The sequence below is a fragment of the Rhinopithecus roxellana genome, chromosome 18, assembly GCF_007565055.1.
Source record: "Rhinopithecus roxellana isolate Shanxi Qingling chromosome 18, ASM756505v1, whole genome shotgun sequence".
NCBI lineage: Eukaryota > Metazoa > Chordata > Mammalia > Primates > Cercopithecidae > Rhinopithecus > Rhinopithecus roxellana.
The window spans coordinates 2,653,083-2,725,171 of NC_044566.1; the positions used below are offsets into that span (position 1 = coordinate 2,653,083).

At 44.9% G+C, this 72,089-nt stretch overlaps 1 protein-coding gene across 1 annotated transcript; it reads right to left on the reverse strand.

Annotated features, from left to right (window-relative positions):
* Positions 1–11,100: 11,100 nt before the first annotated feature.
* IRS2 (insulin receptor substrate 2) lies at positions 11,101–42,114 on the reverse strand. The gene is made up of 2 exons (XM_030922114.1): positions 37,556–42,114; positions 11,101–13,561 (listed from the first exon to the last, which is right to left on the reverse strand). The coding sequence occupies exons 1-2, from the start codon at positions 41,574–41,576 to the stop codon at positions 13,557–13,559; spliced, it is 4,026 nt and encodes a 1,341-aa protein (XP_030777974.1). The 5' UTR covers positions 41,577–42,114; the 3' UTR covers positions 11,101–13,556.
* Positions 42,115–72,089: the final 29,975 nt, after the last annotated feature.

Here is a 72,089-nt window from a genome sequence, read left to right on the forward strand (position 1 = left end):
TTTAACCAGGTGTATGGTGCATGCCTGTAGTCCCAGCAACTCAGGAGGCTGAGGTGAGAGAATCCCTCGAGTCTGGCATTTTGAAACTGTGGTGAGCTCTGATAGCACCACTGCACACCAGCCTGAGTGAAAGAGTGAGACCCTGTCAAGAAAGAAAAGAGGAAAGGAAAAGAGAGAGGAAGGGGAAGGGGAAGAGGAAGGAAAGAAAGAAAAGCAGTATTATATATTATTTAATGACACTTCACCCAAGGTTTTCCAAATAAAAACTTCCGAAGAAACTAGACAACAAACATCCTTGCCTTTCAATAAAGGACTCACTTGACAATTTTAGGTACGCACCAAAGCACCAAAGCAAAACAACCCAAATTGTTGATGTTCAGCTTAGTGACTGACATGGCTTCAATACCTACCTGGCATAGTGCTTCACTCACTCTTTAAAGACTACCTGTATGCACTTTTACTATTGCACTGCCACCCTAAACACCTAAGCGATTATATTCTTATGCCTACTGATGATGAAGTCCGTGAAGTTCAACATCAACCCTTTGCCCACTGCCCCACCGGACTTGAACCAAGCTTTCCCAAGTTCAATTCCTTTGATAGTTCCATACCTTTTCTACGTGCCAGAGATTGAGAAGAGTGAGTTATATCCTTCTTTGGGGTCTTACTAGTTTTGCCTTTATTATTTAGACAGCTTCAGGTCAGCTGCTTCCTTGTATACCAGTCACAAGTGGGTTTTCATTTTACAAAGGAAACACAGAAGTTATTATTTTCTAGAAAAAGGTACAATCACTCTTTCAAGACATACTTTAGATATACTTACAGGCACACCTTGGAGCAGTTCAATAATTAAAAGTTTTACCTGTCTGCCTGACCGCCAATGCAAAGGAAACATAATTAAAAATTTTTTTTTGTTTCTTCTCCACGATAATAGTTTATAGAGCAGCTTAATGAAACACTGAAACTCCAGAATGGAAGAGGACGTGTGAAATCCCCTTTCCGGTGTGAACTTATTCTTAAACAATCAAATGAAAGCGCCCGTCAGCCTTTGCAAGATGCTAACCATCTGGCCCCTGCATCCTGTCTGAGTCACCCAATAAATAGCTGCAGGTTGTTTTAAGCACACTGAGCCCTGCGCAAGCTGTTTTGCTCTGCTACTCACTGCCCTTAGGTGCAGATATTTACTCCCAGGGTTGAGCATATTTTCAGCCACACCTGGATGCCTCCAGGTAATTAGGAGGAAACTTAGTGGAAAGGAAACAGCATACCTTTGAGTAGCCTGAATGTGTATGTAGGAGAAAGGTTAAGTGGGAAGAGAGGGAAGTTCTCTCCTGCATTGAGTAGCTTTGCTTCCTATTGGAAAAGTGTGCAATTGAAAGGAAGTAGAAATGTTAAAAAGCTCTGTGACTGCCTCCTGCTGCATTCAATTAGCCTTCCAGAGGATGCCAGAAGGAAGGCTCAATTACCAGAGTGGCTCCAGGACTTAAGAGAAGGCTGGAGGGCAAACCAAGGGGGCTGCCATCTTGCAGACCTGGGGTGAGACCAAGGTGGGGCAGCTGTGTGATTGGATTATACACAGGAGCCTTACTTTAGTTTCTATTGCAGTGGCCAGAGCTATGCATGCCACCCTTTGCATGGAGTCTTGAAAAGTCACCTAATTTTAATAACTCAGAAGGGGAAAGTGATAAGAAGAGGGAGAGCGCATCTCTCTGAAATGCCCAAGCATTGGCCTTGCTGGAATTGGCCTCATTAGGGGAGTGGGGCCACCACCCTTGGAGCATCGGAGGAGCCCCAGGGCTGCCTCCAGCCTTTTGGCTGGACGTCACTGTTTCAGGCCGAGCAGATAAAAGCAGGAGGCATTGACCGTAAGCCAAGAGTTCGATGTTTTCAGAAAATGGACCGGACGGGAGGAAAGTGTGAGTGTGCTTTGAGAGCAATAAACAAAATATTGGCTGCCTGCCAGGGAGGAGCGTGCTGACATCTTCAAGCAGGAGATCCTCGAAAGCTCCACAGAGCAGCTGAGGGAGCCTCCTTAGGGCTGTGGATGGGGTGGCGGGGCAAGGGCTGCCGTGGCCCCATGCAGCAGTGGGCATCGGGCCTCGGCCACACCCAGCAGAGAGGCCAGCAGAATCCCAGGCAACACCCCTAGGGTTCGCTCCTCATGCCTCCACTCCCCGGCCCAGCTCCCTGAAGGGCAGGGCGGTGGAGGAGAAGCAAAGCCAGGCGGTGCCCTCTGCCAGCTCTAGCTCACAGGCTGCTGGGGCTGACGGGTGGAGCTTGTGTAGACGACGCCCCTTACCCCTGAAGTGAAGGTTCTGGGGTTTCCTGGAGGGAGGGCACTGGGCTCCGTTCTTAACTGAGGCTTCCCATCCCCCGAGGGAGGGTGATGAGGGGTGTCCAGACACATCTACAGGGACAAAGGAGGTTGCCAAGGCTGACCGCAGGAGTTTCTTTTCTAATGCCTTTCAAATGAACTGGTCTGTGGTGCTGCTCAGGGAACGCCTGCTGTCACACACCCAGCACTGTACAGTTACAAAGCAGATCCTGCAACGCCACCGCAGACATCATAGTTTCTGGGAAGTCTCTGGCCTTCGTGTGAAAAGACAGCCTGACAGGTTGAATTCTTTCAAACCTTATCTTTGGTTATTTTAATAGGATATGACAATCTCCTCTCCTCAGCATGTCAATAAATGTTTATTGCCCTTTACTGTGCGAGAGCAGGGGTCCTGCCACCGGTTGCTTTTATTTTCTTTTAGACAGCATGAACATTTTTAGCAGATGTAACCAATGATGGTAATTAGGATTATAATAATGCCGATAGTAACATTTATATCAATGGATGCAGAAAATACACAGCCTGATAATTTTTTATTACTTGTACCCATAAAATTAAAGATCTTAAACATGGGGTGGTGGGTGCATCTGCATCAAGATCTTGTTAGCATGAGACCCAACCCTTTCAGCCACGGGTTTCATCAGAAGCCTTTTAAGTGATCAGACAGTGATGAGATAGCACGCGTTATCCTGCAGCACAGAGCTGCGTCTGGTCACGGCAGGGTGCACCGGCACTCAGGCTTCAGAGAATAGCTTATCAGTACCGTGCCCATGTGCAAGGACAGTACTCCTTGATGCTCTGAAACCTCCGCTCCTACTAACTGTCCTTGGACACGTTGGCATACCGAGAATCAATCATACTCTCAGCAGTGTTTCTGCAGCAGCTCTGGGTCACGGAAGAAGCTAAGTGCATTGTTGAAACAGCAGAGCCCAGGCAGTGCCCTGAGAAACCAGGTATTGAGTGCTTGCACCATTCCTATGTAGGTGGGCGTCATGCACACCTTCTGCTGGAAGACACACTGTCTACGTGAATGCCCAGCCTCCCTGTGCTCTGCCTTGTCTCGTGGAATATGTCAGCACCCCCAAATAATACACCTTCAAAGCCAAAGGGGAGTTTCTGTCTGTCTGCTTCACACTGTCCTTCCTCCTCTTCCACCCCTTCTGTGTATGAAGAAGTAAAGCAAAGTTCTTAATGATCACCCTTAAATGGTAAGACTTTGATAGGCTGTTTCTATAATTGGCTCTCACTGAAACATGGGAGTTCTAAATAGAGAACTGTGAGAAGTGGAATGAGAGGAGCGCGCCGAGTCGTGGCCCTCCTTCCCGGTCTCCGCCATGTCAAGCATGCGTCTGCCCCGGGGCCTTGGCACCTGCTGAGTTGCTCTTCCGGTCCCCACAGTAGGCCCTTTTTGAACTCTGATCAAGTGTTGCCTTCTCAGAGGGGCCTCCTCTGACCATCCCCAGCGAAACCAGCCTTCTCTCCCCCACGCCTGGGCTATCCCCTGTCCCTCCCGGTTCTTATCTTCGTCTCATGTTTCCTATTTGTTTTCTTGCTGATCACCAGAAGAAGGCTTTATGAGTCCAGGCCCTCAGGCTTCCTCCCAACTCGATCCAGCATCCAGAAGCACATTGGATGAGGAGGAGAATGCAATAGAAATTAGTTGCAGACATTAGTTGCAGAAATGAATCATGGAGAAAGGAAATGTTCTCAGTGAAGTGTTTCAAATATGCAGCCTACAAGACTTAAGTGGAAGACTCACTTATAAAGTAGCTGACTCGCCCAGCAGGGACACCCATTTTTACGCTTTCCCCTTTCACCTTTCTTGTGGATAAAGCCGGTGTGATGGCTGGAGCTTCAGGAGCCACATTGGACTATGAGGCAACCTTGAAGACAGAAAGATGTGCACTGAGAATGCTAAAGCTGAATGATGGCGGGAAGGTGGGTCCTGGGAAGTGATGGAAACCCCGTGCCAGCTTTGGAATGCCCTATATGTCTAGTTTCACCTGAGAGAATAAAACATTATATATGTTCCAGCTGTTGTTGTTTTGGCTTTTCTGCTATATAGAGTTAAAGGTTTCCTATACATATATCAGAGAACCATTGGGATTCAATGTTGGTCACTTTTTATAATTCAACGAATGTACTTTACTTCTCTGAGCAACATTATGCCTTCATAAAGCCAATAAAACAGCGTAATTGTTGAAGAAATTGTGCAAATATAGAATACAATCATTCAAAGCACCCTACTGTCTTAGACTGTGAGTGTTCTAGTCGTATACAAGACAAATGCATTCATCTAAAATAGTCAACAAATATTTGTTGAGTACCTACTACTGTGTGTCATGTATTGTGTTAGGTTCACTAAAACACAGTGGGAAAGAGGTGGAATTGGAATAAATGCTTTGAATTCCGACTACTGCTTATTAGTTGTGACCCTGAGCAAGGTGTTTAACCTTTCTGAGCTTCAGTTTTCTTAATAGCACTTAGTTCTCAGAGGTGTGTGAATATGGATGAGAGGTAGATAAATGTCTGAACAGAGTTACTCAGCAGTTGCGGTAACACAGTTTTGCTAGCTACCATGTCTGCAACATGATCCTTTCCATCAAGGAGCCCCCTCGTGGGAGAAACACAGATAAACAGATACTACAGTGAAACTTGGAAGGTGCCCTAACAGAAGGGTAAGCAGAGTGCTTTGAGAATCGGGAGAAGTGAGTCACTAGCTCTGTTGAGGTGAGCTGAAATCAGGTTGCATTATAGTCATTGGAACCGTTCACTGGATATTTCCAGTTTTCCTTCTCCTGACACATGGTAGAGTTGTCTTGAAGAGTCAGTACAAGTTTCTAGATGAAGAAAGAGGTTTCAACACTCTAGGGCAAATGAAATATTTTTACGCAAAGCAGAGTCATAAAAGGATTAAAATTTGGTGATAGGATCAGTGCAACTGTGACCAACACTGGGTTCATGGGGTAGTAGAGAGGCAGAAGGTGAGTCTGGTTGTATAGTTAGGGCACCTTTGCGCAAAGTGAATTTCCCCAAAGTAATTTGAACTTGAAAACCACTCATCAGAACCTCCTGATTCAATAAATAAGAAGGCTGGAGAAATGTCACAAAGTTCTTTGGAAAGGAGTATAGGACCTAATAGTGGTCTATACAGCCAATTTGTGCTCATCTGTAAAGACAATAGGCAAATTACCTCTCACATATGAGAGAACTCAGGGAACAGAGCATATAAAAAAGTTTCTGGAAAAAAGTTTTGAGTTGTTTGTTTTCAGTAACAAAATCCAAGCAATTAATAGATGGTTAAAAACGAAGCATGTTCAAAGAACTGGCGGCATGAAATGAATCAATGTAAATGAAGGATAAGTATTTTAAACTCATATGAATTACATTACAGAAAAAAATGTATTTTTTTTTTTTACCTTGAAAATGCAGAAAATAATGTAACTGACAAATGTTAAGGCGGGGAAAAAGGAGAAAGGAGAGGTGAATGGAAATGAGATGATGAATGTCCTCAGATTTCAAAGGAAGAAGTGAAGCAATGTTATATAGCATTTAAATGTGTATTTTTAAAAATGCTTCTAACTTGTTGCATAACTTTTCTCAAGGAATCTTTTAGGAAATAATAACTCTTGGTAGATAAACATTTATTTTTAGGTTCAGCAATTCTTTGTCTTTTCATTTTATGTTCTCTTCCTTACTTGAGCTGGGTGCACTTTATATGCTCTAGGAATGCTTAGGTGCCAACATAGGGAGGGGTGGAGGGGGAGGGACAGGGTCTTGAAGATGCATCTGGGGAATTAGGCAGAAGCCAATTCATATAGCACCTTATGTCTCAGGCCTACCACGCTCAGGAATTTTGACTTTTCCTAAAAGATAATGGGTGGGTGGGGAGGAAGGAGAATTTGAATTATACATGCGTTTATTTATTTTTTCTTATTTAAGATAGGATCTAGCTGTATTGTGCAGTTCAGCCCCCAACTCTGGGGCTCAAGTGACCCTCCCACCTTAGCCTCCTAAGTAGCTGGGACTACAGGTGCCAGTCAGAGGGCGTGGCTATTTGATAAAGATCACTTTGTCACTTAGGCTGTCCTGTATTTTAAAATCTCTTTAAGCAACATGATTTAGAGCTGCTCTATCAGCATGATCTTATGATCTTATGAACCTGGACTATTCAGGATGGACCTCACACTCTGATCTTTCCTTCAAATTTTAGATCTTTCCTTCAGATTCCTAAATACTACTTTGGTAAACACTTTACAGACTAAATTAGGCAGAATAAACTATGGCGATTCTTTTTCCTGATTAAATCCGATGCTCAGGAGTTCTCTCATCTTCAGAGAAGCCAGGATCTCAGGCTGCAGGTCATGCCCTGTGCAAGTCCAGGGGAGCTGTTGACATGAGCAACAAAGCGGGTGGCTGCCTCATCAGCTGTGCGATGCTGAGCCCCTGGGAGGAGGAGCCAGTCGAGTTTATGTGGTCTATGTCCCCTCTCCCATCACTACGAAGAAAGACTGCTGCAAAGTCCTGTTTTTTAAGGCCTCCAGGCAATGAAATCGACAATGGTTTCAAAGTTGATATTTAATAACCCTCATTATTATCAAGTTATTTTTTATGGAAATAGGACACATTTTTCTAATTGTAGTCTACCGTGTTCTCTGGCTTTATCCTTTAAGAAGGTCAGCTGACTAATCTTTATTTTATCCATAGCCCCTAATGTTATCAATGCTAATTAATCATCGTAGTTTCCTCTTTTCCAGTCTAAATAGTCCTAGCTCTTTGATGTACCTTCAAAGGTCCAATTTTCCAATCCTTTGTATCTTGATCTTTTAATAGAACAGCTTCCCATGTTGCACAGAATTTAATAACAAAAGCAAGGATATGTGAAGCCTATAGTGGCAGAATTATGCTCTGAGTCTGGAAGATAACAATTCTGCAAACATAAGCCAATGACGCCATCCTCTTTTTGATCACGCTAGATTCATAATTTTGTTCTACTTTTACCCTATTATAAATCTCCCTTTCAAAATCACTGTAGATGGAGATCATACATGAGAGATATAATTGCATTTGAAAAGGGTGGTCCTTTCATTTGCTGCTGCTGTAGCAGACACTGTTAGTTGCTACTGCAGTGACAGTATTCCTTCTTTTTCCTGGTTTCCAACGCCCAGCTTTTGTTCAATGGTCTCTTCCTGGGATGCGGACACCTCCCAGCCCTGGAGGGTGCATCTCTTTTAGTGTAAATCAGCCATCTCCTTCCTCATAATCAATGGAACCAGGAGCTTGGGACCCAATCCCAGACAATGGTAGTGAGGCAGAGGCAGCTGGTGGTGGGGTGGTTCTGGGGTCATTTGCATCACTCCAAAAAGACACCCAAGGAAGAGACACTGTCTTCGCTGGACATTATTATGAGATGATCTGCTGCCTGGAGCTGCTGCAACCATCTTATAAACACAGGGGGCCAAGTGTGAGAAATGAAAGCAAAGATCGGGAGGATGGCTGAGTAGAAAGATGAAGAGATCCAGGGCTTCTGTGCACGCCACTTAGCTGCCTAATTAACCAGCCCTGGGCTTCCTGTTGTGTGAGTTGATACATCCCTTAGCAATTTAGTGATTTTCATTGTGTGGTCCCAGATCAGAAACAGCAGCATCTGGAAATTTTTAGAAATGCAAATTCTGGGGCCCTACCCCAGACTTGCTGAGAAGAGTCGGGGAAGGGAGTCAAGCAATCTGTTTTTAACAAGCCCTCCAGATAATTCTAAGAAGTCCTGAAGTTTGAGAACTACTGCTCTGAGCTTGCTATAGTCTAAATGTCTGTGTTCTCCCACCACTCACATATTAACATTTGAATCTCCAAAGTGACGGTATTAGAAGGTGGGGGTCTTTCGGAAGCGATTCAGTCATGAGGTCAGAGCTCTCATGAACAGGATTAGTACCCTTATGAAAGGGACCCCAAAGAGCTAGGTCACCCCTTCTATCATGGGAGGGCACTGAGAAAGTGCCGTCTATGAACCAGGCAGCAGGCCCTCACCAGACATCACATTATAGCAGCTTGTTCTTGGACTTCTCAGCCTCCAGAATTGTGAGAAAAAAAAAAAAAACACTACTGTCTATAAGCTACCCAGGCTATGGCATTCCATTACAGCAGCTCAGATCAGCTAAGAGCCATTGAATTGGGGTTTCAATTACTTGCAGCTAAACACATGTTAATTAATACATCTCCTTTATTGTTTTATGCATCTTTTCTAGAAAAATCTATCAATCGGTATGTTTTCTGTCAATGTCATCTGAGAATTAACAGTGTCATAGCCAGAAAGGTCTGGAGAGAGAGAAGCATGTTGTACAGTCTCTGGCATGTGTTTGACACACCCAGACAGGCTGCAAAATAGTTGGGGGTAGGCTTCTTGGGGTTAATTTTCATAAAAATTTAGAACTTTTTGAGTTCCAAGGTGAAAGGAGAGGATTTTGAAATGGAGAAAAAGAAAACTTCAGAGGCACAAACTCAGGCTGAGCTCCTGTCAGAGGAACCAAGTGCCTAAAATAGGACAGAGAGTTTCCAGATGCAGCGGAGAGGCTGTGAGTAATCTGAGAGCTCAGGTAGGAAAGTGGGACCAGAGTGAAATGAAGGAGGCACTAATGATAAGCAGACAAGAAACCACCAAATTGCTATTTAGGGTCATTGGGATCTGCAGAGGGAAACGAGGCTGAAGAGACAAGAGGAAGGACACAGCTGTGACGGTCGAAATCTAAAAGGAACTCCTAAAGGGACGCTTAATGTTTTCAAGCTATCCACTGCGGCACGCTAGGTCTATCATCTGTGTATCATCGCCAAAGCAAGAACCATAAACATCAGATTTCACTCGGTTATAGAAATCAGAGAAAAGCTGCTGGGGCAATGACAGGGAAGAGACACTGCACATTCTCAGTGGAGGAATCATCCACTCTGTCCTTCAAGTGGTGCCATCCAAAAGTTGCTACGTCAAGTAATGCTAGCTTCACTCAGATGCTATTACCCCTGGTTAACTCACAACTCACAGTAATGAACAACCCGTCTAACCTGTGAAGCAATGCTTAAGGAAGGTTTGAGGAAGGACGAGCTGCAGATCAGCTCAAGGATGGGACTCAAATATCATGACAGTACCATGAGCTAAGGTGTCTCTTGCAAGCTGCCTGTCGAGGCCATCAGTGGGCTAGAACCAAATTCTTCCAAAATTATTGCAGTCTGCAGTCATCATATCTTGTCATGTAATACTTAACATTCTGGAAAAGGCCCTGCATTGGTTCTGAGTAATATTTCCAGGATCTGTGGACCTTTGAAACAACTCCATGTCACTGTACTTTATCCACGGTGGCTCTTTCAGGCGAATCACTTGTCCATTCCTGCCTTAGCTGAGGCCTGTGGAATGACTGCATCATTTGCCCTTTCGTTGTTAAAATGGTTATCAGATTTCAAGTATATCAAGCCTTGCAAATCAGGCCTCTTACTCTGTGTGACTAACAGGCTCCCTCAGAACAAACCATCCAGGCACAAACAGGGGAGGCAGCCCGTGACTACCCCATCACGGGTTTCCACACCACAGTGTGAGCTCATCTTGCTGACTTAAAAACCATCATTTAAACGTCACCTTTCCAAATTGCACTGATTTTATTTGTTCAAAAGGTAACACACACATTATTACATGACTATCATTTTAGGGCAAAGTGGACATATGGACCAATGTTTCAAGCAAGGAGGTAAAACTGTCCTGGATAAAAATTCATGGCATCAGTTTTATATTTTCTGCTTCCTGAATTGCATTTTCCTGGATCTGATGATTTTGTTCTTTGTATTCTTGATGTGTGCCTCAGTGTATCTTCTTCTGTGTAGGCGTCATGGAGGGAGCATTCTTTTTTTTTTTTTTTTTTTTTTTTTTTTGAGGCAGAGTTTCGCTCATTGCCCAGGTTGGAGTGCAATGGCGTGATCTTGGCTCATGGTAACCTCCGCCTCCTGGGTTCAAGTGATCCTTCTGCCTCAGCCTCCCGAGTAGCTGGGATTACAGCCATGTGCCACTGTGCTCCGCTAATTCTGTATTTTTAGTAGAGATAGGGTTTCTCCATGTTGGTTAGGCTTGTCTTGAACTCCCAACCTCAGGTGATCTGCCTGCCTTGGCCTCCCAAAGTGCCGGCCAGGTGCATGAGCGACCGCGCCCAGCTGGAGGAAGCATTCTTAATGTATGCATTGGTACATCTTCTTCTGTGTGCCTGTCACGGAGGGAGCATTCCTGATGTACACATTGGTGTATCTTCTGTGTGCACATCAGGAAGGGAGCACTAAGCAGAGGTGCGTAAGCAGATTCTGGACTGCAGAGCTGGGGACTGGTCCTGGTTTTACTGCTCATGGACTGTGTGCTCTCAGACAAGTCTCTCAGCATTTTTGTACCTCAGGCTCTTCCTCTGCAGAATGAGGATGGCAATTCCTACCTCCTAAGATTGTCATGAGCTAGAAAGAAGTTAATATTTGTAATGCATTTAGAATAGCATCCAGCACATCATAAGGACTCTATGTTTTGTAAATAGAATGTTCTTTTTTGTTGTTATAACACATTTGTTTTTCATAAATGTTGCAATCTGGCAGGTATTTTTTGGCTTCCAGAATAAAAGTTTCAAAATTAAAAGGTATCAAAGTATTTTTAGGAGCCTAGCTATTTCCTCAACTACTCCCAAACTCTAAAAGTAGACTGGCTTTACGTTAAACGGAGAATTCATACAGAAAAAATCTTCAGGACTGTATTCATTTCATAAATAATGTACTTTATTTTATTGCATATGGCTATTAAGGAGGGCATCCATGATCAATACAGACTAAATACAATGCACTATTCTAGTCCAGTTTATTCTCGTCTCCAGCAGCATCACATTGACCCCTATATACAGCGTGTACAGTGGAAGACAGAGCAAGATAAGTTAAGTCTCTTGTCATATCACAATAGCAAGAAATATATTTAACATCTTGATATCCAGAAACAATACGTACCCAAAAAGAAAACACTGTTTAATAACTGTTAAAGTTTATATAGCAAAAAATATTTTAAATTTAAGGTAAGTCAGGCAAAATGTACAAAGACCCAATATACATTGTGAAGTTTTAGCAAACATAACATTTATACATTTTGGTTCCATTCTGTAAACTAAATTAAAAATGTAAATATTGCATATGCCTTTTTTTGAAATGTACAGGATAGAGGAAAATTTAGTATATTATCATCTGTGTATTTTGCTTGTTTTAAGCTGCAGTATGAACATGAACCATCTGTATAGTGTCATGACTACTCTAAGGAGATAGGGCGAGTTAAATATGCGTCAATACACCGCATTCAGCAGGGTCCATATTCAGTCCCTATCGTACCTGGGGGGAGTTACAAAGCAAATACCACCCATCGATGCCTATTCCCAAAACTAAATAAAAACTTCAGGATGTTTTATACATCTTAATAAAGTACATCATACACTGAAATTGACCTTCCAGCTAACATTGTATGGCCTAGGCGCTGCTGTGATGTATCATTTCAGAAAAGTAAAACCTGAAAAATGCTCAGGGAGATCACTTTACATTCAACTTTGTCTTGCAATACAATCCTCTGTTCTAAAGTTCAGCACGGAAGCAGGAAGACTTTTGCATTGCCATTAAATATATTTTTAAGACATTGAAATTTTTGGTCTTCCTCTAAAAAAGCCTCATTTTATTAATGCATTATTCTATAGTGATATATATCTATATATTTATATATATTTTTCTCAAAACAAAACCAAACAAAACCAACAACTTACATCTCCAATGAATTAGTGTAACCTCTCCATGACTATCAGAGAAGATAGGCACTGGGGAAGCCCCCACGGGAGGAGAGGTCTACAGCCCTCCAATTGAGTGTCGAGGGAGCAGAAAACGGCAGAACATTCTGCCGGTCAAGTTCAGCAGTTTTAGGTAACATCTGCGAGAACTGCCACAACACTGGTATTTTCAGAATACTGAAAACATAAAACAAGGGTAGTCTTGTCAGGAATTTTTCGACAAGTAACATGTACTGCGAGATTGCTTTTCTTCTTTTTCTTTTTCCATCAGCAACATAGGGGCTGGAATGCCTCTTTTTATCAGTTTCTTTCTTTTCTTTTTTTCTTTTTGTTTTTTGTTCAGGGCAGCCTCACTGGTTGACATAATAACATTTTATTAGAGATAATAAATTTTTTAAAAACTTAAATCCGCCAAACCCGGACCACCCTGGAACTGCTAGCACACCTACAGGATTTTTGGTTACAGAAAGGCATGCTCAAGATTCAGGAGAGCAGAGATATCTGAGCTTGTAAATAGAATAAAAGGCGTTTGCAATGTGAAGTACCTACATAAACATCTACATCGAGAAGATTAAACAAGTCTGTTAAAGGTAAAAAGAGATATTCATCCCCTTCCCAAAGCCCTTCCCTCCCACCCCCCACTACCCAATACAGTTGATTTTCAAAAGTAGGTTGCTTCAGTTACATATAGTAGTTATTATTTAGTAATCTGTCTTTAAAGTCCAATCCCAAATTTCACTTCCATCGAGAAACGTCAGTCCCACACGGGGCTCGGTATGGACGTAAACATCGCAGGTACCTGCACTGGAATCCAACAAGCAGCTGTCTACTTGGACCATTTCACTAAGGCCGAGGACCGCGCTCCAGACACACAGCGCAGGGGCTACTACAGGAGGTCCTGTTGGACCCCCGCCACGGAAATCCGGCTTTACCTTGAACTGAGGTAGGACTGTGGTCGTTCTGAGTGTAAGCCAGGAAATACCAGATTTTACCACTTTCATAGGTGTGGGTGCACTCTCCTAGCATGCTGAGGGCTACATCTGCTTTGCCAAAAGGAAAAGAAGAAATTAAGACACCGGCCACAATTGAAGAAGGCCAATGAAAACATCCAATTTTCTTGAGAACAACTTCTTCAGCTAATTTTGTTAAAACAAAACAAAACAAAACAAAACACAAACAGCACAATGACGAATGCCCCATCCGGGAACAAGGGAGAGAGGCGGTGACCTTGCCTTGCTGGTGCCTCATCTAACAGAGTCCACAGATGTTTCCAAACATAGTCACTGCTCAGATCCAAAAGAAAACGTAAGCAGCTTCGGGCTGAAACAATGCTGAGCATCTTCTTTTCATGATATTCTCTGACGTGTGACATCCTGGTGATAAAGCCAGACAGATCTTCACTCTGAAAAAGGAAGGAGGGAAGTTAGCAGAGATCCTCAGGAGAAAAGAGCAATCTCTGGAGTTCCAGAAAAAGCCCCTCTAACCCACGGCTAAGACCTGGGTTATTTTCATAAACTGATGCCCTTTGAGAAAGAAACACGTATTCATTCTGTTTTCCAGAAGTGAGTTCAGTGGGAAAACTCCGAGTTTTCCTGGAAGCAGAGCTGTTGGGTTCATGGTGAGTTGTCTATACGGTGAGGTTCATGTTTTCAATTTAAGAAAAATATTCACGTGTGTTTTTGTGAATCATTCTGTCGAACAAGACAGAAAAAGAAGGGCCAGTTCCAGGTGGCACTGCGTGTCTGTGGGACGGAATGGCCCCTTGAACTCCTTAGGCCTTGATGCTCCCTGTGTTGTGTGGGATACACAGAATCCACTACCTTCCTCCCAGGGCTGCAGAGATGAAAAACCATGACACACGTTACAATGCTCTGTAAACTATGTTTATCCTACAAATGTGTATTATGTTATGAAAGTGGAATAACTAAGAACTCCACACTTCTGCCCTCAGAAAACTTCCACCTGAATCATCCATCTCTGTTTGAACGTGTCCAGCAATGGAAGGCTCCTGCACTGCCTCACGTGCGGCTGCATAACCCTCAACATTAGGAAAGGGTTATTCTTATCCACTCAACTTTCGTATGTTCCAGTTTAGGTCATTTACCCTTTCGCTGTACTCAGAAGGGACAGCGACTGAGGACACTTGGCCAGATCTGCTTCCTCCCTTCCAGGATGAAGGATCAAAATTCTTTAACCTTTCTCAATTTCCAGGGTTTTAGGCCTCTTTTTACTTGATATATTCCTTCTTCAAGGGACAGAACAAATTGGAAGATTTTGACCTTTCACAGCGTGTTGTTTTTTCCTTCTAAGCTTCTTGGCTTTTTAACCAAAATGACATACTGTTCATTTTGATCACTCAGTTCCATGATGGTGAGCACCGCTTTGCTCTCAAACAGGTACATTTCCTTCCTTTGCAGATGCATTTATACAAACTGCATTTCTGGACACTCTTCTAAAATCATTCAGAATTTTGATCCTAGACTCCTACCATACTCCCTGACTTACTTTTTTGTGAATCAAATTCTTTTCTATCCATCTTAAGTTTAGAAGACTGAACTCAACAAGACAGAAACTTCCAGTGTGCCTGAAGCTGAGTGAGTCCCTCAAAACCACGTCTCCTTAGGAACTCGAGGCACTACACTCTATAGGCCCCCCAAAAAACCCAAAAGCTTTACAGAAAAAATACTTGTCAATATACAAGGTATACATTTTTAAATTCCCTACAATGAGACACTCTGAGGCTGTTTTCACTCTATCTTATTTATCATTATTATTTTTTAAGACGGAGTCTCAAAAAGTGGCATGATCTTGGCTCACTGCAACCTTCGCCTCCCAGGTTTGAGCAGTGTTCGTGTCTCAGCCTCCCGAGTAGCTGGGATTACAGGTGCGTGCCACCATGCCTGACTAATTTTTATATTTTTAGTAGAGATGGGGTTTCACCATGCTGGCCAGGCTGGTCTTGAACTCCTGACCTCAGGTGATCCACCCACTTAGGCCTCCCAAAGTGCTGGGATTACAGGAGTGAGTCACCGCGGCCAGCCTATCTTATTATTTTTATAAAGCTTATGTCCATTAGAAATTTAATAAGTAAACAATGTTCTGCCAATGAACCTTAACAGAATTAATTTCTTCCTAAGGAAAGATCTGTCTTTGAGTTATTTGATTCATTATTGTTGTGATTTTCAATCCCAGCAGACTTCAGTGAGAATCTAATTGTATCCCCTAAAAAAAAGCAGGCATTTGCTAAAATACACCTCGACTTGTAATTCACTCTAAAATGAGCTTGCATTTTGTCCCCGAGGCCCTGATTTGGGAAGAATCCCATGGCCACCATAAAGCAGGTAACTGAGAGTCTGCAAATCCATTGACAGAAAGATTTCTAATCAATTGCTTATTTTATTTTGACGCTAACAATTAGCTAAATGTGGGTGAATTATCTCATGTTAACTCTAAGTCTGTTATTTTGAAAACAGCTAAACAAGTGAGTTCTGCAGTTTCTCAAACTTTGTCGTATAAATGGCGGATAAATTATTGCTGAAAAAATCACTTTCCATTTTCATTTGTGATTTCATGAGGCCACTGACATTTTCATTGTTTTTTTAGGATGCTGTATCGCTGTAAAACTCAACTCTTATCATTACATCTCTTTGCGAGCTCTAATTAAGTTGAACATGTAGTTTTATTTTTTGGAAGTAGAATATAGTTATCAAAACGTTAATTTCTAAGCATTAGCATTATGCAAGAAAAGAGCTGATAAATGGCAAGGAAATAATCCATGCATTTATTCATGCAATGACCTTTCAACAATTTTCTTTTTTTAATTCTACTCTGGTGCAGGGCCTCACTGATAACTTGGAGGAAGATGGCTGACAAAAAAAAAAGGGAAAGGGAAGGGCAAGGGGAAGGGGAAGAGGAAGGGGAACGAAAGGAAAAAAAGAAAGAGGGAGGGGAAGGGGAAGAGGAGGGGGAAGGGGAAGAGGAAGGGGAAGGAGAAGGGAGGAAGGAAGGGTTATTACAGGAAGATGAATCTGTTAATGGCACACTCAAAGGACGCAAGAGAGCTGAGGTGAGGGAGATGAGAAATAGGATGACCACCCGCTCAGAGCCAGTCATGGGGGCGTCAGCTGTGCAGCGTTTCACATCCATCTGCGTGTACACACGTGTTACCAGAGCAAGCACAATGTGCATGTGTCTCACCTAGCCTGTCTCCTATTAGGTTAAAATACAATCGCTTTCTATGGCCGCCTCCTTTCACGGTAAAGCAAGAACTGTGGTCTGGGTGTGCTCAGTGGGCGCAGGCCTGTGCTCTTGCCCCTCAGCACCCTGCCTCTCACAGACCTGCTTGTTTAGACATCCCCCCATCCCAGGAGGCCACGGCTGATTCCAGGTGACCCTTAGGGATGCTTGGAAGCACTCGCGGTGATTTAAACAGAATTAACCAGCAGAAACAATCCTCTGTGGAGGTGCAAAAGGGCAGTGAGGAAAAGGCTGGAGCACACCTCAGATTGGACCCTGCCAGCTGCAGCAGAGGAATTGGGATACAACGGAGACCTGAGAAGCATCAGTACTGAGAATGCATGGTGGAAAAAAGGGATCTTTTTTGAAACCCAAAGTATAGTTTTTATTCATTTGTTGGAGAAAGAAGGCTTAAGACAGAAGCCATCTGCCTGAACTGATGTCTCAAATACCTTTTTCCAATTGAGCCGGTGGTAGAATCTTTGCCACGCATACTATTAAAGGCCCCACAGGCATAGGGCTAAAACAATTAACATGGGCAATGGCTCAGGAGGGCTCTCTGTAGTTCACACACAGCTTTCAGACACCAAACACCAAAAGCTAGTGCCCCTGGTTGAAGCCACCACGGAAACACGATACCTGCCATCCACCTGACAGCCACCCACTCATCAGCGACACTCCCCACCCGAGGAAGAAGAAAGCTGGAAAACACTCGTGTAGATTCAAACCTAGGAATGAGAGTCAACTTTTGGCCTTATAGTCATTTACTTTCAAAGGAACCGAAGTTATCCCTTACCCTGAAAATCGGCCTGGTTCATCCTGACTAGGGAAAAAAAATACACCAACAATTTTCTAACACTAATCATCTGACATCCTCAAGCTTTACATATGATCAAACGTCAGGCTTTCGGAAGATGAGATTCCAGCAAAAATTTATTTATTGTATTATCTGTGTTCATTTTAGTAGAAGCAAAGAATTATTAATTTCGTGGCTGTTCTACCCTGAATATTCCCTAAGAAGGGAGACATTTTCAGAATTCATCAGCTGTAATGGCAAAACCAAAAAGAAAACAGTAAGACTCACGTGTTGCTCATGAACCCAATGACAGAACACCACACACCAGTTCTGCTACTACAGGTAACGTATATAAAAAAACGTAAACTTACTGACATTCATTGAATTTGTCACACCATTCATTACAAACTGTATTACTCTGTCCCTTAGACGTTGCTTTGTAAAGAAATCCATCCACAGACATATCCATGTAGAGTTATTTGAGCAAATAAACAAAATCAACAAACAAAAACCCTTTTAGCAGAGATGAGAGTTGTTCATATGACCTGTCACGCAGTGTATCCACTCTGTATCTCCTTTCTGCTGTCGCTTGTGACAGATGACATTCATATGTGGGATACAGTCCCCTGTGCCACTCACCATAATGCCCTGCAGATGGGCAATAATTCCTCCCCTTTTCTCCTCCACTTAAAAGAGCAATCAGAATGCAAATGAAGGAGAGCTGTCAGTAAAAGCTCCACCTTCAAACTGCTCAACTTGACTCTCCCAAAAGAGAGAAAGGAGAAAACAAATCACTAGAAAACATTGTGATTACAAGGAGGAAAGCTTCCTTATAATATATGGAACAATGTCCCAACAATGACATGTCACGCGGAGCTGGGCACCATGACTGCAATCACATTACAGAAAACTGAAGTGGGCATCAAGCCTAGAACATGTTGGAAATAAGGTCAGTTTGCTCCAGCCAATAACATCAGGCAGCATTTTAGGCACACAGTCTGACTCACCAATCCTTTTTCTTCAGGATTTCTCATGACAATTTGGGTTTGGACATGTTTGCCTCCAACGTTACATTTCCATGTTCAAAATCCAGGATATACACCGGGGTCATTGCAGCTCTGCCCAGGGAGGCCCTAGTCCTCTCTGCAGAGAGGCTGTGGGACATGGCGCCTCACAGGCCTTTGGTGAGCAACACTGGACCACCCAGAGGCCAGATTCATGGAGTAGATACAGATGCTTTCACATTTTCAGCCGTAGCTGAATTAGGAGTGTTACAAATACTGATGTGCTTGACAAAATGAAACCATACACTTCTTAAAATTAAAATTTATATTTCTAGTAGCAAATGTGATTCAGAAAGCAATGAAACCTTCCATGAGCTCAAACATATCGTACAGGTCCATCTCAGTGCCCAGTTTCACCCTTTTATGTTAAACACAGAATTACGAGGGAAAATTAACTTTTCAGTTGCAGGAGCAATTCTGAGAAAAAAAAACCCCCGATAATTTAGTATCTCCAGACTTTACTAAAGCAAGACACTCTAAGAATATGGAAAAAAAAAAAGTAAGGTTGGGCATGATAACAAAAGCCAGAGATTCTAGGAAAAACGGTTACTTGAACTTTTCTTTTAAATTGGAAAAAAAAAAACTTAAAAGGGAATTATGGAAGAGTAAGTTTCCCATGACAAACAGGGGCAATAACTTGCTTTCCAGTCCTCCTTGAGAAAGACTGCAACATTCTTTTCTATGAGCTCATCACTTCCACTGACAATTAAAATCATTTCATTCTGAATGCTTGTTAGTAAAAAAAATTCCTAGTATCAAGTTGCAACTTGATGTTAATGACACAATATGAAATAGGATGAGACAATCTGGTTGTCTCACAGGCTGGATTTAGTAAAAGGTATCTTCCCCCTTTAACTCCTGTTTAGTCCTTCACATAAGACCCGATCTTAATCATCCCAAACTAGGAAAATCAGGCCTCCTAAACTTTTACCTACTGCACTTCAAATTCCCTCTACACATTCAACTTTCCTACACAGGAGCCTGTATAAATTTTACAGTGCACGGCTACAGCAGATTGTATAACACAGAACGTACATGGTTCTTTTCTGAATGTTATTGTTAAAAACTCTGCCATGTGCATGATGTGAGCTATTTGTCTATGGCAAGAATTGCCCACTGCTCCTGCAGCAGCTGTCCATGCCATACGAGAAACAGTATCGATGATTCTTCCGCACAAACACCTGAGACACAAGAAGTCCCAAGAATTGCGGGTGGACCCTTTCTTTTAAATTATGAAATGTTAGACCCTTTTTTAGTTAAAACCCAGACCAGGAAGCATAAACAACTTGCTGAAGCCTCCCCGCCAGTCTGTGGAAGAGCAGAGTCCTCAATTTCTCCCAGAACACTTTCCTCTCTGCTCCCCTTTGGTGACAATGAGATGGGTGGGAACGGGGCAGGAGCAGAGACACCTGCAACTGTCAACTGGGGCCCCAGAGTGTCAACTTCCACACTGAACCACTAGCTCTTTATAAAACTCTCCCCGAAGGACATTAAACAGCACACTAGCATGTCACACAATTCAGTGAAGCCTGTGAGTCGACGTGGGTGTGCTCCACGGTCTGTCTTCCTTGCCAGGCGATGCCCAGGCCCTGCCTTCTCACCTCCCTGTCCCCAGCATCTGGCACCCTGCTGGTCAGATCCTTAGTAAAGCTTATAGGTATTAAATGTGGTTCATGCCATTTCTCACAGGCAGAAATGCTCAAGTAGTTTTCAAAAACAGAACAAAGCTTTAGGACCGCGTGAGACCCAGAAGAAAAGAAAACCCTTTCCAGCCCACTCGGAGAGTGACGTTCTAAGCAGAGGTAAGTAAAGCAAGGCCAGATCCGGCTTGCCTCTCTCTGCAAATAAAGTTTTATTTGGATGCAGCCGTGCTCACGCATTTACATATGGCTGATGTCACACCATAAGTAGAGTGGAGCAGTTGTGACAGAGACTGCATGGCAATGAACCTCAACTCTTTACTACCTGACCTTTCACAGAATGTTTGTTAACCCCTCAAGGAGCACAGGAACATGGCAATCTTTACTAAGGAAGACAATGTGAAGAAAAACAGGCAAATTTGTCAGAGTAACACCATATAGTTCCATCTGTGTGTCATACTGGGAAACTAATTGATGCCCCTTTGAAAATCATCTGCAAGCTTACGTACTTTAGAAATGCAATACTGTCTACTAAAAACCACACTATCCTGTTACAGACCCTACTGAAAAAGAGGACGCACACCACAAAATCATTTATGAAGCCAGCACACTTTTGGAATGAACTTCTCTTAGCTACCACTGTTCTATTTGATTTTTTCACTCATAATACAAAAGTGTCAATAAATCTAATCATTGCTAAATACATCCTACACTAGCATTCCTCCTTTAACAGAAGTAAAGGTTTACATGTGAGATCTGCAATTCATAAAGGGTCCAAATCTTTTCTTTCCTGGGTCATTTGAGAATGTGAATGTAAGCATTATGCTTCTGCCCTAACAGTATTTGGGCCAAGCAATATAATGTGCATTGAAATTGCAAATAGCCAATGAACGATGTAATTCTTTTCTCAGATTTAACATGCTTCTACGTATGGTATTTTTACTAATCTAAAAAATTTTATGTACACCATAACAATGTTTATATTGTTTATATATGAAATTATAAAACCTAATTATATTTTTGCTACCAAATTAAGGGAATGTAGAATAATTATTTATTCAAAATATATCCATTTCCAAATAGCCTGTTGTTATATATCAATTCAACTGGACCTGTTTTCTACTTCAAAAGCTTAAATAACTGTAGGTAAATACCCCTCCCCGGTCTATAACATCTATGTGATACAGGATTTCAGCTTTGTCTCTCTGGGGACAAATTCACCCATCTAATTTAAAAGCCTCATAAGAATGACCATGTAGCCTTTAACTGAGCATCTACTACAGTCAAGGTTGAAGGGTCAAATCCTACTTAGTCACTGAAGTGCAGGCTTTCTTTGTAGAGATCAAAGTACCCGTTCTTCCTAATCGGCCATATCAAAAACATCCTGCTTTTCCCCAGGAGCCTGGAAATGACTCCATGCCACCACCTCTGTGCTTTCAACTACATGCCATTCCCACGACTCTCAGGACACTGGTGTGAAAGGCACTGTGGCCACACCAGAGCCAGGTCCCCAGGGCTGGCATCTCGGAACCACCTCTTACCAGCTGTGTAATCTCTACAGCTATGTCTCTAAGTCTGCTCCCTCTTATGAAGATGGGGGCACTACCTCTCCCACCCTGAATTCCCCAGTGGAGTCACAGGGAATATGGCAAATGAGATTTCATGTATAAAATATATAAATAATACAAAAATATGTATGCTCATTCATAAAGAAGCACATGCTACTAGCACAACTGGCATTTTGTGGTTGGCTTCCCTCTGCTTTCTTTGTGCACCTTCAAATAATGTATACATGTAACCACATGCTGTGTTCTCAACTACAGACTTCTTAAGACCAGGCAGCCCTGTGCTGCCAGGGAAAGACAGGCTCCTCCCACCCTCCTGTTCTGGCTAATTTGTGGAGAGCCACAGTGGTGTCTCCCAGTGCACTTGTCATCACAGTTCTTCCTCGTTCAAAATTGTATTCGTGAATGATATCACGAACAACCACAACTGCAAGCAGCAAATAAACAACTGCCGAATGCACAAAAACAATGGCAAATAGCTCCCAGAATAAAATGAACGAACTTGTTTTAATTGGACAGAAATGGAACAGAAGTAGAATTGTTTTTCTGGGGGTAACTCTAGGCCATTTAAAGCTGCAAAGAGTGCCTTTGCCTAGCTGCTCTCTTCATGCCCTGAGGACAGGACAAAACGCCCAGGAAGGGGTCGCACATGTCTACCACACAGACAGCTGCCCGTAGAGAACACGAATCCCTCACCATATCACAGACATGCCAAGCACACACAATGCATCATCAATAGGCTGGACTCCGCCTGGTCCTGGCCATCGGGGGATAGCACTTCCCTTCTCTCTGCTCTATACAAAAAGGTACACTAAAATGCAGGCCAATATTTTAATTCCTCTGCTACAAATGACAGAGATTTACATCTAAATAAAGCACTATTTATTGAAATTTCAGTAATGCAAAATGGAAAATGCCAAGTTACCAACTATATAAGCTCATTTACTGAAGAAGCAAATAAAATAAGCCAGCAGCAGTTGATCACCAGGCCTTGCCCAGGGATGTGGAGACAGGGGAAATCTGTGTCTTTGGTTCCTCCTCCCCACCAAGCATGTAGCTATCCCAGCCTCACCCACCTTGGCTCTGACTCCCCTGCATGTGACCGATTGGCAGTGAAACAGTGCACAAGTCATATTAAGTTACTGCACACGCCCTTTCAGCCAAAATGCCAACGTGTCTATAAAATTACTCAAAAACTTAAGTCTAAGCAGAGGAAACATACATTCTTTAGCCTCCGTAGAACCTAAAATGACAAAGATCTTGTACACATTTTCAAATGCTCACAGGCTGGGAGGAGCCGCACACACCAGAGGACCCAGATCCCTGAAATGCTTTGACTGGGGACATGGAGGGAGGTTTGGATGAGCGGGCAGCCTAGAAACGTGGACCCCAACTTCTCCTGGAGGGTCCAGCAGGGCGCCCTGAGTCACCAGCAGTTGGATTCAGAGTGAGGACAGGCCCCTTGCTCCTGCTTCGCAGGCCCAGGGACAGAGGCCAGAGGCTGTGCAGGTCAGTGTGCACCCTGGCTCCTGCCCAGGCGGGCCACACTGGGAATGTGGCCACAAACATATCTCCTTTCCAGCAAGGAGGAGGAGGTGTGGAAGAAGAAAATACCTGGAAATGTAAAGATTCCATTTCCCAAATTGCCAGAAGTTTGGAAAGGGGAGAAACGATCAATTAATGATAAAGAAAACATTTCTTACACGAAAAGGAAGTTGGACTGTGTGTGATGATTGATACAGTCACATTTCCAGGTTTCCCAAGGCTGTGCCTGAGTTCCTTTACGGCCTTTAAGAGAGACATACCTTTCTAACCATCTTGTTAGTAACCAAGGTGACAAAACTCAGGATCAAGCAGATGTGCACAGAATAGACAATGGTTCTATCCTGTGTGTTACAGACTTAATGCCTTCTCTTCCCGGAGAGCATCGCGCAGTGATATTCCATCCTGGAAAATCAGCTCGACCATTTTCCTTTTTTTTTTTTTTTTTTCAGATGGAGTCTCACACTGTTCCAGGCTGGAGTTCAGCGGTGCGATCTTGGCTCACTGCAACCTCCACCTCCTGGGTTCCAGTGATTCTCCTGCCTCAGGCTCCCAAGCAGCTGGGACTACAGGCGTGTGCCACCACACCTGGCTAATTTTTGTACTTTTAGTAGAGATGGGGTTTCACCATATTGGCCAGGCAGGTCTTGAACTCCTGACCTCGTGATCCACCCGCCTTGGTCTCCCAAAGTGCTAAGATTATCGGTGTGAGCCACTGTGCCTGGCCCAGCTCGACCACTTAAACATTTCCAGTTACATGATTTTGTGATATTCAATACATATGAAATTCCTATAAAATAATTGTTATTTCTCTCATTTTGCTTAGAAACGTCAGTAGCATGGCTGGCCGGGCTGGATTCCTCCTGGTCCCTTACTACCTCTTTCTCTCTACCTTCTCCTTTGAGCCTTAGCTCTCCATGCCAGCCACACTGGCCTCCTTCCTGTTCTGGAACATACCGGGCAACCTGCTGCCCCAGAGCCTTTGCACTGCTGTTCATCCCCTTTGCCTACCTGGATTCCTCCCTTAACATCCATAAGACTGGCTTTTACAATTTCTACTTGGAAGGAATAACTAGCAACACAGTTCAAGCACATAATTCAAGAATGAGGTCCTCTTTCACCATTAGTTTTCTACGTATTTCAGGAAAACTAAGTCAAATGAAGCCTAAACTCTAAAGATAGACCTAAACGCTCCACCATGTTTTTAAAATTATGCAGGCTACAAGTAACTGCACACAGTTGGCTGGAGCCCATTTATTAAACGTGCACTTTCCTCACCAGCAGGCTAAGAGGACATCAGGGCGCCTGTACACACCGAGCCCTCACCTTCCCCAAGCTCTTACACCCTCAGCACAACCCATGCCCTCAGCTCTTTCCTGTGAAGCCAGGATCTCTATGAAACAAATGGAATAATACATTGGAATAACACATTTTCTGCACATTTTTTCTAATTTCTATAATTTTCATTTCCAAGTTAACTGAAGAGTGAAATTGATTTGTTTGATAAGCCGATAGTTAGCAGGTCCTACAGTTAACCGTAATGCACGGGTCACCCCGCCTCAAGGCAGAGTTCAAAATGAGCAGATTCAGCGTTTAGTTTGTCAGAGGGAAAGACTTTGTCTTTTTTTAAAAATGAAGGCTCTGTGTTACCCAGAAGATACAGAATCAGGCAGGAGCCAGGCTTGCCAGGACCACATCCTCTCTCTACAGACTGGGAAAGCTTCTCCAACAGCAGGAGCCAGGCTCTACGGCGGGGCAGGCATATACGTGGCCTACCATCTTCGGGCCTCAGATTTTCCATTAAAAAACAGGGATAACAACAAGATCCAACCCTACGCATAGGTTATCGGGATTCAATACCATTTTTAAATGTCTTAAAATTATAAGGTACGCTACGAACGTCAGTTTTTAGAATAAGGCATGTCATTCCATGATTACAGACATGAGCTTTTGTTCTGCAGTTTATCCTGGAAGCATGTCCCAGTGGTTTCCCCAACCTCAGTGACAATTCAGTGTCTTCATTCCACTAGATCACTACTAGGTCCTTTCCAATTTTATATACTTTTGAGGAAGAAATCTGAGTTGACATATACTCTACCAAGTAGCCACCACCACCCAGGGATACCACCACGATGATGATGGAATTGATGGCCACAGTATGAAAGTTTTTAAAAGCTCTGCATATTGTTCCCAAGGACTCTATCTCCCTGACATACTGTGATACGTGAAGAAACGTCAGTAGCATGGCTGGCCGGGCTGGATTCCTCCTGGTCCCTTACTACCTCTTTCTCTCTACCTTCTCCTTTGAGCCTTAGCTCTCCATGCCAGCCACACTGGCCTCCTTCCTGTTCTGGAACATACTGGGCAACCTGCTGCCCCAGAGCCTTTGCACTGCTGTTCATCCCCTTTGCCTACCTGGATTCTACCCTTAACATCCATAAGACTGGCTTTTCCCCACCTTCAGGTTGCTTGGCTCAAATTTCCTTTTCCCCCTCTCCCTTTCCTGCTTCATTTCTAGAGCATTTCACCACCTGTAGTGCTTCATGTCCTAAATGCACAACAAAATTAAGTTTACTTCCTAGGTTTCAAAGGCAGACAGTTCACGGAAGACTCGCCCACTTTCTGTTATTCTTTTTAGCTTGAAAAACCAAATCTGTTTCTTTCTAGCCTATCCTTTAATATTGCTCAAATGGATGAAGTGGTTTTGAGATAATCTACATGTACTAATTGTCATCCTTGTAATGAAAACATGCAGAAATTTAACGGTTTGAATAAATTTAAAAATTAAAGGGAGATCTCACCATTTTTGCCATCGTCCTTTCTGCCTCCAACTTTCTATCTTTCTCAAACACCCCATAAGTAAAGTTCCTTTTATGTTGCTGCTGTTGTTCTTAAAAGAACTGTAAAAGGTGGCAGAAGCTGAGAATGACACAAGACTCATCTGTGACCAACTCTCCCATCAGCCTCACGGGTGGGTGACTTGGAGCTCTCCAACCCAATGGACTTCCTTCTTTCTCCTCCACTGGCCACCACCATGGTGGGCAGGGGGGCCAAGAGTGGGAAGCAGCCCTTTGAGCCGGGGGGGCTGTGGTTGGCAGGAAGGGAGGGGCTTTCCTGGACAGGCCAGGGATGCCTGTACAAAGAATGAGATCAATACTCTTAACGCAGGCTTCGGGGCCGCCTACGAAAAGGAGCCAAGAAACCTAACAATGGGGAAGTTTCTGGAATACTACCATTTATGACAGAGACTGAGCACAGAATGAAATACCAGGAGAGTTTGGCCGCAAGACCACCAAACAGCTCAGGGCAAGTTAACATCTAGGAATCGGGAGAGGAGCAGAATCAAAGCTACTATTTTTCAGAGAAGAAAACTCACAACCACCACCTCATCTGATGCACCCCAGGCTTGCGCAGGGGTGAAGGGGTGAAACATCTGAGTGGTCCCAGCTGTGAATGGGACCAGTACTCTGAATGTTTCAGCAAGGACATCCACAATTGCAGCAGAGACATCCCATGAAACATGCCATTCTCTGTGCTCAGCCAAGATTGCCTACAGGGTGGACACTTACGAAAAGGATCAGAGGGGCTGCCCAGAAAATGGCACATGGTGGGATGCTGCCAAGTTGACTCTGAAGGCACCTAGGGGACAGAGGCCCGACTTCACATTTCTTCTGCATCTCCCAGGACATCTACTCTTGCGCTGACACACGCTGAACTCTCAATACATTGATTGTCTTAAAATATCAACTATGTTCCGCCTTTTGGAAATGGCTGAAGACCCAGTGAATTCTAAACAGTCCAGCTGACCTGGACAGACCAAGACTCACACAGATGAATGCGTATCACTCAGACTTGTTCTAAGAACTTAATTAAATGCTCCGTGCTGGTAAAAGTTGGACATTTTATTGCAGTGATTGTTTCATCTGGAACTAGGAACACTGATAAACTAAGCTGCAAATAATAGTAAGATGGCAAACTGAACCAAGGTGTGTCCTTTCTACTGGACCACTGAAACTTTCATCTGTCCCCAAACACCAAAATGCCCTTATGTGGAAGCTACAAAACCTTTAGGAGAAAATCACCATTTAAAAAACTTGTCAAAACAAATAATCTCAACAATGTCTGCAAATTCATTGATGCTTACATCTAAAGGGGTTTTGTGTAGCATTTGTATCTAGTATTTTCATACAGTTCAATATTAAAGTTCCAATTTTTTCTCTTTTGCTTTATCAGCCAGCTAAATTAAAGTTAGTTTTCTGAAACTGACTGCAATTAAAATAAATTTACAATCCTGGATTTATAATACATTAAAAGAGAAAAAGAGATTTGATACTTCTGCAACTAATACATTTTGCTAAAGCACACTCAAATATACTTTCAGTTGAACTGTACACTTAGTAGATGTCTACTTGACAACATAACAAAAGTTATTTGTACAAGTCTCCGCACACTCATCTGATATATAGAACTGGAAGAGGGCATGGGTAGCTCATGGATTTGTTTTCTGTTTCATTTGTATATCTAAAATGTTATTGTAGGTCGTTTTTACGCAGGAAGACAAAAAAAGTGAATACCTACTATCATACCAGAACAAAACTGAAGCAAAGCACTTTAGTCATTTATTTTTTAAAAATGCACCCAAGGTGTGGGGTAAAAAACTGACCCCAAGACTCTACTTTTCCAGGAATTTCTGCCGTCTGGGAAGTTCAGAAACCCTGCAATGTCCACAGTAAACCAGGGTCCCAGTATCTCCACTTCTGACCTCTTCAAATAAAAACAGTCTCCGCTCAATACACTCTAATCCATGACTTGCTTAATCCTGCTTATTGCCTGGAGTTTCTAAAGGATTATGTGCATGGTTTTTAAATTTAGTAAGGAAATTCTGGCCTATTTCCAAAACTTTTCTCCCTGCTTCACAATTCCCCTTACTTATCCATCTATCTGAGTATGGGATGTCCCGAACAAAGAAAGGAGGGCAGAGAGGCCCACCTGGCATGCGCTGGGCCCAGGCAGCGCAGGGCAGTCAAGGGTGAGGGTGGCCACTGAGATGATGGGATCAGGAGCGGCTTCTACCGAAGACCTGGGAATTCACAGGATCAGATGGGCCTTGACTTCAGTCCCTATTTTCAGTGGCTTCACAGCACAGAGCAGTGCAGATAGCTGTATGCTCTTCCCCCCAGGTCCTCTGCAGAAGGCAAAAGTTCCCAGAGTCACCAAACCTTGCTGGGGAAAGGGCTTCTGGCCTATTCATGAAGACCCCCAGACCACACGTCTGGATCAGTTTTCCGGACTAAATTGGTGGGTGCTCAACAAACCCATCACTGCAACACAGGGTGCTGGGAATGTGGCTTTCTTCTTAACCTGGAAGGGGGTCTGTAACCCCATTCACCCCGATAGCAAAACTGCTTTCCTGCTTTGCTCATTCAACCAGCTCTCCAATCTCACCTGCTGTCTGGTGAGTCACGGGGCTCACCGCTGGGGGTGCTGGCCAGGAAAGAGGTACTCTCTCCTGATGCTGAGGGGCCTGACAGCTCACACAAACCAAACACTGCACTGCCCACAAGAGTTTCAGGCCACAGGTTTGCCTATTACATGTTTTAAAGTGTGAATATCTTAAGAAATTTTATGGGTTTGCTAAAGTGTTTCTTTCTGCTTTTGAAAGTGATGTTATAGTCACGTCTTTAGAAAGACGGCAGCTTCTGTGAAATTAAATTTGTATGAAAACTATTTATCTTCATATAAAAATCCAGCTAAATGATTTTTTCCCTGAGAATTATAAAAAAGAAACAATAAACAACAAAGGCTGTTAAAAATAAAAAGGCACTGACGAAATACTCAAAACCGCAGAAGACAACCACCTAGCAATGACTGACTCGTTACTTATTGGTCCTCAGGCAGATTCTAAATTGGTTAGTTTTCAAATAAACTCATTAAATAAGTTAATGACTCATTTCTTAGCAAAATGCTAATGGACTTATCCATAATGGGGAATATATGATATTTCACTTATAGAACAAGCGCCCGTCTTAGAGACACAGAGAGCAGTGACTGAACGCACCCACTGACTCATCAATCACTGTGTCACCCCCCAGGCTGAACCTGTTACACAGAGCAAAGACTTCAATTCTGCTAGATAATGTAGGCCTTTAGATTTCACTTATCCCAGTAACTTTGTTTCCTTTTCTTTAACAAAGTGAATACATAACCATTTGAAAATATTTGCCAAATCTTCTCCCCGCTCAGTAAACACTGTCCACATAGTCATGAACAGCCATATTTCTCTGATTTATAACACGTTTCTTCATTTAGGAATTCAGCATTCTCTATTTCTGGCTTTCAGGGTATCTTTTAGTCTATGGATGAAGAAAGTTACTAAAATGTTCCAAAGTAAAAAGACTAATATCATTTCTACAAATACTACGTTGTTCTAAAGAGCATAGGCTGTATCCTGGGAGAAAGTTATTCATCAGGATACAAAGAACCAACTGAGATGTGTCATTGTTTGTATCACATTCTCCTATTCTTTCTTGATGATATCTACAAACAACTCTACCACTAATTAAATCAGTGACCTTGACTAAGACTCCCAACCTCACACAGCCTCTGTTTTCACAACTTAAATAAGTTACATTCTACCAACAGTTCTCAACTCTTCGTTCTCAGAACACCCTTGCATATTATTTTCTTATTGTTACCACCTAAGTTGCAAGAGTTTTAATGTATTTGATGGTGGTGGTGGGGAGGTATCTTACCAAGTATCATATACTGTTTGCTTTACTAAGATGTAATCAAAGACAGCGAGAGGAATCTAAGTTTTCCACTTTGTCGACACATCTAGAGGTCCAGGAAGCATGATTGGAGTCCCCAGAACAGATCCATCACCAACTTAACAGTCAACTCTAAAATTCACTAGCAACATGACAGCCTTGAAAATAGCATCAAATACTAAACTCTCCAAACTGGTGGATGTAAAAACTGATTAAAATAAATAGAGGGCTTTCCTACCAGTCTTCCTCCTCAATTGTCCCCATTTTTCTTTGAATTGATACCAAGCTGAAGAAAAAGGGGTGGGGGGTAAGTAACTGCCACTCCAGCAAAATATTAACTTGAAGGCAAGGATCTAGAATAAAATCCTAATGTAATTATTGCATATGAGCTTCCCAAGCAGACAATATGACATTAGAGAACTGGGCTAGGGATACTAAGATGTTATGAGGTTGAACCGCACGCTCCTCCTTTTAGCTCAGTGATCTTGGGCAAGTCATCTGGCCTCTCCACACTGTAGGTTCTTGATTCCAAAGAATGGGGTTCATGGTGGTTCTGCCTATGCCACAGGATTTTTTGGAATATGGTACAATATTGTATATAGGAAAATGTCTTACCACTATAAAGGGAATAAAAACACCTTTTGAATTTTAACCCCAAGAGGATAACAGCAGACAGTTATCTGTCCATATTGATCAGAATAATGGTACATTATCATTGCATTCAACTTCAATAACATTCTTTCAAAATCTTCAGTTGCCACTTGTCTGCCAAGTTGTGGGATTATCTGTTACACTTATACTTTGGAGGCCAAAGATTGACTTATTTAAGTCCATAGAATGCACAGAGAAAGCACTAAATCATAGTCTTAAATATTAAAGATTAAGCATTAATACTATGCAAAAGAATGAGTCTTTTTTTTTTTTGGAGACGGAATTCCACTCTTTGTTGCTCAGGCTGGAGTACAGTGGCGTGATCTAGGCTCATTGCAACCTCTGCCTCCCAGGTTCAAGCAATTCTCCTGTCTCAGCCTCCCGAGTAGCTGGGACTACAGGTGCACGCCACCACGCCTGGCTAATTTTTGTATTTTTAGTAGAGACGGGGTTTCACCATGTTAGCCAGGCTGGTGTTGAACTCCTGACCTCAGGTGATCCACCCGCCTCGGCCTCCCAAAGTGCTGGGATTACACGCATGAACCACCACGCCCATCCAAGAATGAGTCATTCTTAACATAAACATAAGTATTTTAAGGTAAGAAAATCACACAGTATTTGTAAAGTAACAAAATCACATAGTATAATGAACTATATCATAGTATCTGTTTTTATGCATTGAAAACAATTGAAATTTCATACCACACCGTAATAACGGACTCAAGTATTTGTACTAACTGTATAGGGGTAAAGTAACAGTAGACTAAGCTTAAGTTATAAAGTTTCAACACGAACAAAGAACACACCATTAATACTTGAATTTCGGTTATAGAGAAAAATATCAAACTGAGCCTCCCGTAGCATCACTGAATGAGATATTATGGAACCACACATACATACATATATACATACATACACATACACACACACACACACACACACACCAGCCCCAAATATTTATTTCTGGAAAACCCGATACTCTTTAAAATGAATATTAAAAGATCCAGCATTAGGCCAGGTGTGATGCCTCACACCTGTAATCCCAGCACTTTGGGAGGCCAAGGCGGGCGGATCACGAAGTCAGGAGATTGAAATCATTCTGGCTGACACAGTGAAACCCTGTCTTTACTAAAAATACAAAAAATTAGCAGGGCGTGGTGGCACGCACCTGTAGTCCCAGCTACTCAGGAGGCAGAGGCAGGAGAATAGCTTGAACCCGGAGGTGGAGGCTGTAGTAAGCTGAGACTGAGTGACAGAGCGAGACTCTGTCTCAAAAAACAAACAAACAAAAAACCCCAGCATTTACAGGGTGCAATGCATGTGATCACTTATCTTTAAAAAATATATTGTGGGTCAACATATTGGATCAAATATTCCAAATTTCAATAAAAACACAGCAAGCAAGGAATATTTTATAAACCTTGTGTATACAGATATAAGACGTAAGAAAACTGGACAAAGTTTCCAAGGTTTCACCTCTACCCACTCAAGTTTTACAGTGTCTTTGGACACATAAAAGTGACTCTATACAAACTTAGTATTTTTCTAGTCTAATAGAAAATTAATCAGAACCACCAAATTGACTATTTTATCATTTGTAAACATGTAACCTATAAGTTTTAATCCAATCTATTTCGGAATTCTTATGTAATGAATTCACTTAAGTAATAAAGCTATAACACACAGAAGCATCTTGCATTATTTGCACCTACAGAGCAAAATGCTGGTATACAACATATACTCCAACTCTCTCTATACTAATCTTCACCTATGCATTTTATTTTAGCACCCACTTAATGTTAGTCTCTGTAGCTATCTTGAAAGAAACTAAAATAAATAGCAATCATCAACCTCATCATCTCCTCCATGCCAAATGATGACTTCACTACTTTTCTTCAGAAAAGTCTAGCACTGAACTCTGTCTACAATAATCTACCTTAAGTGAGTCAGAATAACCACTGCAATCTGGAAGAACCCACTCAAACTAAATATAGAAACAGTGTCCCTATCTAAACTTGGACAGCATTATTTTCACAAAAACCATGATCTGACAGTTAGTATGTTTATAACCAATACTTTTGGACATTCAGAAAATTTTGTTTTCATTTGTTCATTAAAATGCCAACATTAAAATGTTTTGTTCATCTTGTATAGAAATATACATTCTGCTGTCATCCATACTAGAGAAATTAAACAGAGAATCCACCTGCATTACAGCTATCCAAATGCAGGACAGGGTGGCACAGCACTTTGCTTCACCCAGTGTTTTCCTCACTCTACTTGGCATTGCAGATAAAAGAATAAAGTTACATTTTCCCTTAAGTTTATAAGGTGAAATGGGAACACTTCATTCTGTGCTACTCCCCTAGAAAAAACCCAAAACAAACAAACAAACAAAAACCCCTTCTACTTGCCAAATCTGATACCAAAATTAACTAGCTCTTGGAACTATGCTTCTGAAGAAAATGCATTAGTGGGAATTTTAACAGAAAACCCATTATACTCATGCTGTTACTAAAACGTTTGCAAGTTCTTCTCTTCAGAAAAAAGAGTCTCATTTTAAATACTGATACTTCTAAAGAAAATAAAATATCAATTCTCTACTAAGATTCCTTTTGGGGGGTAGAAACACAAAAGAATCACACATTTTCCTACTATGTTTGATAAGCACAGTGCTACCATCAAAACTGCAGGAATGACCATCCTAATTAAATCAACCCCAAAGAATGAAACCCCAGACTAAACAAGGAGTAGTCAAACAACTGCAGTGTTCTGTTTTTCTTTCAATGCATTCAGCATTAAGAGGTGATTTTTAAAATGTATATTCGAATTATACATTTTCATCTTGTCAACATCTCTTAATACATAAACAAGTCATAAAAGGTAATCAGAAGTTCAGTCTTAAAATAGTTTCAGAATTACCATACTGTTTTCCCTAATCGTTACTTTACTATGTAATTCAGAACACCACTTTGTTACAATCTGTTCATAAATATCTATGAACAGATTTTAAGTTCAATAAAGGGGGAAAACAATGGCTCTTGGGAGCCTGGAGTGGAGCTAGCAATGAAGCAGTAAAGGTAAGCAATTTTCAAGGTGCTGGCTCCATTTTCAGACTACACTGTTACTGTTCGTTTCAATGTAAGAGTACCCATTTACAAAAGTGTCTTTCCTGTATAGATGCATGGTTTCAAAGTAATAAGTATCAACAATTGGATTTATTAGCATCTTCCTTTAGAAGAGCTTAAAACACTCTTGATGTTTATGATCTCATTTGCCTTCCAGCAGCCTTGTGACACAGAAAGGGGAGGATTATAATTACCCCCATTTTACAGACAGGGAAAGTGAGAAGGAAGGATTAAGTGGCTCGCCCATAGACACACAATGACTCATTAAGATCAGCAACCAGAAACCTGGTTTCCTGATTCCTGGTTTAGTGTTCCACATACTATGCTTCCTTCTATGAAGTACTATTTTTGTAAAGGTTTCTCTTTCAATAAAGGAAACAGAACAAGTCACGTGACTTTCATTCACGAAAGCCAGTGTGTGTTTTCATTAGCACCTTAGTTGTCTGCTCCTGCGAAGAGGGCAGCAGCAGTGCATGCTATTATCTTCTTATGGCCAGAGCCAGCCAACTAAAGCAAACCAGCGCCCGCCACAGCAAACAGAAAGCTTGTGTGGTTTGTCAATCATCTCACTGGATTTCTGAATTTAGGAAAATTCTCTTCTTTACAACTTCAAAAGGCAAAACTTTTCAACATAAAAGTTGTCCCTTTGGAAACATGTCTCTTATCATTCTTTCACCGTAGGATAAGAATTGATAGTCCTTGTATCGAACAAAATTTAAATATGGATACTTTCAGTGGTAATTCTGATCTAATCTGTTTTATACATATATATATATGTGCCAATTTTCGAATAAAATCCCTAAAATCACTAAAGAGGAACACTAAAACAGCGTATTTTATGGCATTCATCAATCTACTATCCTAACACAAAAATACATAAAGTTAATTGTAAAAATCAGTTTTAAAGCGCAGGAAATTCAGTAGCGTATTTCCAATTCCCAAACAACAAAACCTAACAAATTGGTTAGAGTTTCCACATGCACACACACCAAAAACACATAAGTAACTTTAACTCACCCTAAAATAAGATGCATAATTTAGAGTTTGCTCTGGACTAATAAAAACAGAGGTACCTGAGATACACTTTTTAATTGGCTCTTGCATTGAAACCCCATCCCCATTCACAATTCTATTGTAAACAACTGCCAGACATGGCTGGAACCTTACCGCGCTGCTATCACTTATGCAAATACCAAACATTACCCAAGTAACCCCAAATCATTCTGCATCAGCATCACTAATGAGGTCTTCCCATGCAGAACAGGAGGAGCTCAGGGTGGAAACACAGGCCACTTCTAAGAGCTAGGCAGGGCAGGGGGCCGCCTAGTAAGTGCTTTCTCTACTTCATCTTCAAAGAAATGTTTTGCGAGTCTGCCTTCTACAAATCATTGCCTCAAAGGACACTTACCTACTGTGAACTCTGTATTTATGAGCATCACAAACAAATTTCTAGTGCATGTGTGAGTTAAATAAAGGTGGATATTCATCCCAAGTTCCTAAATGTTTCCTTTCTGTCTCAACAGACCACAACTTTGGTGCTACGTGGCCTAAGGTGACACTACTCTTTCCTATTCTGCTGTTCTCTGTGTTTAACTTACTTTACTAGAAACCCAGCGGGGCAGATATTTCCTTTTTTAAAATGTGGTTTGGCATATGGTGGACTGACTGCAGTTGTCTATTTCGATTTAAAAGAGTCCTTTTACTTCCTAGAAGAGGGTTCATCATGATACCCACACAAACTTCGGAAAAACAGCAGCCCTAATCATCTCTCATCTTTGTCCAGCAGCCATAGAACACAGGCTTCTGTTTGGACTTCAAAATCGAGAATCCTATGGCTGAAAGGAATTTTATGTTGGTGGGAAATCTTAAATGAAAGCTCAATCCAGTCTCTAAATAAACTTATCTCTTAGAGTTCAACATTTTCAGTAGCCTGAAAAGGGCACTGTCTCCTATTTGGACCCCAATTCTGAATGTATCAGCTTCATCAGAAAGGCCTTGAGTCCCTCCAGGCCTGTAGGCACAAATTCCAGCTTATGGCCCCTGCTATGGCAGAGCCCACTGCTGGGGACCCACTTCCACCCACTCCAGGTTTGTCCCACCGGCTCCACTGAAAGCAGGAAAAGGTGTTATGCTCTTAGGCTGTTTTCTGATTAGAATCAGATTCTGGCAAGATGTAGTTTACTTTCATGTTCACACTAGCATATACCCATTTGTGCAGACCATAAATATGTGTGTGTTTCCCCACTCAATTATACTGCTGCTGTGTTTATAATGGTCTGTGTCTTAAAGGCAGCTATTCCTTCAACTTTCTGACACACTAGCAATAGTGTATAAGTAACTCCAACCGAAGTGACCTTGAACTGAGAATCACTGTTCATGGGATACATTCTGGCGACTTCCAATGATTTAACTGGATGCTGAAGCACCACACTCCTGATAATTCTCTGTGACTCTTTTCATCTTCTAGTCTACGGTTTTAATAAAGGAAATAGCTTTTCTCTATTACACTGGAATAACAGGGTATTCGCCCCACAGCTATAATTTTAAATCCCATGGACCAACAGTCCTAAGTATACTATAAAACAGATACTAGATTTGGATAGCACTAAACTGGTCTATTTAAGAACAAAAGGCTGCGAATCCCCAGCCCACCTTGATCCTCATCTTATGACCCTTGAAGACTGTTTACACCTTAGGCTCACATCTAGTCCAGCATCCAAATTTTACTATATGTTTCACTGTTCCCATAAAGCCTCTATCCTGCTAGGAACCCCACAAAGAAAACAGCTACGAAATTAAATAAAGTCTCCCGAATTGAATATTCACCTTTCCCTTTCATCTCCCCCACCCAAACACCATTCAAAGTTTAGACAGTCAGAATGCACCACCAGCTGCAAAGTCAGACCAGCTCTGTCTCCTCACGGATATTTGATGAGCACACGAAGAACAATACCAGCACCCTCCTATCCAATTGTTCTTGAAAAGACCTGTGTTTTTTTGTCTTTCGCTGTTTTCTCCAAAGCACTGATTGTAAATCCTGGCTGCACATTCAAATCATCTGGACAACTCCAAAAAACGCCCGTCCCTGCCTCCTAGCCATCTCATGTTTCACTTCAATGTGTCTTGGCGTGAGGCCCCATAGGTACCTTTTGATTCCTCCCCAGGTGAGTCTCATCTGGGGCAGGGTCCTCAGAGGGTGGTCCCCCAGCCAGCAGCGTCGTCATTATGTGGAGACTCACTAGAAAGGCACAGCCCGGGCCGCGCCCCAAAGCTGCAGCATCGGAAACTGCGGGGTTAACACAGGCCAGAGATGCATGTTTCAGCAAAGCCCGCCAGGTAACTCCCACATAGGCTCAAGTTGAACACCACGGCATTAGGCTGTGTGCAGCCTTCTTACCGTTTCACCCTTCAGAGAAAAACAATGCCTCCGCTGGAAAAGCTCCTACAGTTTATGTGTAACGTGGAAATAGTTAACTGTCGTTATTAACAGCCATCAAAATGGATGCTCATTTCTTAAATGACTTTCAGGTCTGAACCTTCAAGCTCACCAAGAATCAGGCGGAGCCCAGCTCCGGGAACACAGAGAAAGGTGAAAGCTGCAGCTGCGGGCAGCGGTCCGGACCCGCAGGTCCTCCCGGAAGAACGCACCCAGGCCCCCAGAGGAAGACAGTCGGGTGCCCCACGGCCTCTAGCGTGGCCGGTCTGGGAGAACTTCCACTGTGTTAAGGGACAGGGGACTGTGGGACGCACAGAATGGGGGAATGGGTGGGGCCTCAAAAAATCAGTCTCCCCACGCGGAAAACGTCATTCAACTCAAAGACGAGTGTTCTGGCAAGTTCTCTGAGGGAAGAGAACAAGGCAGCCCACAGAAAAACAAAACAAGGAGCCAGAACCAGGCTGTTGGCTTCTGGGTCAAGGTCCCAAAGAAGTGAGAGCAGTGAAACCCAAGAGGCTCCCTCACCGCCCCACCCCTGCTTCCCGCCAGACACCCAGGCAAAGGGCCTCACCTTTCACGATGGTGGCCTCCTTCAAGTGGTGGGACAAGAAGTCAATGCTAGCGTAGGTGTTGGCAGGGGGCAGGGCACCGGGACCCGGCCCCCCGCACCCGCCGCCGGTGCTGCCGACGCCCACAGCGCTGATGAGACCCCCGAGGCTTCGGGTCCGACCCCAGGAGTTCTTGTCTCCCGGCTGAGGAAGCGGCGACTGCGGCTGCGGCTGCGGCTGGGGTGGCAGCCCGGGCTCCTCCCTCACGTCGATGGCGATGTAGTTGAGACCATTTTGGAAGCCGGCAGAGGTCTCTCTGCGCATTGGCGATCCACCGCTCCCAGGACAACCGACCAAGCCCCCGGGCTGACCCGGGGTCCAAGGCCGGCCCTGCGGTGCCAAAGGGGGCGCTGGGAGCGCCGGCTGCAACTGTCTGGGGGAGGTGGGCGGCTCGTCGCCCCCTCCAGGGACGCCGCCCACGCCGCCCTCGCTGCTTTTCCTGAGAGACACATTTTCCACGGAGGCCGAGTTGTGGCGCTTGGGGTTGTGGGCGAAAGACGGGGACACGGGGGTGACCGTCGTGGTGGAGGAGAAGGTCTCGGAGCTGTGGCGGCGGCGGCCCCCCTGTGGGTCTGCGCGGATGACCTTGGCGCCGCGGTGCGGGTCCGGGGGCTGGCTGGCCTGCAGGAAGGCCTCGACCCCCGACACCTGCTCCATGAGGCTCAGCCTCTTCACGCCCGACGTCGGGCTGGCCACGCGGACAGCTTCTGGCTTCGCGGGGGCCGCGATGGGTTGCGGCGGGGTGGCGGCCACACCGAAAGCCATCTCGGTGTAGTCACCATTGTCCCCGGTGTCCGAGGACGAGGCGGCGCCTGGGCCCTGGACGGTGGCAGCGGCCGAAGCAGGGGGCAAGCGGTACAGCTCCCCGGGGGGCGGTGGCGGCGGTGGCGGCTGCTGGGACGACGACGGGGATGCGGACGGACGCGGGGGCAGCGGCGGATACGGGGAGGAGGCCTCGGGGGACAGGAGGGCGTCCAAGGAGCCCACGGGGTGGCCGCTCCGGGCACCCGGCTTGGGAGACTTGGGGGAGCTGAAGTCGAGGTTCATGTAGTCAGAGAGCGGGGAGCGCTGCCGGCTGTCGCTGCTGGTGCCCGGGGTGCCTGAGCCCAGCGACGAGGCCGGGCTGCTGGCAGACAAGAGCGAGGAGGACGAGGCTGCCGACGCCAGCAGGGGAGGCGCGGGCGGCGACAGGCGGGCCCCGGGCTCGCCGAAGTCGATGTTGATGTACTCGCCGGGGCTCTTGGGCTCTGGCGGCAGTGGGTACTCGTGCATGCTGGGCAGGCTGGGCAGCCCCTCCAGGGACAGGCGCGTGGGCCGCACAGCCCGGCCGCGCTGGCCCAGGAAGCCCTCGGGGCGGCCGCCGCTGGGTCGCAGGGGCGAAGGCACTACGGGGTGAGGGGGCTGCGTGGGGCCGGCCCCGAAGGCGCTGGCCGCCTGGCTGGGGCCTGGCGTGGCCTGAGGCTCCAGCCGCTCCTCCTCCAGGATGCGCCCCACGGGGGAGCTCATGAGCACGTACTGGTCGCTGTCCCCGCCGCAAGTGTAGGGGGCCTTGTAGGAGCGGGGCAAGGAGCTGTAGCAGCAGCCAGGAACGCCCCTGAGCGGCTCCCCGCCGGCGTGCACGGCTGCGGAGAAGAAGTCGGGCGGGGTGCCCGTGCTGACCGCGTCGCTGGGGGACACATTGAGGTAGTCCCCGTTGAGCAGCAGCTTGCCGTCCGCGTGCTCCATGGACAGCTTGGAGCCGCACCACATGCGCATGTACCCGCTGTCCTCGGGAGAGCTCTCGGCGGGCGAGTTGGCCTTGTAGCCGCCCCCGCTCGCCGGGAATGTCCTGCCCGCCACAGAGGTGGGCGCTGGCCCCGCAGGCCCCGCAGGGGGCACGGCAGCGGCGGCAGCAGCGGCGGCGGCCCTGGGCTGCAAGATCTGCTTGGGGGCGGACACGCTGGCAGGGCTCATGGGCATGTAGTCATCGCTCCTGCAGCTGCCGCTTCCACTGCCCGCGAGGGCCGCACCGGGCGTCATGGGCATGTAGCCGTCGTCTGCACCCAGGTTGCTGCTGGAGCTCCTGTGGGAGCCGATCTCGATATCTCCGTAGTCCTCTGGGTAGGGGTGGTAGGCCACCTTGGGAGACGACGCGGGGCAGGACGGGCAGAGGCGGCCTGCGCTGCCCGAGAAGGTGGCCCGCATCAGGGTGTACTCATCCAGCGAGGCGGAGGAGGGCTGGGGCACCGGCCGCTGCCGGGCCGGCGTGGTCAGGGAGTAGGTCCTCTTGCGCAGCCCTCGGTCCAGGTCCTGGGCTGCGTCTCCCGACACCCTGCGGTAGGGGCGGCCACAGTGGCTCAGGGGCCTGTCCATGGTCATGTACCCGTAGAACTCACCGCCGCCGCTGCCGTCTCGCGGCGGGGGCGTTTCCGCGATGGACTCGGGCGTGTTGCTCCGGTGACTGCAAAAGGCGCGCAGGTCGCCGGGGCTGGAGCCGTACTCGTCCAGGGACATGAAGCCGGGGTCGCTGGGGGAGCCCGAGGCGGAGGCGCTGCCGCTGGAGGGCCGCTGGCCAGGGCCGTGGTGCAGTGGGTGCGGCAGGGGCGGGTGCGGGCCCGGCGGCGGCGGGTAGGAGCCCGAGCCGTGGCCGCTGCTGGACGACAGGGAGCCGGGGCTGGTGGCGGCCGGCGGCGAGTGCGCCACGGGCATGGACATGGAGCGGCTGTGCTGCAGCGCGCCCCCTGCCGGCAGCAGCGCCACCTTGCTCCCGCGGCCGCCGCAGCCGCCGCTCAGGGTGTGCGAGCGGCTCAGGGGCGCGCGCACCGGCCCGGGGCTCAGGGGGCTCCCAGCCACCGACACCGGCCTGGCGCCCGCGGCCGCTGCCCCCGCCGCCGCGCCGCCGTCGCCCTCGCTGGCGGTGCGCACCCGGCACGAGCTGCACTTGGCCGCCGGCGGGGTGGCGGCCAGGCTGTCGGTGCGCGAACGGCGCACCAAGCCCGTCTGGCTGGGGGGTAGGTTGACCAGGTGGTGGTGGCGGCGCGCGCCGGGGACGCTGATAGGGTGCGTGGCCGACGACCCCGACGACTGGCTCTTACTGCGCGGCCGAAACTCGAAGAGCTCTTTGAGCGCCTTCATGGCCTCCAGAATGGTCTCGTGTATGTTCTGCGCCACCACCGAGTCGTCCGCCTGCATCCACAGCTCGCCGGGACCCGTGACGGCCGAGCGGCCCACCTCGATGAAGAAGAAGCTGTCCGAGTGGCCGCAGCGGCGGATGTTCATGAGCTGCAGCGTCACCGACGGCTGCTCGCAGTTGAGCTTCACGAAGCCGATGGTGCGCGCCGACAGGCACAGACGGTACACGCCTGTCAGGTTCTTGCTCTGGCCCAGACCCTTGGGCTTCAGGTTCACCTGCCACACCTCGCGGTAGGCGGCCGTGGCGGGCGCCACCAGCCCGTAGCTGTCCTCGGCCCCGGCGGCGCCGGCAGAGCCGCCCAGGGCGCCGGGCAGGGAGGCGCTGCAGGACGCAGCGGGCGCGGCGGTGGGGGGCGCGTCTCCGGCGGCCGCGCGGCCCTCGCTGACCAGGTCGGTGAGCGCGCGGTACCAGCCCTCCTGCTCCTGCTCGTTCTCTGCGGCCACGGCGAAGTACTCGTCCTTGGTGTAGAGGGCGATCAGGTACTTGTGCTTGGCGTCGGCGCGCTTGTTGATGTTCAGGCAGCAGTCGAGCGCGATCACCCGCTTCGGCGCGCCTGCCTTGCTCCGCCACTTTTTCTCGCTCTCGTAGTACTCGAGCCGCGGCGGCTGCGGCGCCGACCCCCCGCCCGCCGTCGCCTCGTCGCCGCCCGTGCCGGGCCCGCGCAGCACGAAGAAGCGCTTGTGGCCGTGCTTCTGCTTGCGCAGGTAGCCGCACTTGCGCACGCTGTGGTTGTTGTTGTTGTTGTTGTTGTTGAGGTTGGGGCCGTCTCCGCTCGCCGGCCCGGGCGGCCCGTGCCGCGGCGGGCTCGCCATCCCGGGCGCTTCAGGCCGCGCCGCCCGGGCCGGCGCCCAGGGGCTGGGGCGAGGGGCGGAGGGGGCGCGGGCGGGGGCGGCTCCCTCCCACCCTTGCGCCCGGCCGCCCGCCCGAGCACGCGTCCCTCGGGCCCAGGCGGTGGGGAAGGTCCGGGGAGGCCCGCGGGGGCCAGCACCGCTCGGCTGCGCCGCGCCCTCCGCGCTTCGGGGCTCCCAAGGATGCCCGACGCGGGCGGTGGCCGCCCCCCGCCCTGGCTGCCTGCGGCCGCTGCCTCCTCAGGCTCTCGGGCGGCGCCGGGGGACGCGCTGACTGGGCCGGGAGTCGGGGTCCCCGAGCCGCGGGGCCGAGCCTAAGGCGCGCGCGGCCGCACCGGGGCTGCTGCCGCCGCGTCGCGCTCGGGAGAGCCGGGGTGCGCCCGGGCGCTCGGGGTCCGCGCCGCCGCCGGGACTGCTGCCGCTGCTGGTGCTGCTGCTGCTGCTGCCAAAGGCGACCCGGGCTCGTCGCGGTCCCCGCCGCACAGTGAGTAACACATCGCGCACCGAGTGACTGAACTAAGAAGAGCAAAACAACATGTGACTCGGCGTTACGCAGGCACACACGGCGCGGCCGCCCCGCCCCGGCGCCTCGCATTGGCGCCGCGCCTCCGGACGGACGGCGCGCTCGGCCAATCGGCGCGGCGCTCGCGGGGGAGGGCCGCGCGCCCCCGCCCCGCCCCCCTTTCTCCCCGGGCCGCGTTTCCCGCCGTCCCCTCCCCCTCCCGCGGAGGCTCCGGCGGGGCCGGGCGGGGTGGGGGCGGCCCCGGCCTGATTAATCAGCGGCTCGTTGTGGATGCCGGCGGGGGAGATGCCACCCAGGGCGGGAAAAGGGGCGCGGAAGAGGGGCGGGGCGGGCCACGGCGCGCAGGGCCCTTCCCTCCCGCCTCGGACTCAATTAATTGGGCTTGAGCTTCCGCCGGGGAGGGGGCGCCGGGCGGGGCCGCGGCGGGGCGGGGCGGGGGATCTGGATCGGTGGCGGGCGCTGCGGCCTCGCAGGGGAAGCCTGGGCGGCGAGCTGGGCCCTGCTCTCGGGGCGCGGGGTCCCCATTCTGGGCGAGGGCGGCCGCTCCCGCGCTCGGGGTGGGCGCGCCCCCTCCCCGTTCCCAGTCCCCGTCTCGGTCCCCCGCAGCCGCTGAGCGCAGGGAGGTTCCAGGGCCCGCGGCCGCGGGTTCGCGAGCCCAGCGCTCCAGATCGAGAGCGGCGCGCGCCCTTCCCTGGAGGACAGCGGGGCTGCGAGGGTCGCAGAGGGGGCGCCCGTGTCCCACCCGCTCGCGGGCGCCTTACGGGGCGTCCTCTGCACCATTCACTTGTCAGCTTCTCGGGAAGTTGAAATCGCATTTGGGAGGTAACAGGAGAAAGAGATTGGGGACGGCAGGCGGAGAAAGTGCGGTTTCCATAGCGCCAGGGAGAGGGCGGGCCCGCGAACCAGCGGCCCCGGAGCCGGGAGACCGCGCGGGCGTCTCTCCAGCCCCCGCGGGAGCGCCCCCTTCCTTCCGCAGGGGCGTCCTCTCCCTGCGCCGCTGCAGGAGCCCCCCCTTCCTTCCTCGGAAGCGTCCTCTCACCACACCGCTTCAAGAGCCACCCTTTCTTCTACAGGGGCGTCTTCTCCCCCTCCGAGGCAGGAGCCCCCTTCTTTCCGCAGGGGCGTCCTCGCCCCCTCCGAGGCAGGAGCGGCCCGCGCCCAGCGGACGGGCAGGTGGGCGGGCGTTCACTACCTGTGTGCGCGTTGCGGGCGGTGATGGCCAAGTTGGACATGCCGTTGGAGCACTGCTTCGAATTCTGATATCTGCGGGGCTTTTGTGACTTGCAAAGCCTATAGCAAATAAGCATCCCTACAATTGCATCTCCTCAATGACCAAGTCAGGGTGAGGGGAGGGCTTCCTGAGTTCAGATCCCAGCGGGCTGCCGATCCTGCACAACGAAGAAAGCTCGACAAAACCGGCCTTGTCTGTTTATTTTTTTTTTTAATTATGTCTTCATGAAATAATTTACAGCAATAATTTGTCTTACAATATTGGTTGTTTTTAAGTCCCGGATGTTTACTTTTGGATGTCCTGTATAATTCATAGAAGTGTTTTAAATGTAATAAAGTCTTAATCTAAGAGAAAATAAGATTGTAATTTTTGAAAGGGTGATACATATTTTAATATATTTTTGTAACAAGTGACTTGAAGATTGTGTTGGCTAATTTTATGTGCCAAGAGAGCCTTGACTAGTACAAAGATTATGGCGTTTTTATTTTTAGCATGTATACGTTAGGATTATTGATTAGTAGCCTGAATTTGGGAAGAATAATCAGTGTGGCAAGTATCACACAATGTGCCTCAAAGAGATGTGTTTAAAGTTGATCTTCCATTTTTAAATCATACCTTTAAAAAATAATACCTCAAGAAATGCCATGTTAAGTCTGTGCACCTGTATGTGTACGTTTGTTTATATAATAGATTGTGTATGATTGTGTGTGTATCGGTATGATTGTGTATGATTGTGTGTGTTGGGGGCCCCACCTTTATGAACATTATGCTTCGGCTTTTAGATCTTCTTACCTTTTTTTATGTTCACAAATGTTGCCTAGCAATATGTCTACTCAGGAAAGATGAAGGGATTCTTATCTTGGAACTTAAAAAAAATGTAGTATAGTTCTATTGGCTTTGTGATCACTTACATCCCACTTTTATGAGGATGTAAATGGGCCACCTCTACGTTCCTGTATGTTGTCAACCATCAGTAGACAATGCTAAAGGAACCACCACTTTTAAAGATCATGTCATGGTTTCTTCTGAGAAAGTATATTTTGCAATTTTTTTTCTTTTTCATTTTGACTTTTAATATGAAGTTACATTTTCATATCTGTGTTGAACATTTACTTGCTGTGCCCGTCACACGTTAGCAAGTGTCATCTTTTCCTGTTTGCTTGTTTCTTGGGGGCATCCTAGTGGTAAAGGCCAGTGTTTTTAAGGTATCAGCAGCTCTGGATTGGCAGTTAGCACTTTCCCCATGTATTGCCTCAGTTACCAGACTGGGGACAAAAGAGAGAAGGTTAAAGAATTATCACATATCCGTGGTATTCTGTCATAGAGAGTATACATTTCCTACAGCAAACTGGAAATTAATTGCAATTCTGCAGTTAGAACCTCTAAATACAAATGTGGGTGATACAATTTCAATTCTCATTGAGAGTCAGCCCATGAAACAAGCCGACAGTAAGAAACTGTATGATTAGAAGTATCCCAGTCCTCTTCCTCAGCTGAGGAACTTGTTTTCGTTCCCTCTTTCTATTGCCAGATAAGCTATTTATTTCTTTAAAGCTTGTTCTACACCTTGTGATTTTCCAACTGTTCTTCCATACTTTTTCAGCAAAAGTCAGCTAATAACATCTGCCAACATGCTCTGCACGCAGGACTGGCTGGGGCTGGCATGGCCTCTTGCCAGCAAACAGCCTGGTTGAAATTTTTTCTCATGGTCCAAGATCTTTCCTTGGAAGCTTTCTTTCCTTTCACGGCTAATAAAATGGGGATATCTTTCAGCAGGGATTTTTTTCTGTTTGTTTGTTTGTTTTTTCTATTTTTAACAGAATCATATGTAATAATGATTATTTTATTAGAAGTCTTCTGAAATAATTACTTTTCAAGAAAGAGTCAATTACATAAAAGTGTAGAGATTTAAAAATACGTTACAGGTTCACCATATAAATACTAGTAGCACTACCAATAATGAACATCACTAATTCTTTTCTTTGTTTCATATAGGAGAGGCAAGTATGGGAGGAGAAAGGTGGATAGCATTTTATTGCTTGTCACATTGTCTTTCTTTTTTTAGTTATTTGCCCTGTAGGTGTTTGACAGTAGTTTGTATTTAGGTGAACTCAATCTAAAAACTAAGCAGATTAAATTGAATGCTATATAACTAGTTAGAATAGCTTTAATTTAAAAGGTGTTTTAAGAGGGAAAGGTTTTTAACTTCACAAGTTTCTGTCAAAGGATATATTTAATCTTTAAAATGAGTGGCACCGTTTCATTATATTTCATTTTATTAGATAATGTTGTTCAGTAGCTCATTTGAGAAATTCCATTCCTCTGATGAATGAACTGTGGACAGACTTTTCCTCATCTAGGATTTATAAGGAGACTTCTTGCACTTTACCAGCAAATTTATTTGCTAAATGTTTCAACTGAAATTTCTCAAGAGTTTTGTAACTTGCTAAGTCTGTGTATGTGCAACAGAATGACTTACAGGAGAGAATGTAACTGCTGTTTGGATCATTTGCTATGTGCAGCATTGCAAACATTTAAAGTATCAGGATGTGTTAATGGAATTGATCAGCCCCTTGGAAATTATAAAGGCTTTCTACTTGAGTGTTTATTCTTCTTGTTAAAATATGGATCAGTCTCTTTCCTAAATGTTCAGTTGATGAGGGAGGATTTTCTAAAATAAATGATTATTTAATGTGCATATAGGATAGAACAAACTACTGTAACTTTTTAAAAGTCTATCAATTAATACTGTTTAGAAAAATATGTTGTGGGTACAAATACAGCTAATCCAATAGTCGCAACATTTTTCATTATAAATATAATTATGTTGAAGAAATACATAAATGCCCAATTAAAAACTGACTGCAGTTAGGAGTTTAAAATTTTTATTAATATGCCTCTGGATTTTGTTGTGTTTGAATGTTGAGAATGTGTTTCTAGATTTAAGAAGCAACACAAGCTTTTTTTTCCAGAAGGCTTCCTGTTATTGAATTGGAAATGACACATTAATGACTGTATAACACTAGTAGATACTTTTAAAATGCAAGAGCATCTTCTTAGACCGTTACTTTTCCTTGGAATGCTTGGCACCTGTAATATAATACACCCGTATTTTGCATGATGAAATTGGATGTCCTGTGTGTTACTTCATGTTGATATCCTAGCAGCCGATTGAAACGTTTTGTTTTTTCATGCCAGAGCAGAACAAAATTGTCTGCTTCTCAATCTGCACATCATAAGCAGATGACATTAAAAATGTCTCTAAGATGACACAGCTATATTTTCTGGGAGAGGGCGGGAGGATGCTCAGTGAGGGTGGCCCGGAGTGTCCTTGTACAGAGTACAGATGTTATGAAGCGGGGAAGATCAGCCTGTGTCCATTGATTCACGTATTGATTCCAGGAGCAAGCTCACCCTGTTTTATACACTGCTCAGGAGGTAAACAAGAGGAAGGTAGCCAGCCTGCTTTTTTGCCCCATGCTCTGCTGTTTGGTAGAACTGTATTATAGTCAGAAACCTTCCACTTTTCTGCAGTTGTTTGCATGCTGTTTCCAAGGCTAGCCCTCTGAGTCTGTTTTCTAGAGTTGTTTTGAAATTCAACCTAAAGATAACAGAGGAAATGTGACCCTCTCTTGTGAATGCTGCCACCAACTGGCAATGTTTCTTCCCAAGGCAGATTCAGGGTTCTGGCGTGAGTTGTCACAAATACAGTGGTGGTTGCTTTGAGAGAAAGGTGCTTACAACCTGACATAAATTTGCTTTGCATGAATCTTTAAGGAAATTCATAGAAGTAAGATTAAACAAATTTTGATAGTGAGTGACTAAGAGCAATATCAGATGACAGATGAGGAAAGAGAACAGTAATAAGTGCAATAATTTATTTTTTATGGTTGAATTAAATATCAAGCAAATATGTTCACATCTTCTAATGTAATTTATATCCCAATTTGCATAGTTACTTACACAGTTTAATAGAAATGTATATCACTGCCCACTTAAGAGTTTAGAAAACTAGCCAACAAAATAAAAACAAGAATCTAAATTCAGTATTATTTTAGAATGTTTACCTAATCCAACATGTTATAATCAAGATTTGCTTGTCTGGCAAGCAAAGATTTTTTTTAATTGTATTTCTCCCCTACATTGACCTTTAGGTCTCAAATTCTTTTTAGGATAAGCCAAAGTCATCCCGAAAGATACTGAAAAGCAAAATTTGAAAAAGGAAGATAGGAAAGAAGACACACTCTGAAAATCACACATAACAAAAATGGCAATTAATCAGCATCAAATGTCACTATCTTTTTGATTGAGTAAAATTATTTGAACTTATGTACTCATTACTAATTTGGCAATTCTAAATTTACAAATGACACCTTCCTTCTTAACCGCTTTATTCTCAATCTTTAGGCATTGCAAATAGAAGATATTCAAGTTAGTCAAAGTGTTTTTAGAGCTGTTATTCAATGGAGTGAAGGGATCTGAAAACTTATTTGCTACCAAACATGTCGTTGAGGTGCTTTTATGGATGGAAAAAAAAAGTTGATATATAAAATCTCAATAATAGTAATAGCTTGTGAGAGTAGTTTGTCAGTATACTCACAAAGATCATGAATTTGACTCTGACCAGTATGAGGGATAAGTAAAACAATTTTATAATATGTAATATATGATTATGACACAACTGAGAATTGAAGTAAGGTTTTTAAATTTTCTTTCTGAGTAATCTTCACCAACCTGTCCTCTGAGCCTCCATGTATATGCTATGTTTAAAAGCAATGATTAGCTGTTTACACATGAATTTTCCATTTTTCCTTGTTTAAAACACTTTTGTCACACAAATAACATTAAACTAAAGTGACTTGAGGGAGTATGGATTAATGAGGTTCACAAGAAAATAAATAAAGCAACAACTTGTGAAATTTAGGGCAGATGCCATTTATTGCCATTTCCCGCTGACTGTTAAGTGGAGATTTCAGTTCAGATAAACACGTTCTAAGAATTACTACTGAAAGTGTAAACATCAGCCTGCATTTTAATATTTGCTGGTTCTTTAGTAAAAGTTTCAAATGTCAGCCCAAAGTTGTCTTGCTAAAAGAGAAAAAAAAGGAATTATATATTGAAAACATCTTAAACTTATATTTTATACAACAAAAATTTCCTTTTAGGTAGTAAAAGTGAGAATTTAAAAACATGATTCTCACTGCCATTAAAAGCACACAGAAAATGAAATAGATGGTATTTTTGAGACTTGATACCTGTTTTATTTTGATAAACTTGTACCTAGTTTTAAAGTTTCTTCATACTAAAAGTACAACACAATTTCAAAATGGCACCCTTGTCTCTCACAATATAAACTTCAAAGGAAATTAATATCTAGTTCATCATTTTGCCCTGTTGTTTTAAATAGCATCATGTTTTAGTTACGGAATAATAGAAAAGTGGGCTCACCCTTTATTATGAAGGTGCATTTATGGCTTTTTCAATTCAAAATATAAAAACCAGCAAACATTGTTACTATAAAAATGTGCTAAATATTTGTTAAGCCTCAAACATATACTAAGAATTACCAAATCGTAGGTCTTTGCCCCATTAGCTTTCTATCTAAGTAATAAGGCACTATTTTCCTCAAATATTTCTTTCCTCAAGTATTTTTTCTTGTGTCTTTTGTTACAATATTGCCACACATAATTTGAAGATAAAAATTTCCATGTATTATAACCATCATCTGGCATTTTTTTTAACTTTCTTAGTGCTTAATTTTAATGTCTAATGCTGCAATTTTAGCTGCTTCTTACTACTATATATAGTAGTATAGTAGAGAAAGTGACTTATCTTTGAGCTGAGGAAGTTTCACACAGTATCAGATATCACATCAGATTACATATTCAGGGAAATTCCAAGAAAAAGTGATATAAAGATAAGGTAAGAAGACAAGAATGGGCCAGGCACAGTGGCTCACGCCTGTAATCCTAGCACTTTGGGAGTCCGAGGTGGGAGGATCTCAAAGTCAAGAGATCGAGACCATCCTGGCCAGCATGGTGAAACCTCACCTCTACTACAAATACAAAAATTACCTGGGTGTGGTGGCGCACTGTAGTCTCAGCTGCTCAGGAGGCTGAGGTAGGAGAATCGCTTGAACCCAGGAGGCAGAGGTTACAGTGAGCCGAGATCCCGCCACTGCACTCCAGCCTGGCAAGAGTGAGATTCTGTCTCCAAAAGAAAAAAAGAAAGAAAGAAAGAAAAGAAAAAAAATAATGGAACTCCATCTTGGTTAAACAGGTTTATCCTCTGATTGAAGTTATGTTTGCAGTTAGAAGACAGGAGGTAAATGAAAACAAGTAGAAGGGAAATTGAAGCAACCTTTGTTTTAATGTATCGATGTTAAATGTTAACATTTAAATTGATTTGCAAGTGATCCAGAGAGCTGTTTTCAGTGTGCCAGCTTCAGTGAGGTCTGCAGCACATCCACCTGTGACGTTAACTGTCTTCTAATGTGCTTCCACAGACAGCGGCATGCGTGTCATTCAATTCTTACTCAGTGTGCAGGCACAGAGTCACAAGTCTACGTGTTTAATATGACTGCATCCCCTGTCATTCATTTCCAAATGTTTCTTAAGTATTTGCCAGTTGTCTCACTGTTTTCCATTGGGTCTTTTTTCCTTGAAGTTCTTTTTTTTTTTTTTTTTTTTTTTTTTTTTTTTTTTTTTTTTTTTTTTGAGACGGAGTCTTGCTCTGTCGCCCAGGCTGGAGTGCAGTGGCTGGATCTCAGCTCACTGCAAGCTCCGCCTCCCAGGTTCACACCATTCTCCTGCCTCAGCCTCCCGAGTAGCTGGGACTACAGGCGCCCGCCACCTCGCCCGGCTAGTTTTTTGTATTTTTAGTAGAGACGGGGTTTCACCGTGTTTGCCAGGATGGTCTCGATCTCCTGACCTCGTGATCCACCCGTCTCGGCCTCCCAAAGTGCTGGGATTACAGGCTTGAGCCACCGTGCCCGGCCGAAGTTCTTAAATTGAGTTCGTTTTTCTAGTTTCTAAATGGTATTTGCAATCTCTAGCTAATTTTGTAAGAGGGAAAAACGCTTTTTTATCTCCTCGTGTTTCTTCACTAGATGGTGTTCCTGGTCATGGTTAGATTGTAATTTCAAACATAATAAGGCATAATTAAAACATTTTAGTGATCATAACCAAGGGCCCTTGACAAATATGGTACAGCCACTAAAAAACGGTTAGGGGTGCTTCAACTCAGTGCTTGCTTCCAAGTTATCAGCTCAACATTCCACAGGAAATGAAGACAGTAAATAAAGTCTCTAAATTTCATTTCACAGAAATTAGTTTTAATGAGTCAAATAGTAATTCTATTTCATTTATTTTTAGGTTGATTCCTTTAAAAGATAACGTTTTAGACTCGACGCTGCCTGGGTCAATAGTGTGAGGAACTATCTGTGTGGAGGAGAATAATACTCAATCGATGGTTCGTAGTTATGCTACGTGGTGGTAAATTCATTCTAACCCCAAGAAACGCTGGATTCTGTCAAATTTATCAACGTGTCTTAAGCATCTACTTTGTGCTAGACACTGTGTGATCCTGTGGACATCAAAATGCAAACCGACCACAACCACCCAGCTGTGTCTGCTGGGAAGGACCCTCCTCCATGCGTCTCTCCCGCTCCCACACCTCTTAGTGGGTCAGTTAAATACGCAAGACCCTGGTTTCGCTTTACTCAAGCCTTTTCTAGGGGTTGTGCTTCCAGCAAACCACACTAAAAGGTGAGGTCACATTCCAGAGCAAAGAACAGGCCTGCTTATTTCCTGCTGCAAAAATGGTGGATTCTGCAAGCCCTTTGTGTCAGCCGAAACACAACCCACTGCAGATGTGGCATCCAACAGGCCCCGCCCTGTTGCCCCGTGCTGCCTGGGGAGCAAGAGGAATAGAGGCAAGTCATGCTGCTTTCTGTGCCATGAGTCTCTGACTGGAAAGGCTTGCATCCTCTGCCAGCATCCACCTAACGGTGACAGGCTAACATTACTTTCTAAGGGAAAGGGAATGAAATCTCAGACCCTGACAGTGTGCTTAAGAAGCTGACAAATCGGTGAGAGGTGGAGAACCTACATGCACATAGCCAAATCAAAAGGCCAGTTGTATTTAGTGCAGAAATAAATCTAGATACAAAGGACAAAGCATATTATAAAGCTGGCAGTTTATTTCACTGGAGGATAAGATAGATGATTCAGTAAATGGGGTTGGCAGAGCCAGAAAATATACCTGTAGACACATAAAAGTTAGATGCCTATCTCCTTTCACTAAAATGTCAGGTGAAGCAAAAATTTAAATATCAAAACATGAAACCATAAAACCTAGTAGAAAAGTAAAGAAATATTGATAAATTTGACTTTCTAAAATAGGATTCTGTAGGGGGAAAACAGTAAAACAAAACAAAAACAGTAAAAACAAAGTTAAAGTACTAGCTGAAAGGAAATTGCAGCCAATATCATAGATGAAGTGCTAATGATGCTTATTTAATACTTGAAAAGAGTGCTATAAAAAATAAGAAACTAAAAACATTCTAAAAATGGGTGAATGACCTGAATACAAAGTCCACAATAATGAAAATGGATGCAAGAAAGGCTTAAATGTATGAAAGATTGCTTAACCTTTCTTGTAATAAGATGAATGCAAATGAAAACCACAGTGTGGTAGAATAGTTCACCTATCAGATTGGCACAGATCAAGAAGTTTGATAACACAGTGTGTTTGCCAGAATGTTGGGAAACGGGTTCCCACCCAAGGCTGCTGGTGGTACAGACTGAACAGCATCTATGCAATTTGGTTGTATCTATCAATATGACAAATGCCTTATGTTCCCTGACCCACAATTTAATTTCCAGGAATTACTCGTGTGGATGGGAAATGATTTCTTTGTAAGGGTCTTCGTTGCATTATTGTTAGGAATAGAAACTTATACACATGCTTATTACAGTACTGTCTTGTAATGGCGAAGGTTTGAATCCTATGCAACTGTTAACACAAACGAGGCAGCTCTGTTTATACTGACCCAGAATAATGTTTGACTGTATAGCGTGAGGTGGGAAAACAAGCTTCAGAACAGTGTGTATGGTATAGTACAACCAATTTTTTTTTTTATTTTTAAAATGTGTGGGTATGTGCACAGATACCCACTGCAAGTGAACTCACAAATATGACAACGCAAGGTGTCAACCTGGCTTCCTGGGGAAGGGACGGGTTGGGGAGAGGACTCACGTTTCATCATGTTATTTTTTGGACTTCCCGAATTTTGTAGCACACATATGTATTAAATATTTAACAGTGTAAAAATAATTAACTTTAATTTCTCAAGGCTCAGTAGCGCCTGGTGATGATTTGGGAGTGGGGGAGGAAGGGAGGACCTTCAGTGTGCTGCACTGTCACTGGGTGATGACAAGGTCTTCTCCTGAGATGGGGGAGGGAGAGTTAAGAGATTTATTTTGGACATACGAGGTTGGACATAACAGAAATATGAGAGAAGATGTTGCATAGACTGTTGGTGAGGCTTGGAATGGAGATGTTAATTTGGGATTCATGGGCATCTAGCTGCATTTAAGTCCCTAGGATTTGCTGAAAGTGACTGTGAGAGATGAGATAGAGGGGAGCACCTGGGATTGGACCCAACTACTCTAACTTTTAGAAGTCAGGGACAGAAAGGTAAGCTAGCAGAGAAAATGCAATGAAGGGGCATAGACTAGCCAACTGAGGAACCATGGGAGTAGACAGAAGAGAGCATTGCAGCAGGGACTGGCCAGCCAGGGGTAACGAGGATGAGTGGTCCAGGCAGGGGACCTGGCGATATACGAGCCATGTTGATCTAGTGCTTGGTTTCCTGGTATGAGGAAGAGGGGAATGCAGCCTGAAGAAGGCATGACAGATGGGGCAGGATCCATGAGAATGAACTTTCAATAAATGAAGACTTTGCATTATGGATTCAAAGTACTATTTGACAGAATCATTGGAGAACGAGAAGAATCCCAAGGAAAGTCCAGGGTCAAAATTAGCAAAAGAGTCAGAGTCCCCAGGATGCAGCCAGCTTTCAGGAAAGGCTGACAAAGCATGGGAGTAGTGATGCAATGGAAAGGACACTTGAGAGAAGACACTGGAAGTGTTTGGGAGGTAAAGGAGTGAGAAAGGACTGGGTGAAAGGAAGACATCAGTTAACACAACCCCATGGGAGAAGGTGAATAGCTCTAAGGGCCTCTACTGTGGGCAGAAATATGATGCATGGTAGGTTGAGTTTTTTTATTTTGTTTTGTTTTGAGATTGAGTCTCACTCTGTCACCCAGGCTGGAATGCAGTGGCACAATCTCGGCTCACTGCAACCTCTGCCTCCCAGGTTCGAGCAGTTCTCCTGCCTCAGCCCCTGAGTAGGTAGGACTACAGGCGTGCACCACCATGCCCAGCTAATTTTTATTGTATTTTTAGTAGAGATGGGGTTTCACCATATTGGCCAAGTTGGTCTCAAACTCCTGACCTCAAGCAGTCCACCCGCCTCAGCCTCCCAAAGTGCTGGGATTGCAGGCGTGAGCCACTGCACCTGGCTGGTGGGTTGAGTTTTAATGATGTCTGTGAAGATGCAAGTTCAGCTGTGGCCTGGAAGTGTGCCCTGGCACCTGAGAGGAGCACTGCAGACCCCCTGTTCTGTGTTGCTTGCATTGGCATCCATGGTGAGTGCAGCAATAGCTGTCATCAGTGAGCAGAGAGGCTCCAACCAGGGGCCCTGTGGTGCCTACAGGGAGAGGGTGGGTGTGCCCAGGGTTCTTCTGCTTGAGTCAAAGTCCCTGGGAGCCCAGGTATGAAACCCTAGGGGCTTCCATCATGTCTGGATGGTGGGTGTCCATCATTCCTCTTAATCTCATGGTTTTCTTGCAAAGTGGAGAAGCCCCATTACTGGGCTTTTCCCCAAATTGAATGTCATCTTGCAACATCTATTCAGCTTTGCATTTTTGGAATATGGATCAGAATCTTCCCTTTCCTTGACTCCCTTTCTAACAGCTTGTTAGAATGCCTTCATGTAGCAACTGGAAATGAATGCAACACATTTACATTTAACACCTCCCTCCCAATGACTTCAGCTCAAACCTTTCCAGAGATTTCTCCATTAGAGGACTCTTAGATGCCACCAGACATGTGAGACTAAATGTTGGCATCATCTTGGAACAGAGACGGACACTGGGGTCTGGCCTTTCCTCTGGTCCTCAGTCCTGCAGGCTGTCCTTTCTCCACTGCACCTCCTCAAGGGGCATTCCTGGTAGCCTCTGGAACCTGCCCTGGTGTGTTTTGGTTCACTCTCTATGCTTGATAGGCTTTCTCAAAGAACCTGCTGCATCATAAGTGCTCAACACACTCTTTTCAGGATTGTTCTTCTATGTTTTAGATTACACTTTTATATATATATTTTTCTGATTAAGTACTTTTTGTGTGGCTACTGAAAAGTTCACATAAATTAACACATTAAAGACCTTTGAAAACTCCTGCCTGGCACAGTAGACACAGCCAGTACATATTGGCTATGATCGTTTGTGTTCTGTGCCAGATTGGTGTACAGGCCACAAAGATGGGGCCCTACGGATCCTCTCTGTTCAGGCAGTGAAGAGCTGGTATCTGAGGATGAAAGAAGCTTCTGTTGTAACGACGTGGAAATTCCAGAGGGTGTGATGGAATGAATGACCTGGAAGAGAGAAGAGCAAAGCATGTTGGGTGCAGGAAGGTGGAAAAGGGAGTATAGGAAGGGCGAAGAGGGAACCCAGTCGGCCTCCAGGTTTCTGGAAGTACCAATCCTAGAGTCTCTTGGTGGACGAGTTGGCCAAGGCAAGGAAACCTGAGCCCTTTGTGAAGGAGTCAGAGAAGGTTTATGACTAAAAAATGACAAGTTATACCATATTATGTATTCTGAACAAATATGTGTAAATACATGATTTAGATAAATTAGGTATTTATTAAATATTTCAAGATTTGGTTCTGGAAGAGTACAATTTGTCTCTTAACCATTACTAGAGGGGAAAAAACAGGTAAAGCCAATCAAAGAAAGCTGAAGGTTTTTAGAGGAAAAAGAAAATCTAGTTTTGCAGCAAAGAGGATTAATCTGTAAAATCTCATCTTATAGATGTGCTACTGATTTAGAATTTGTTTCTTCTAATTCTTCATTTCCCAACACTATCAAGATAAAGTATGTAATCTTTAGAGCTAGAGAGAAGTCTGTTTGTATCTGTGGGGTTAAGGCGGAGAGGGAGGTGAGAGGTGATTCCAACCATACTTGGTCACTTGAATAAAACCACCTATTCCCATGGCTCTCTGTTTAGGGAGTAGAAAACCCTCATTTCAATGAAATCAGTGTGTTTTCATATTTGGAAGTCTACCTTCCAAGAGCTAATGACATATAATGGAAATGAATTATCCCTTGTTACCTAAACGCTTGCTTCCTAAACTCATATTTAACTGTGTAAGGATATTTGTATTCATTTAGGAAGTTTATATCTAAGCAGGTATTTCCCTTGAACAAATGAAACAAGAGCATCCTGGCAAAAAAAGTAGAAAATGTTTTCAATTTGCATTTTGTTGTTTGGAGGCCTATTTAATTCAGTGCAATCTTATTTATTCAGTGATATATATTAAACATAAATGTATTAAAAATCTACCACTAGAAAGTACTAATTGTCACTGAATGGCATATTTTAAAATGAATAATTTCATGTTATGAAAATGTTACCTAAAAAATATAATAGAACTGCCATGATTAAGACATTATGTCTACGCAGAGAAGGATAAAGTAACAATACCATAACTACTGTCCTTTTATAAATAAATAAATAAAAACATAATATTTATTCAAAAAAAGTTCTTATTTCAAAAGATGAAACAGAAAGAAAGTGGAAGAAAGTAGTAGAGAAAATGGAACAAAGGACGAGAAGCGATAGACATGCAAAACTCCAACATCCCAAAGTTAAGGGAAGGAGAATAACCATGTTGTGCCTATAACCCTAGAAGATGACAAAAATTATTTCTAGCAAATTGACACCCCTTCTTTCTGAAGGTAGTTTTGGGCCAAAAGGTGCTGTTTTGAGCTTTTACCCCGAATCACCTGGGGTGCACTTGAAAAGAAGGCATTTTGCCAATGCATTAAAAGTGTCTGAGTGAAACTGCCACTTGGTTGTCCTAAGAGGCTTTTAACCCCAGCCACATAATTATTTCATAGCAAACAACCAGGAACATTTCTCTTCCCCATCAGTTTCCCAGACTACCTCATAGCACATGCATGATACAATGTGTGATTTTGCAGCCTTCCATGTAACATCAGTGTCCTAAAGAGATGGACTTGAAGAGACTCATGGTGATTTTAGTTGCATTTTGAAATGCCACACATATTCTATAATATTAAATTAGTACTTGTTTATTGTAGGACATTTTTAGATTCCACAAAAGTAAGTAGAAGACAATTAAAATTAGTTATAATTGCATCTCCCAGAGACAGCCATTGCTAGTATTATTTTGCAGAATGGAAACTGTACTGCATGTGCAGATATTAATCTGCTCTTAAAATGCAAGATGTCGTCAGTCTCTGAAAACATGATTTTTAATGGCTGCATACCATTCCTCCACCCCATTGTACCATGATTCATTTATCCACTATCTTAATACTTGCTTCATTTTTGGTGTTTCTAATTTCTTGCAAATAAAAATTTAACTGCCCTTGCTAATGATTATTTGGGAGGTGATTCTTACCTTGATAAGTAGGTCACCATCTATCCAATGGTGCAGCTGGAAACCTGGAAATCATTCTTGCAATAGTTTTCACTTCCAATCCCAATCCATTGCCAAATTCTGTCAATTTTCTATTTTAGTATCTATCAAGCTTATTCACTTCTTTTCACCCCTCATAAATATTTTTGCCCTAGTATTTTTAAATTCCTTATTGGTTCAGCAATATACTGGGTACTTATTATCTTTTATTTTTCACACCTACCCTATTGTTACTCTCCTTCCAATTTTTCCCTCAAATTTTTGATGAAATTCAGTTCATTTACCTTAAGAAATTTATGTTTTACTTTTTGGATTCTATATTGTGCAACATAGTACACACATTCAAAAAGATATTTAACATATATTTAAATTATAAATAATAATACTTTAAAATTGGCATAGTCAAGCCTAAAAAGTAGAACATTACCAATATTTTGAAGTCCACTCATTAGCCTTATCACGATCTGAAATTTTGTGATTATTATCCTTTGACTGTCTCCATGATTTTACCAGATATGTATATAAACATTTTGCATTGTACTTAAGTTTAAGCAGTATAGAAATATTATCATCCTGTTAATATTCTTCTGCAACTTGCTCAACATTATGGGTTTATATTGAGATACAACTTAGGTACCATAAAAATGTACAGCTTAGTATTTTTTAGTATAATAACAAGGCTGTGAAATTGTCATCACAATCCAAGTCTGGAACATCCCCATCACCCCAAAAGAAACCTCAAGAAACTTTGTACCCACAGCAGTCACTCTTGTGTTCCCCTGCCTTCACCTCTGGTGGTCACAAGTCTTCTTTCTGTCCCTGTTCATTGTTATGTTTTTGAGAGAAATGTATTACGATTTCTGAAGTCATAGTTTATCTTTTTCGTTTATAATAAATATATAACTGTTTTTCACTTCTGCCGATAGAAATTTAGGTTATTTCTAGTTGTTTTTTAAAATTTCTATTTGAACATCATTTGTTTTTTTTAAAAAGTGTGTTTCACAGTTACATCCCTTTTAACAATTAAAGTGTCTTTTAACACTTATTTATGCATACATATATATTCTTAGGCGCACTGTTTTGGACAGAGGAATAGAATTGCCAGTGTTCATTCTGCCCACCTTTAATTTTAATGCATAATAAAAATCGTTTTCTAAAGTGAGTGTACAAATTGAAAATTCCACCAACAGGGTATCATTGTCTTGCATAATTTTTCCCATTGGATTGTAGGCATTGTTTATATATGCCATGTGTTAATCTTTTATAAAAATCGATTTGTCAAATGTATTACTGGCTTTTTGTTTACTTCATGTTTTCTTTGAATGAACATCAATTTTAAATTTTAACTGAGTGAAATTTATCAAGTTTCCCTTTTGAGTTTTGTTTTTCATTTTGTTTTAATTTTTTCTCTATTGCCAACTTTTCAAATATTTATTCCTGTATTTCCTTTCTCTCTCTTTTTTTAGCTTTAATTCACCTGCATTATATGATTGTGCATGGTGTCTGATAGTGGCTCAATTTCAGTTTTTTTTTTAATTGTTTCCAAAGCCTGTTTTAAATATTTGACTTTTTCCCAGTGGTCTGAATAGCGCTTCTCGGAGATAGCAAGTGTCTAGGTTTGCATGAGTCAGCCTCTGTGCCCTCTGTTCTTATCCCCTGATGTTCCTTTCGCTTCTTCTTATGCCAGTACCTCACTGTCTTAATTACTCTATTTTATTAACAAATCTCACTTTCTGGTAGACCATTTTCTTCACCTAGTTCTTCACTTTCCTTCAGGAATGTCTTGGATATTTGTAACTCTTTTCCTTATGATTTAGCATCAGTTTGACAAGTTTAATAAACCTTGTTAGGACCGAGATAATATTAGAAAGACTGGACATCTTTAAGGTATTGAGTTCTCCTAGCTAGGAATGTGGCACATTTCCCTATTTCTTTAGTGAATTGTAAACTGTCTTTTTATAAAGTTTTATAATGTTCCCCATAAAGATCTTTAAAATATTTTGCTAGATAAATCTAACACCTTATATATTTTGTTACTCTTGTAAAAGGTACCCATTTTTCAAAACTACATTTTCTCTTTGTCGCTTGGGTATAGAAATAAAATCAAATTTTAATTTATCTTATATCTGATAATTTTGTTAAAACCTCATTAATTTTCATGCTTTAAAGATGTTTGGAGGGAAATATTTTATAAATATAATACACAAATAATACCATTTTGTGTGTTGCTTACAGATTTTCTCATCTTATTGAACTGGCTAGAGCCCTCAATGTATGGTGTAAAAGCAACCTTGTCTTAATCCTTTTTGAAAGGGAATGTTCCAGATTCTACCATTTGGTACCATGTTTGCTCTAAGATTTTGGTAGGTTCAATTTTTTTCAGTTTAAAGAAGTTATCCTCTAGCCCATTATGCCAAGGATTTTAAGCTGAATGAATATAAAAATTAATCAAATATGTTTTGGTGCCTCCTGAGGTGATCTTGAGCCTTTCTAGTTTGATTTCTAAGTATGGCTAACTACATTAATTGATTTTTCTTTTTTTTTTTTTTGAGACGGAGTCTCGCTCTGTCGCCCAGGCTGGAGTGCAGTGGCCGGATCTCAGCTCACTGCAAGCTCCGCCTCCCGGGTTCCCGCCATTCTCCTGCCTCAGCCTCCCGAGTAGCTGGGACTACAGGTGCCCGCCATCTCGCCCGGCTAATTTTTTTGTATTTTTTTTTTAGTAGAGACGGGGTTTCACCGGGTTAGCCAGGATGGTCTCGATCTCCTGACCTCGTGATCCGCCCGTCTCGGCCTCCCAAAGTGCAGGGATTACAGGCTTGAGCCACCGCGCCCGGCCAATTGATGTTTTAATGTTAAACAAAAATTTGCATTTCTGGAATAGATTTAACTTGGTCATTCTTTAACTTTGGGTTCCCCTAAAAAATGACCTTGAGAGAAGGGCTCAGCGTCTGATCGTTCCAGCATCTGGCTGTGGACCTGTGTGACTGAGTCGTCATCTGTTGCTTTGTTTGCTGACTTCCAGCCTTTGTGCCTAGATGATATTGAAGTCGCCTTCTCTCCCTTTGAAGGGCAGGGACTTGTGGTGTTTGCCCTTTCACTCAGCGTGGCTCTTGGAGTTTCTGGCTGCGTGAGAAGGTCTAGGGAGACTCTCCCCTTCCAAGAGCCCTCCACGTTGTCTTCTGCCTTTTACGGCTACTGAAACCACAGCACAAGGTGTGGGGACCTTACCAGGTTCCCCCAGAGCCGGCATTCCTTGCCCCGGCTTTCCACGACGTGCCTGCCCCCTTTTGTTTCGTCCCCTGGGATTTCTCCTACGTTCTTGCAAGGTCATTATGAACTTAAAAGGATGTGGATTTTTATTTTATTTATTGTATACTATAGAGGTATTTTATAGCAGAGATTTTTTCAGGGTATCAAGACTAGAAGTTTTGCCCGAGAGGGAAAACCAGAGGCTTTCAATATTTTTTGAATTCTATCTAAAAACCTTTTTTTAAGTTCATTCTTTATTTTTGTACTAGAGAGAACATGTAACTATTTTATATATAGTCTTTAAATGACATTTTATGTGAATACGGTGTCACAGCGATAGATAGCAATACCAAATAAAATGCATTCCAAAGAAGCTGCTTAAAACTTTGAAGACATTGAACCCTAAAAGGATGACTTATTTCCTCAATAAATCAGGTAGAAATGGAAACTTATTTGCAGTATGAATTATATTTTGTAGTATGGGAAAACAAAGGATAGAAGAGAAATCCTGCTTTTCTTAACTAGCAGATTTCTGTAATGTGACACCCTGGGAGAGATGACAAAGAACTTAGTTTTGAGAGGCAGCTTTTGCCATTTACTTCTGGCTGGTCGGGACTGCCCCCTAAAGCCACACACAACTTCAGGAGCACCACCCACAAACACAACACTCTGAACAGGGCTCCCTGGCTGTGTACAGTGTGGCTGCCCTGATCCTGTGGCAGATAACATTCCTGAACATTTAGTTACTCACCTGTGACATCAGAATCATAGTAAAGTTCATGCAAAGAAGAAAAAGCATAATATGCATGAAATCACTATATAAATGTTATTATCCCCACCATGCCCATCTTTGAAAGAACCTATACAATCGCTACAAATTCTGTTTGATTTTTGCCACTCATTTAACTTCTTAAAAACTTTAACTTACAGAATAAAGCCGTAAAAACAACGTGGTTGAAGCAAAGGGAAGCAGCAAAGAAACTTACTCCTCCCAGTTGCCCACCATACACTCCCTTTTCATCTCAACAGTGAGTTAGGTAACATGATTCCTTTTCTTTTTCTCTTTCTTTGGAACATAGAACATGTCCATTAGCTCAGCACAATATGAAGTTAAAGATAGGATCACAGGAATGGTAACTGCCCTTCCTCTTGCTTTACATTCTCCTATCTGCCAAAGAAGAATGCCTAGCCCCTCGCTGTGTCTGGTTCAATATACAAACACATACATTTGTCTCTAAGGGGTTATGAGTTGGTATTTCTAGCTTTTCTCTCCCCTAGTCTGTGCCCCTTCTCCACATCTATCTTTCTTACTCAACTTGACAAGCCCACAGACACCTTCACTCCCTGTGAAGCCATGAGAAATGTCCTTATTTCAATTGCAGGTGGACAACCGTCTCCCACTGTCTCCCGGTGCCCTCTCTAATCTTACAGCCTCACTGGAGTTATCCAAGGTCCTGAAGACACCCCAGTGACACTCCCCAGTCTCACAGTTTGAAGGTTGCAGTTCAGGAATCAGACTGTCTCTCCAGGCAACAAACATCTGCACCGGCTGGACTGCTGCTGCTGCGCGGGATGGGGTGTGATGGACAGTGGGGTCCTGTGCTACGGGCCTGTCGTCCTGGGTCTGTTCTGCCCAGTGGAAGCTGCCCAGGCTGCTGCAGGAGTGGTGATGCTCATGACACTTGGGCCACTTGACCTTGCTCTGCATGACCTAATGACCACCATCGTTTCATGGTTGCATCAGATTCCATCACACGGTCAATAGTCGTTTTTCTCTACTTTTTTATTGTTAGATATTGCCTTTTTTTTCTTATTTCTTTCAGTGATAAATGCTGGTTTGATGAATGTGGTATACATTTATTTTTTTGTGTGTTTTGCATTATTCCTGGGGAAGAACCGATTTCTCAGTGTAGAAATACTGATTCAGAAGCTCTGTATGTTTTTAAGCTTCGTATGCGATGCTGAGTTGCTTTCTGCAGAAGTTAGCCCAGCAGCATATAACCATGCCGCTTTTTTCCCATTCTCTTCAGCGCTGTTTTAATAGCGTTAAATATTTGTCCCTTGTAATAGTGCAAAATTGTGTCCCTATGTTTCAATCCTCTCTCCTTTGATTACTGGAAATGTTGAAGTGTTTTCATGATTAAGCACAGGTGTCAATCCATTTCTACAGTTTTGCTAACTTTTCTTGGGTGGGTAATATCTTTATCACCAATGTATGTGAACTTAGATTATAGGAAGTTTATTAAACCGTTGTGATGTATGTGTTATAAATATTTTTCTGAATTATTAGGTAAGTTATAAGTGAGTTAATTATGTGTGTTGGCCCACATAAGTTTAAAATTGCTATGTACTCAAAATTTTTCTATTGTGATTTACTTAATACATTTTCACACTTAGAAATTTCTTCCTTGTCCGCTGTTTCTTACGCTTTCTTAGAATTTATTATGTCCTTATGTATTTAATGCTTTTATTTTGGTAAATGGTGAAAATAAAAATCAAAACCCTTCTTCCCAAGATTATGTATTTAATGACCTATCATTTCCCTGTTGATCTTTATTATTTTTTCAATTATAAATAATATTTTGGCAAACTTTGTTATTCATAAAGTTGTCACGATTTAAATTCTTCTGTAGGCATTAGTAAATACCCAGCGTACGTGGGTACTTATTTCTACCAAAGAATATGTACAAAAATATTCCTGGCACTATTTCAATAGTAGCAAGGACTGGAAACAAGCTACATAGCCATCAAAAATAGAACAGACAATAAGTTAGAATATATTCACAAAGTGAAACACTATACAGCACAAGCCAGGGCCCCTGAAATCTGGGCTCTCTGACTCCATTTCTTACCCACATCTGTGACTCTGCTGAACCCTCTCCCAGCCTCCAACAGTGGCCCTGGATGCTTGAGCTCTATTGCTTCTTAACCACCAGCTGAACAGGGAGAGAGAGAATCAGAAAATACTACCGCAGTACCTCAGTCAGAAGGTCTGGAGCTGACTCCCTGTCTCTGACCAGCTGACAGAGGTCCTGCGCTTGTTCGATGGGTCTAGGACACAAGCCATCCCTGGTGCTGGGGTGGATTCATCCTCTCCAGGCCATTTTGAGTCTTTGTCACCTGACTTAGCAATGAATTATAGGATGCTTTTCAAATTGTGGTGTCAGAGCCATTCCCTCGAAGCAAAAGTCAGTGTCCTCACAAGGTGGGAATGGGTGCTGGCGTCCTGAAAACAGTGGTTTTCCTCTCTATTACATCACCCTGGCCAGCAGCTTGTCCTCTGTGTGTCTCAATTTTCTCATCACCCAAATGCCCAGTACATTATAGGGTTGGTTATTGATTGTAATTTCTTTAAAAATGAGTTGCTGGCCAGGCGCAGTGGCTCACACCTGAAATCCCAGCACTTTGGGAGGCCAAGGCAGGATGGATCACCTAAGGTCAGGAGTTCAAAACCAGCCTGACCAACATGGTGAAACCCCATCTCTACTAAAAATACACACCAAAAAAAATTTAGCCAGACTTGGTGGCACATGCCTGTCGTCCCAGCTACTAGGGAGGCTGAGGTGGGAGAATTGCTTGAACCTGGGAGGCGGAGGTTGCAGTGAGCCCAGATCGCACCATTGTGTGTAAACGTATTGAGTTCACCACCAGACCTTTCAGCATGTGGCCAATGTGTTTCTTTTTTTTTTGGTGTAGGCCAGTTTGAGTTGGATTGTCTGCCACCTGAGCAAGAGAAATCCCACCTGCCAAGCCTCCCTGTAGACGGTGGTGCAGCCTCCACAGCCTGGTATTCAGATTGTAGCTCCGGCCCCTGCTCTGAGCTGGAACTCTCTAGGTGATTTTTAAAGCCTTGTTTAGTTTTAATATTCTCGATTATCTATGTAGTAAAACAGATTAATTTGTCTTTTACAGAAATGAAAGTGCTTAATGGAGTAAGGCACATTGTAAGTGTCTGATAAATTTTGGTTATGGGTTAGATGCAAAGTGTCTGGACAAGGAACAAATTAGTCTGGTTCCACAGACACTGGCACTGTTCTCTCCTGCCCTCCTCTGTCATATCTGTCCTCCTCTTATGGGGCTAGGGGGTACTTTGGGCCCGTTCCAGATAGACTCCCCTGTAAACTCTGAAGTCGCTTTGAGTCCTGGTCACCAAGCTATGCATTCAATTATACAGTGTCTTTTATTGTGGACATCTGATTCACCTCTGTTTTAGTGTAGTGGATAGGGGCCCAGACTTCCTAGGTGATCTGCCGGGGTTCACATCCCAGCACCACCACTGTTAGCTGTGTGTCCTCAGGAAAGTTACTTAAACTCTTGTGCCTCAGTTTCCTCATTTGTAAAATGAAGATAAGGCCAATTCCTATCTCACAGAGAGGTTCAAATAGATTTAAATTATTGAGGATCACATAAGTTCATTTTTTGAAGCGTGCTTACAATGTCTGGCATATATGGTGTACAAGGTGTGAACAGTCACTATTTTATCAGGGTAACCACAGGGAAGAACTCAGGGGATTCAAAGTCAAATAAACCTGAGTTAGAATCCTGGCTCCAACCCACCTGTTGAGTGGTTCTGACAAAAACCATATGGTCCACGAACCCCAACATACTGACTCTCTGACCTTTTGCAGACCAAATTTGCAACTCCTGCAAGAGCCCAGGTGGAGCTCCTGACATGGTGCAGAGAAGTGGGCTGGCACAGTGTGTGAGGAGTCCCCTCCCCAGCCTCCCAAAGACACCGTCTACTGTCTCTGAGGGCCGGGGCCACAGCCTCTGCATCTCCCGAGCTCCGAAAGTTCCTGTGGTTCAGAGTTCATCATACTCTAGTGACAATCTGCTTCTAAGCACAAGACTGAGACTGCATAGCCAGGGACGGTTCTAGAGGGATTTCTATGGACCCCAGGAGTCTGGCACGGACAGGTGTGGGCCAACACCTGCCTTACCCCTCAGTTGCATCCACGATGGCCTTGGCACCTCATTAGGAAAGTCAAGGCATCCTGAGACCATCCTGGCTGTCCGTTTCCCTGAAGGGAGCACTCTTGCTGCTGCAGGCAGCTCCCAGTTATCTGAAACACCAACAAACTGGAGGCACAGAAGCCTGTTTCTGGCTTTGAGATACGCTTGGGGGACCACTTTCTTGATTCCAAAGTATATTCTGTGGTCAAAAGAAGAAGAAAAATAGAATCAATTGCTCTTGTCCTTTTGATAGAAGCATTTAAATGTGAGGTCCTGACTGTGGCATGAGAGAAAGTTGGATGCCCTGTCCCGCAAACGGTTGTGTTTGACGATTCTACACCCCACTCTGTCTCCTCCTGACAACCACAGCCATCTGAGCACCTGGGGCTCATGTAAGAACAGGAGACGTGCAAGGCTCATTCATTTAAATGCTCTTCGAGGATGTGCCCTATGTAAATAAGAAATGAGTGTGCAATGAGTTAAGACAGTATACAATCAATTGCGAAACCACGCGTTGTGAAAAATAAATTATGAATATGCAAAGGAAAACAGTTCATGGGGGAAATAAGACTTGAGTTGTGCCTTCTTGAAATTCATGTCTGCTGTTTTGGAAACATCAGTGTGGACCACAAGGGAAGGAGGTTACTTAAGCCCATCTCTCAAAAAGCAGCAGGGACGAATTGCTCTGGCTGCTGGCTCCGTAGCTTACACAGTCACCAGTGGTGGAAAGAACACATTTCCTTTTCAAAGGACCAAGGTCAAAATCGCGTCTCTACTATTTCTTGGGCGTGTGACTCTGCAAAAGTTTTAAAATCTCTCCGGGCTTTGTTCTTCTTGTCTTTACATATGTCATGGTAATGTCTACCTAACAAGACTGTTTTAAACATTGGGATGCTTTATGTGGAGAGGCCGGCACAGAACTTGACACTTGATAAGCACTCACTAAGTGGTAGCTGTCATACTTTGTAAGTTCATCCAACACGCATCTATGGGGCATCTGCTGTGCACAGGCACAGTGTGGGTGCCCAATGCCGCAGAGAGCAGACAAATGTGGTCCCTGACTTGATAAGGTTTCAGTCAGAGAGAGGTCCTGGAGAAGTGATGGTGTGATTACACGTCTATTTTAGGAGTGGGGTATGGAGAGCCATGGGAGACCATCAGAGAAGCCCTTCCTGGGGCTTAGGATTTAGAATATGCTTCCTAGGGGAAGCTCTATCTATACTGAGATCAGGCCACAGATATGTAGAAGCTTGGAATTGTCCTAAGAGAGGGAAGTAAGGAATTGCCACCTGGGCAGAAGGAACAGGCTGTGCAGAGGCTGGACACCTGGGAGTGCATAGTGTATGTGTGGAGTGATGTGGTGCACAGTGTGTGTGTGGAGCGATGGGGTGCGCTGTGTGTGTGTGGAGCAATGGGGTGCGCTGTGTGTGTGTGGAGCAATGGGTTGCGCAGTGTGTGTGTGGAGTGATGTGGTGCGCACAGGCATGCAGCAGCTCCAGGAAATCTGGCCCAAAACTCACTCCTGTCATGTTGTGGTGTTCACAGGCATGCAGCTGCTAATCAGGAAATCTGGCCCAAAACTCACTCCTGTCGTGTTCCCATTGTTAGCTAAGCAAAGAGAGTGGCAGCAGGCCTCCTGTGTGCAGCACTTTGTGCCCCGTCCTGGAGGAGGGAGGAGTGTGAGAGCAACCCCTGGCCTCTGCCCTCAGCCATCTTACAGTCGAATTGGACATAGACATAAGAGTCTGCACGATCATGGTTTTATGACATACCGAGGACCCAGAGCATTAGGTTCTCGCTTAGTGCCTTTCCCTGCTGTCCTCTGTGGAGAAGCTCTGAGTGAGGATGTTTACCAGGAAGGACAGGAGGAGGCAGTTCTGGGCAGCCCGAGGCTACCATTAGCCCTAAGCTCTTGAAGGCACTGAGTTTGGCTCCAGGCAAGCCTGGGTTTTAAAGAATGATCCATCCTCTTTGGGGGCAGGACAGTAACCAGACCACAGAAGATCCAAAACCAGACCACAGAATATCCAGAACCAGACCACAGAAGATCCAAAACCAGACTACAGAAGATCCAGAACCAGACCACAGAAGATCCAAAACCAGACCACAGAATATCCAGAACCAGACCACAGAAGATCCAAAACCAGACCACAGAAGATCCTGCCTCGCAGACGCCCCGGTCCACAGATGTGGCTTGTCGTTTGCATCCTACCAAAGCACCTGACAGATGTCCCTGGCGGAAAGCCACTGGATGTCTGGTCTGACTGTGCCTGTGGGTTCCAGCAGCCCCTCCCTCCATCCATACCCTGCTCCCAGCATTTGGCTCAGGTCTGTTGCTCCCCAGTATGACCGGGCTAAGAGGATTCCTGGAAATGCCTGGCTTCACATTTATTTTAAAAATTGACTCAAGTATAAATATTTTTAAGCTATTGTTCTTTGTCTGAAGTCTTTGGAACAGGTACTCTATCTTGCACAGGCAATTTGGTAGAATGGAAGAAAAATGATTATGAGATTCTGCTATAACCCGAAAGGAGGATTGGCCTGAGAGAAGATGAGAAGTGTCAACAGGCAAAAGATTGAGCTGAGTATGGAAAAGAGAGGACTCCAATTCCCTTGCAATGAGACCACATTGATAAAAATGAAGGGATTCCATCAATCTTAAAGGTCCATAGCCTGATTTGTTAACTCCCTCGAGTCCTCCCTGTCTGAGCAGGACTGGCATCACTGCCCTCCGAAGCTGTCGAAGAGCACTCCTCTATTGGACACAGAATGGCAGGTGCCTGCTGCCAGCATTCCTTCCCAGCCTTGCTCCAGCTGTAGGTCCTGCCGTCTGTGTCCGCCGACATCCATTCTCCCATTCTTTCTCAGGATGTTAGGAAAGCACACAAGCCCCTGGCTAAGCTGGCTGAGGATCTCGCCTGCTGCCTTTGGAACTTAGATGTGCCTGAGTCACTGAGTTCCAGCTGAGGGGGTGCGAATAGCTGCCCCTCTCCTGTCACTGCCCTTGTGTGGAATGGGCATGAGACCACACCTCTGGCCGAGTCCACCTGTGTTCATGGGACCCAGAGCCACCACTTTTGACCTAGAGGTGAAAGATTTGTGCTGGGGATGGTGCTAGCAAGTCCACCCTGGACGGGCATGTAGGAGTCCAGCCTGGACCCTTGTCCCAGCTCCTCACACTGGCTGTGTATTCCCATCTCAGCCCCACACACTGGCTGTGTGTCCCCATCCTGGTCCCTTGCCTTGCTGTGTGTCCTCCTCACACTGGCTGTGTGTCCCCATCCCTGCCCCTCACCTTGCTGTGTATCCTCCTCACACTGGCTGTGTGTCCCCATCCCTGCCCCTCACCTTGCTGTGTGTCCTCCTCACACTGGCTGTGTGTCCCCGTCCCAGCCCTTCACCTTGCCGTGTATCCCCGTCCCTTCCCCTTGCCTGGCCATGCGTCCCCCTCCCGGCCTCTTGCCTGCCTATGTGTCCCCATCCCAGCCCCTTGCACCGGCTGTGTGTCCCCATCCCTGCCCCTGGCCTGGCCATGTGTCCCCCTCCTCTGGCCGTGTGTCCCCATCCCAGCCCTTCATCTTGCCGTGTATCCCCATCCCTTCCCTTTGCCTGGCCAAGCGTCCCCCTCCTGGCCTCTCGCTTGCCTGTGTGTCCCTGTCCTGCTCCCTTGCACCAGGCTGTGTGTCCCCATCCCTGCCCCTGGCATGGCTATGTATCCCCCTCCTCTGACTGTGTGTCCCCAACCCAGCCCCTCGCCTTGCCATGTGTCCCCGTCCTCTGGCTGTGTGTCCCTGTCCCAGCCCCTCACCTTGCCATGCGTCCCCGTCCCTTCTCCTTGCCTGGCCGTGCATCCCCGTCCCAGCCTCGCACCTGCCTGTGTGTCCCCGTCGTGGCCCCTTGCACCGGCTGTGTGTCCCCATCCCTGCCCCTGGCCTGGCTATGTATCCCCCTACTCTGTGTGTCCCCAACCCAGCCCCTCGCCTTGCCATGTGTCCCCGTCCTCTGGCTGTGTGTCCCTGTCCCAGCCCCTCACCTTGCCATGCATCCCCGTCCCTTCTCCTTGCCTGGCCGTGCATCCCCGTCCCAGCCTCGCACCTGCCTGTGTGTCCCCGTCGTGGCCCCTTGCACCGGCTGTGTGTCCCCATCCCTGCCCCTGGCATGGCTATGTATCCCCCTACTCTGACTGTGTGTCCCCAACCCAGCCCCTCGCCTTGCCATGTGTCCCCGTCCTCTGGCTGTGTGTCCCTGTCCCAGCCCCTCACCTTGCCATGCATCCCCGTCCCTTCTCCTTGCCTGGCCGTGCATCCCCGTCCCAGCCTCGCACCTGCCTGTGTGTCCCCGTCGTGGCCCCTTGCACCGGCTGTGTGTCCCCATCCTTGCCCCTGGCCTGGCCGTGTGTCCCCCTCCTCTGGCTGTGTGTCCCTGTCCTGGCCCCTCGCAGCAGTCGCGTGCTGTTGTGTATGTCCCACATCCCTTCCCTCCCCTCTGACTCCTCTGGCTGTGTGTCCCTGTCCTGGCCCCTCGCAGCAGTCACGTGCTGTTGTGTGTGCCCCACATCCCTCCCCTCCCCTCTGACCCCAGCGCCCTCTGACCCCAGCACCCTCTGACCCCAGCGCCCTCTGACCCCAGCGCCCTCTGACCCCAGCGCAGCAGTGTGGATGATTCCGTGAGGCTGCGACTCCCCTCATGCCAACAGCGCCTCGGCTTGAAGGTTTGCCACTCATCTCTTGCTCTTTCCCTGGGATTTTTGACACTGAAGATGGGAAGAAAAGCCTTCTCAGTGCTCCCAAGTGCTTATGCTGCATGAAAGTGGGAGGAGTTCACCCACCGTGGGCAGCTCTCAGGCCGTGGAGGGTGAGAGCGATGGACACAGACATCTGCCTTTTCCATGTGACCAGCCAGTTCCTGTGGCAGAATCGATACGGCCTCTCAGAAGGTCCCCACGGGTCCAGGCACCAGCTGCTCACGGTGCGGTCACTTGGATGTCCTCTCTGGGTGGACGTTCTCCCTCCTCTGCTTTGTACCCTCCATCCTCTCATTCCTGCCTCCTGGGAACAGATAGCACATGAACAAGAACTAGGTAAGCCCTGGTCTCCATCTCTGCTTTCAGCAGAACAGAGGCCAAGAAAGTCGGAGCCAGGATAGCCATAGAACACACACTGTCAGTACAGGATTCTGAAAGTGGGTAGTTCACTAGTACAGGGACAAGAAGGACCCCAGTGATGGCCAATGGATCAAAAAATATAGTTAGGTTCATGAATAAGATCTAGCAGTTGATAGTACAAGAGGATGACTACAGTCAGCAGTGATCTATTACACATTTTAGAATGACTGAGGGTGTACAACTGGGATGTTCATTACACAAAGAAATGATGAATCTTTGAGGTGATGGAGACCCCATTTCCCAGATGTGATTATTGCACATTGTCTGCCTGCTTCAAAGTTTCTCATGTACTTCATAAATATATACACCTCCTGCCTACCCATAAAAATTTCCTTTTTAAATGAAAAAGAAGAAGGACCCCATTGCAGGTAGGAAGTGGAGCAGGGGTGAGCCCTGGCGGTGCAGGAGCCTCACACTTGCCGGAGGCTCTCACCTGCAGTGCATTAGCATGTCATGGGCCAGAAGGCCCAGAGTTGTGGGAAAGGCGAGGGGCAGACTCAAATCAGCCTTCTCAGGGGGAAGTAGTGGCCCTCATCCAGGCTGTAGGTCTGGGCCACTCCGCTGACCCAGAGCCCTCTGATTTGAGGGCAAGGAGAAGGGAAAGCAGTGAGGGTTTTTAATGTTTATTTTTTGTAACTATGACTATTAAACAATATAGAAGCAATGTTATTTAAAACTCTTATGGAGTTGGTTGTATTTTGTTTAACTTATATGGGAGTCTTAAAAGATTGAGCAAACTCAGGTTTGCCAACTGTCCACTAAATTATACTGGGAAATCCAGAAGGCTGCCATGCAAGACTTCAAAGAGCCTGGACTCCCTACAGCCTCAGAGCAGAAAATTAGGCACCAGGTTTAATTGAACTACAAAGCAGACTGAATCTGCAGCAGGGACACAGCTATCCTACACCAAATTCAAGGCCATGGTGAGAAACAGAGGGTCCCTGGGAGTGGAGTGGAGACCCTTGGTGGATAAGCCTGAGCAACTTGAACTCTCGGACTCCCTAGAGCTCCTTGCCTCCAGAACCCCTCTCTTCACCGGAGGAGAGCAGGCTTCCCTTTCCTAGACACTGTGAAAACATCACCAGAAGGGAATCTATTACAAGGTGTTGCCCATCCTCCTCAAATTGCACCACCACCTCCATGCATTACCTCCAGGCCAATAACCAGGGTCAGAGCTCTGAACAGGTGAACCTGAGAAATAGTTTCCATTCTGGAAGCAAATGCACCTGTCTGAGACACAGAAACATGGAGTGGGTCCTCAGGGTGTTGGAAGGGATTATGGATGATAGAGGTATACAGGGGGATTCTTTTTCCATGAGAACATTCATCTATGAAATAGGACGTAACGACTGGCAAGGACCCTGGAGCCAGTTTTAGTAGCTGCTGGAACAGCTTCTCACATCTGGGGCTGTGTGGTCCCTGCAGCGGATGAGGAGGAGAGAGTATTCAGAAGGCTCAGAGTTGTAGGAATACTGGAATGGGTTTCCTACTTGGAACTAAAGGGTAGATCATCTGATTATTGTTCCTCAAGGAGAACCAAAGGGAATTTGCTTCATGAGACACCAAGGAAGG

Bases quoted from the DNA above. Each gene is read 5' to 3' on its own strand.
- IRS2 (XM_030922114.1), bottom strand. From the start codon at position 41,576: ATGGCGAGCCCGCCGCGGCACGGGCCGCCCGGGCCGGCGAGCGGAGAC.